The sequence below is a fragment of the Malus sylvestris genome, chromosome 11 (genome assembly GCF_916048215.2).
Source record: "Malus sylvestris chromosome 11, drMalSylv7.2, whole genome shotgun sequence".
Taxonomy (NCBI): domain Eukaryota; kingdom Viridiplantae; phylum Streptophyta; class Magnoliopsida; order Rosales; family Rosaceae; genus Malus; species Malus sylvestris.
In genome coordinates this window covers 31042526-31114374 of record NC_062270.1, presented here as the reverse complement: position 1 = coordinate 31114374, position 71849 = coordinate 31042526, and the positions used below count along the sequence as shown (strand labels likewise).

At 38.2% G+C, this 71849-nt stretch overlaps 5 protein-coding genes across 9 annotated transcripts in view; 2 read left to right on the top strand and 3 right to left on the bottom strand.

Moving 5' to 3' along the window:
* The first annotated feature begins 8099 nt into the window (after window positions 1–8099).
* On the top strand, window positions 8100–12526 carry LOC126589515 (homeobox-leucine zipper protein MERISTEM L1-like). 2 transcript variants are annotated; one of them, XM_050254831.1, is made up of 9 exons: window positions 8100–8334; window positions 8502–8598; window positions 9074–9511; window positions 9615–9719; window positions 9903–10103; window positions 10216–10390; window positions 10471–10757; window positions 11848–11952; window positions 12082–12526. In XM_050254831.1, the coding sequence occupies exons 1-9, from the start codon at window positions 8204–8206 to the stop codon at window positions 12409–12411; spliced, it is 1869 nt and encodes a 622-aa protein (XP_050110788.1). In that variant the 5' UTR covers window positions 8100–8203; the 3' UTR covers window positions 12412–12526. The 2 variants fall into 2 exon arrangements, with proteins under 2 accessions (XP_050110788.1, XP_050110787.1); XM_050254830.1 differs by having other exon boundaries at window positions 8960–9511.
* Window positions 12527–26855: 14329 nt separating this feature from the next.
* On the bottom strand, window positions 26856–31356 carry LOC126589521 (glucose-6-phosphate/phosphate translocator 1, chloroplastic-like). Its single transcript, XM_050254839.1, has 6 exons — window positions 31061–31356; window positions 30404–30945; window positions 29704–29929; window positions 28843–29065; window positions 28089–28302; window positions 26856–27395 (listed from the first exon to the last, which is right to left on the bottom strand). Exons 2-6 carry the CDS (start codon window positions 30923–30925, stop codon window positions 27384–27386), a joined length of 1197 nt encoding a protein of 398 aa, XP_050110796.1. The 5' UTR covers window positions 30926–30945; window positions 31061–31356; the 3' UTR covers window positions 26856–27383.
* A 14060-nt stretch (window positions 31357–45416) lies between these two features.
* On the top strand, window positions 45417–46775 carry LOC126590391 (aspartic proteinase nepenthesin-2-like). Its single transcript, XM_050255859.1, has one exon. It carries the CDS (start codon window positions 45417–45419, stop codon window positions 46773–46775), a length of 1359 nt encoding a protein of 452 aa, XP_050111816.1.
* Window positions 46776–52160: 5385 nt separating this feature from the next.
* On the bottom strand, window positions 52161–55738 carry LOC126589517 (tryptophan synthase beta chain 1-like). The gene is made up of 5 exons (XM_050254833.1): window positions 55290–55738; window positions 54313–54669; window positions 53346–53788; window positions 53166–53260; window positions 52161–52680 (listed from the first exon to the last, which is right to left on the bottom strand). The coding sequence occupies exons 1-5, from the start codon at window positions 55641–55643 to the stop codon at window positions 52505–52507; spliced, it is 1425 nt and encodes a 474-aa protein (XP_050110790.1). The 5' UTR covers window positions 55644–55738; the 3' UTR covers window positions 52161–52504.
* A 10321-nt stretch (window positions 55739–66059) lies between these two features.
* LOC126589519 (FHA domain-containing protein DDL-like) overlaps window positions 66060–71849 on the bottom strand; it is a 6294-nt gene continuing 504 nt past the window's right edge. For 2 of the 4 annotated variants that reach the window (XM_050254835.1, XM_050254837.1), the window contains exons 2-11: window positions 70787–71545; window positions 70269–70297; window positions 69792–69858; window positions 69339–69396; window positions 68854–68946; window positions 67768–67882; window positions 67632–67679; window positions 67496–67541; window positions 67299–67369; window positions 66060–66508 (exon numbers count right to left, since the gene is read on the bottom strand). In XM_050254835.1, the coding sequence (XP_050110792.1) occupies window positions 66469–66508; window positions 67299–67369; window positions 67496–67541; window positions 67632–67679; window positions 67768–67882; window positions 68854–68946; window positions 69339–69396; window positions 69792–69858; window positions 70269–70297; window positions 70787–71506 (1287 nt within the window). In that variant the 5' untranslated portion in view covers window positions 71507–71545 and the 3' untranslated portion in view covers window positions 66060–66468. The remainder of the gene's footprint in view (window positions 66509–67298; window positions 67370–67495; window positions 67542–67631; window positions 67680–67767; window positions 67883–68853; window positions 68947–69338; window positions 69397–69791; window positions 69859–70268; window positions 70298–70786; window positions 71546–71849) is intronic. The other 2 variants (XM_050254838.1, XM_050254836.1) reach the window with 1 other exon arrangement.

Sequence of the window (71849 nt, the reverse complement as noted above, 5' to 3'; positions counted from 1 at the left end):
TTTAGTAGCAAAAGGTTTTCATCAACAAGAAGGTATTACTTTTCAGAAGACTTTTAGCCCGGTTGCCAAACCTGTCACCATCAGAATTCTCTTAACATTAGTAGTGCAATTTGACTGGTTTTTAAACCAATTGGACATAAGTAATGCATTCTCACATGGCACACTCAATGATGAGGTTTTTATGCAGCAACCCACGGGGTTTATTGATCCATCAAAGCCTTATCATGTCTGCAAGCTTTTGAAGTCCTTGTATGGCCTTAAGCAAGCCCTACGGGCATGGTATGATAAATTGTTTCAAACCTTGGTTTCTCTGGGATTTCAGAACTCTCAATCAGATTGCTCACTTTTTGTTGTTTTTGAGCCATCTCTTGTTATTATACTAGTATATGTTGATGATACACTAGTTACTGGACCTAATGCTCAAGCCTACAAAGCTTTTATTCACAAGCTCAGTCAACTCTTTCCAGTCAAGGATTTAGGCCCTTTACATTACTTCTTGGGTTTGGAAGTTCATCGATCCTCCGACGGTATTTTTCTCTCTCAACACAAATATGCCATGGATCTTCTTCTCAAGACATACATGGATGGTAGTAAACCATGCACTACTCCTCTTGGTACTCAGAAGTTAGATCATAGTGGTACACTTCTCTCTAATCCCTATGAATATCGGTCAATTGTTGGGGCATTGCAGTATTTAACTTGGACTCGACCTGCCTTTTCTTTTGTTGTTAATCAACTCTGCCAATTTCTCCATGAGACACTCATTTTCAATATGTTAAACGTGTCTTACGTTTTCTTAAAGGCACTATTGATGACGGCATTTGGTTTAAAAAAGGTTCTCTCACTCTTACTGCCTTCTCGGATGCTGATTGGGCTGTGTGTGTGTTTGATCGACAATCTACAAGTGGTTACTGTGTTTATCTTGGCAACAACCTTATCAGTTAGAGTGCCAAGAAACAACACACGGTTGCTCGCTCCTCTACTGAAGCTGAATATCGTTCTTTAGCTCACACTTCTACCAAGATAACTTGGATCTACAAAATTTTCAAGGACATTGGCTTTCCATTGTCCCAGGTTCTAGGCCTGGCAAACGGGTCGTGTCTGTCGTATTCGTGTAACACCTGATATCTTAACGGGTCGTGTCGTGTCACACATAGTGACCCGACCCATTATGAACCGTTAAGAAAAATATATTTTTTTCTTAAATTTGCACATACCACACTTTGCCACATAAATATTACTTCAAAACATTAAAACACATAATTTCACACACACACACACACACACACACACACACACACACACACATATATATATATATATATATATATATATATATATATATATATATAATTGTATTATATAATTATTTTAGTTTTTAGGGGTATAAAATTGTTAAATTAATGTATATAATTATTATAGTTTATTCATACTCATTAAGTATAACATAAGATTTGGTTGTATCCACTAGTGTAATTTTTTAAATTGAAGATCAAATTCATTCAGTGTATTCATATAGGGTCAAGGAGTGTAGCTGTAAAAAATCATCAAAATCGGAGTTAAAATAACCTTTAAATCATGATTTTTCTTTTTATAACCGTCGAAAAGTTTTGTCCCGTTACTTGATCTCTAAATGTTTGTTTTTTGCAATTTTTGGTGTATGCGATCTCGAAGTATATACAAACATGTTTGACGGTTGGATCGTTGAAACTAGTTAAGTAGAATGCGTATTCCATTAAAACAATATATTCACTAACACTTAAGAGTTTATTCATACTTTCATTAAGTATAATATAAGATTTTGTGGTATCCACTAGTGTAAATATTTTAAATTGAAGATCGAATTCATTCATTGTATTCATATAGGGTCAAGGAGTGTAGCTATAAAGAATCATCAAAATCGGAGTTAAAATAACCGTTATATCGTGATTTTTCTTTTTATAACCGTCAAAAGGTTTTGTCCCGTACTTGATCTCTATATGTTTTTTTTTTGCAATTTTTGGCGTATGTGATCTCAAATTATATACAAACATGTTTAACGGTTGGATCGTTGAAACTAGTTTTGTAGAATGCGTATCCCATCAAAACAATAGATTCACTAATACTTGGGAGTTTATTCATACTTTCATTAAGTATAACAAGATTTTGTGGTATCCACTAGTGTAAATATTTTAAATTGAAGATCGAATTCATTTATCGTATTCATATAGGGTCAATGAGTATATTTGTAAAAAATCATCAAAATCGGAGTTAAAATAACCGTTAAATCGTGATTTTTCTTTTTATAACCGTCGAAAAATTTTGTCCCGTTACTTTATATATGAATGTTTGTTTTTTGCAATTTTTTGCGTATGCGATCTCGAAGTATATACACATATGTTTGACGGTTGGATCGTTGAAACTAGTTTCGTAGAATGCGTATCCCATCAAAACAATAGATTTACTAACACTTAAGAGTTTATTTATACTTTCATTAAGTATAACATAAGATTTTGTGGTATCTAGTGTAAATATTTTAAATTGAAGATCGAATTCATTCATTGTATTTATATAGGGTTAAGGAGTATAGCTGTAAAGAATCATCAAAATCGGAGTTAAAATAACCGTTAAATCTTGATTTTTCTTTTTATAACCGTTGAAAAGTTTTGTCCCGTTACTTGATCTCTGAATGTTTTTTTTTTTTTTGCAATTTTTGGCGTATGCGATCTCGAAGTATATACAAACATGTTTGACGGTTGGATCGTTGAAACTAGTTTCGTAGAATGCGTATCCCATCAAAACAATAGATTCACTAACACTTAAAGAGTTTATTCCTACTTTCATCAAGTATAACATAAGATTTTGTGGTATGCACTAATCTAGATATTTTAAATTGAAGATCGAATTCATTCATTGTATTCATATAGGGTTAAGGAGTGTAGCTGTAAAGAATCATCAAAATCGGAGTTAAAATAACCGTTAAATCGTGATTTTTCTTTTTATAACCGTTGAAAGGTTTTGTCCCGTTACTTGATCTCTGAATGTTTGTTTTTTGCAATTTTTGGCGTATGCGACCTCGAAGTATATACAAACATGTTTGACAGTTGGATCGTTGAAACTAGTTTTGTAGAATGCGTATCCCATCAAAATAATGGATTCACTAACATTTAAGAGTTTATTCATACTTTCATTAAGTATAACATAAGAAATTCACTAGTGTAAATATTTTAAATTGAAGATTGAATTCATTCATTGTATTCATATAAAGTCAAGGAGTGTAGCTGTAAAAAATCATAAAAATCGGAGTTAAAATAACAGTTAAATCGTGATTTTTCTTTTTATAACCGTTGAAATTTTTTGTTCGGTTACTTGATCTCTGAATGTTTGTTTTTTGCGATTTTTTAATGATGCAATCTCGAAGCATATACAAACAAGTTTGACAGTTGGATCATTGAAATTAGTTTCGTATAATTCGTATTCCATCAAGTTCAATGGTATATATATATATATATATTTGTTAAGTAGATTTAAATCTATTTATGATGTACGTATAATTATTATAGTTTTAGGGGTATAAAATTTAATTTAAAATTATATATATATAATTATTATAGTTAATTTAATATATATATATATATATATATATATATAATTATAGTATTTTTTAGGGTTATAAAATTATTAAATTAATATTCTGCTTATCGTGTATCGTGTTACCCACGTGTATACTCGAACCAACTCGTTATCTTAACAGGTGCTTATCGGGTTACTCGATAACAACCGATTCGTTATCGTGTCGACCCGAACACCTGTTAATTTCGTGTCGTGTCGTGTCGGGTTATCGGGTCGTGTCAGGAATTGCGAGGCCTACCAGGTTCTAATTCTTTAGTGTGATAATGTATCTGCCATTTCTCTTGCTTCAAATCTAGTTTTCCATGCTTGAACGAAACATGTTGAAATAGATTACCACTATATCCGTGAACTGGTTTTAGCATCTCTACTCAAAGTTCAGTTTGTTCACAGTATCAATCAAATTGCAGATATTCACACTAAGTCTCTGTCCAAAGTTCGATTTCAGTGTCTCAGGTCTAAGCTTTCACTTTGTTCTCCTTCGTTCAGCTTGAGGGGGTGTAAAGACACACATTATCCTCAGTCAACTCAACAATGCCATCTAGAGTCTAAGTCATCAACACAATCAGCAATTACTTAGTCTTTAAGTTTCTTGTTGTAACTAATTCACAGATTAAGATTAATTAGTTACATTAGTTGATAACTAAGTATTATTAGCTGCTGTGTATAAATACCCCTAATGTAATCAGTTTCATTCTCAATGAAAGATATATTCCTTATATCTCTAACTGAAATGGTCTTAGCTCCTAATTAATAACACGGGTTAATCTCAGTTTACTATCCTGAAGTTTCTTGGTTTTCAACATTTCATACATCAAGTTTTTTTTTTCCCAGTCTGGTACCTAAAGTCATAATTCTAGGACACTTTCATACATTCGTTAAGTTTTTCATCAGAACCTCCATTAACTAATGATCTGGCGCCCACGTGAACAATAACTGAGTGCCAAAGGTCAGTATGGGCCCAGGTGGATATTAAAAAATTAAAAAAATAAAAAATTACAAAATTGAAAACCTAAAACCTAAAAGAAGAACCCAACATCATGCTCAACTCCCCTATCTTTCCAAACCCCAAAACCAGAAGCACCGTCTCTTGCTTTTCCAACCCCCCCCCCCCAATTTCCTGAACCCCAAAACCCATGAAAAAGTTCAACCAAGGAGTAGCCGGAGTCGAAGATGATGGTGGTGCAGAAGAAGAGGAAAAGATTAGGGAAGACAAAAGATTTTTTTTTTTTAACAATATGTACCTCGGTCTATGACGAAAGAAGCTGCTCCCATGTCTAGCTCGTACATATTTATTTGGTTGAAATTGGAGTAGACGTCCAAAAAGCTTAGCAATTCATGCCCCACCGTGGAATCTATAAGTAAGTTGATCTGAGAGAGAGTACGGATCCTTGGGGCATGCCTTGTTCAGATCGGTGAAGTATACGCAAACTCTCCACTTCTCGTTTTCTTTTGTACAAGTACCACATTTGCCAACCAATCGGGGTGGTGGACTTCAACGATGAGGTTAACGTCCTTAAGTTTGTCAATCTCTGACTTAATGATGTGCCATGATTCCATTTTTATTGGATAACACGCTTGGCAGTGGGATTCAAATGGAGTCAATGCTAGATGATGAAAGCGTCAATCCTCAACATATCCTCTGCGGACCATGCAAACACATCTTTGTTGGCTTGTAAGAAAGTAGTGAATGGTTTTTTCTCGCAGTCGGATAGCTTAGATTCTATCCTCGCTCCACACTCTGGTTTGTCGGGGTCGAGACTGATATAGATAACATCCTCGTTGGCTTTGAATTCCAGAGCGCTATCGTCTTGGGGGTTAAGGTCCAAGCCAAACTCTTTGCAATTTGCTTGTTGACCCCCAGATTATGATTGCTATGCTATTTTGTTCATGGCAGTGTTAGAGCTCCGTTCTTACTTCTAGAGAGCGTTCATACTTTCTACCACGCAACAACGTGCCCCCACTTGGTCTCCCATGATATCTTTGACTCTGCTGGGCATTGGGTAACAAAGAAAATGGTGTTAAGACGAGGGGATTGCCCTCATCTTATGGAGCTAGTTTCTTTTAACTATGAAATTGTCAAAAGTTGGGCAATCCACTTGAACCGTAACTTTTACTATCCCGAGAGACCAGATGGGAGTTTTTAAAGGTGTAGAGAGTAGTCTTACTTTTATTACTGTTGTCTTGGATCCTCATTTTCTCGGTTGCGTCCTTGAAAAGGATGTTAACCCTGGACCCGTTGTCCTCTAAGACATGGCTGGCTATAAAGTTGGATTTTTTAACTTTGATGACGAGAGCATCATTATTAGGGAGTGGACATCCTCTAAGTCATGGCTAAGTCCCGGTTCGAGAACATCAGGATGTCAGAATCGATTATGGGAGATTTGTTGATAGTCGCCACCAACCAGAGCTTCTTGCATGCATTTTTCTTTCCTTGTTGGTTTTTCCCAAGTATTCTTGTCCTCCGTAAATGCAGTTGACATTGAACGCGGGACCTTCGGCTGGGTCCTGGCCTTTTAGGAATCTCTGAGCCTTATTAGGCTTCTTACATGAAGTTTTAGAAGTGCAGTGTTAGTGATTCGCTCGTAAGTTCAGATCAGCAGTTCTTGTTGGGGTCTGAACAGGCATTGCTTCCACCGCGGGTTCCCCAAAACTCGAGATGACCTTCTCCAATGCTTTCATGTGCCTTTTCAGGTCAACAAGTCTCACGTGCTCTTTGTTTCGCGAGTCCTTTTGAAGCTTATCGACGGCCACATAAATCTGTAACATGTTTTTCCAAATTCACTATATATATAAGCGGAGCGTCCTCGTTGACAGAACCTACGCCGTGCATTGATGTGGCACAATTACAATGTGATAGTGTTAGAGTAGTCATAACAGCAGTGGGGTGGTCTGATCAGGAGGTTTTTTTAGTTCAACTCTGAATGAAAGTACCAATTGTTGGAACCAAATCTGCACATCGCCACCTGTGGCGGAGATGCCCAAAAATGCTAACCTGTAAAAAAACAAACAACCATAACCAAGCCAACGACCGAATGGGGTGTGCCGATCCAAGGCTATCAAACGGTCAGGTTAGCAATATTAAAACTCAAGCAATGGACAAGAGAAATACAGAGATTGCGTAACCAGAAATGAAGCCTAGAATGGTGTTTATGCCAATCAAGGAGAGGGCCTTTTAGAATATTAGAATCCTTATTAGACTGGAAGAATCCATGAGGATATCTAGGAAGAAGATATTGTATCCTTTTAAAAGTGTGATTACTTGTAGTTGCATGTCAATCCTTAGATTGTAAGGACTCTAAGATTATAGGAAACATGTTGATTCCTTGCTGGATTAGGTTCTCGAATCTTGCGGAACAAACATGGTTTATCTCAACGAAGTTGATGGACTTCGCCCACTGATTCTGAAACAGGATGATGGTGGCTTCGTCGATCTGTTTAGTCAGCTCCGCAATCGAGGTTGTTGAGTCCATGATTGGACTTCTAAGGTAAACGTATTATGATCCGTCTTACTCCATCCCTAAAAAATCATGGTCCCACTGGGTGGTTTTAAGAAAGTGGAGTGATTGCAGTTGAGACGAGTGTGGGAGAAAAGTTGCAGTTTTGTTTTTTTTTTTCCTTTTAAATTTGGTTCTATTTTGTTTATAGTAAGAGATGTTGAGCGGAGGGATGTGGAGTTTGATTTTATGTTTTAATCTTTAATTGGTTTCTTTTTTGTGGTTTGGTATATTTATACACGATTTAATTATATGATTATTTTTTGTCAGTTATGGGTAAAAGATTAGAATCGTCTTTTTTCATATTTTTCATATCAATATTTCCACCAATACATTTTGAATCCTAGATCTAATGTAACTAGATAAAAATCACACACTATGTGTGTGTTTAAATATTTGATAAAAAAAATTGGAAAAAAAAAGGGAAAAGTAGGAAGTGTGTGAGAGAAAGTGGAGGAGTAAAAACTATGATTACATGTGGATGAGTGAAGGAAAAAAAAAACCATAAAAATTTGTTTGTGCGAAATTACTTTAATTCCTATATTTTTTTTTCTTTTATAATATTTTTTCAGTTATGATCAATCACAAACATCCCAAGTTACTTCTGTCCTGCTCATGATCAATCACAAACGTACAGGCCTTATTAATTAGTGAAAACGAGTCTAATTAGAGTCTTATCCAATTCGTCTTTTAAAGGGGAATGAATCCATGTACTCATTTGGGGAAGAAATATAACTACTTTGCCACTTAAATTGGGTCTCTCGTAAAGGTCGATGCCTTTTCTGGCGACTATCGTTTTCCCACAATCATATTGCACCTGGGGCGGGCACTTTCATGAAGATAGGAACTGAATAAGTGACAGCATAACCCTACTTTCTCCAATCCCTAACCAATCAGCATACAGAATTCAGCCACGTCAGCTTCCCACTAGGGCATAAGTACCTTCACCTGGCAGTTTATCCCAGAAGTACAGCCTCACGACCTAAATCGCTTTGAAAGCCCCGAGACAGATCTACAGAGCTTCACTCACCATTGTCATCTCCAAGTATTGCACAGCCTTTGCTTTAATCCCTAATCAATTCTTGCTACAGCTGAAAATGGCCGGAAGAGAAATGACCAGCAACAGTCATATTTCTAGCACCGGGGCTAACAACAATCTCCAAAACATGAATTATTCTGAGAATTTCGGAGAAGAGTCCCCAATTCCAAAGCTCCAACCCATTGAGAAGTAAGTTCTGTGAAATAAGCTAGAGATGTAATTAATTAAGCTCAAATATATGGACAAGCATTGCTTATCTTTCTCTTGTTGATCACTTTTCTAGGTTTTTTTTTGTGTTTTACTTTGTTGTCATCAGCATCATGATTCTAATCGCATTAGGGTTTGTTTTTCTTCAGATCCGTGAAAGAAGTGTGTGCAGGGTCAAGTAGTAAGATTACAAAAACGGTTGAGGCGTACTGCAAATCAGGATTAGAGCTCTGGGTTGATTTAAAGGTAATTAAGTAAGATTAGACAAGTTGATTTGTAGCAGCGTGGTCACCCTTTTGCCCCCAAGTTCAAATCTCCTCCTTGTAGATTAGAGTATTTTAATTAGAATGTCTTGTAAAACAAAGTAAAATTTACTAAAAATCTTTTTTTTTTTTCATTTTGATAAGATTGTCGGATACGAAGCACTTGAGTCTCATAAAGTTAACCTTCTATCTATCATCATTTCGATCTGCTTCGATATTGTGTCCTGTTAACCTAAAGCAAAATCTTTTTTAATTTTGTGTCATGTTAACCTAGCTCAGTCTTTTTTCATTTGTGTTATCAAATTTTGTCAAATTCAGTCGTCATACTTTTGGTTAATTTTCAGACAGATAGTCCACAACTTCATTTAGATCATATGGACCTACCTCAACTCACTGTGCCGGCACCCCCTCAAGGCTCATCCCCACAAGCTGATCACCTCTCAAATTTTGGCTCACAGATGCTTCTTGCAAGCAACAGTATCCAAAGAGCCAGTGACCTACTCGTTTCAGTCTCACTAGGTGCTGAAATGAACAGAATCAAAACCACTGAGCTAGCTTCTCAAGCAATGGAAGAGCTGAAAAAACTGGCTTTGGCTAGAGAGCCTCTTTGGCAAGTTGACATAGAAAACAACACTGAAATACTGAGTGAGATCGAGTATACGAGGGAATTTGGGGATATCAGCACCACATTGATGGAGATAGTGAGAATGGTTGAGGTAAGAGAGTCTCCATCTCTGCCAAACTTGGCCCTTAACAATTCTGAATATTCAGTAGGAAGTAATGAACATAAGCCAAGGGAACTTGGAGGACCAAAGCCTGCTAGTTTTGAAGCTTCACGAGAAATTGGTTTTGTCCAAATGAATCCCGCAAGCATTATTGAACTGCTAATGGATTTGGTAGGTTCTCATTTGAGAATTAACTTAGTTTACTTTTTTAAAGCAAGTTTGAACAAAGAATCCTAAAATGCTAATAATTGCTTAAATTTTGTTTGATAATTAGGGGCAGTGGTCACAAGCATTTTCTACTATCGTCTCTAGGGCATCGATCATGGGAGTGTTGTCATCCACTGGAGTACAAGGAAACTATGATGGAACTCTTCAAGTGGTAATATGAATGCCCTATTTATAGACACAATCGTGCATGTGTGATGACTATATATGCTCTATTCATTGGTGTGAGATTCACATACTGTGAGCCCCACACTAATTAACCGCTAACGCTAACACTCCTCTTATGTTTATTAAACCGTAAAACTAACGATCTCAAGTTATTAATTGTTGTTTCCAGATGACAGCTGAATTTCAGGCCCCTGCACCTTTAATCCCAACTAGAGAAAATTATTTTGCAAGGTATTGCAAAAATCTGGGCGACGGCATGTGGGGAGTTGTGGATGTTTCCTTGGAAAAATTGTTTCAACTTCCATCAAGAAACTTTCGAAGACAACCATCTGGTTGTTTGATTCAAGAGATGCCAAATGGATGGTCTCAGGTGACCTTACACACACACACATATTAAGTAAAATTTTCAATTTACTCAGCATGGTTGAGAAAAACTTAATTAATTAATTAATCTACAAAATTGCTTCCTTTTGATATGCTAGGTTATATGGGTAGAACATGTGGAGGTAGATAATACACTTGTTCATAATCTTTTTAAGCCGTTGGTCAGTTCTGGTTTTGCATTTTCCGCAAAACGTTGGGTTACCACTTTGATTGGACAACGTCAATGGCTGGAAACTTTAACGGCTACAAGAACTACTCTTGCAGCTGATGGAGGTAACTATTTTTTTCTGCAGCTTGGAGTTAAATAATTCTACTCTTGCAGCTGGTGGAGGTAAATAATTCTACTCTTGCAGCTGATGTTTCATCACAAGGAAGAAGAAGCCTATTGAAGCTTTCGGAGAGGATGGTAAGAAGTTTTTACATTGATAATATCAGCGGTTCTGCTGAGAACAAGTGGATGCCACTGCCATTGGGCTGGCCAATCTCTGGTGCTGAAAATGTAAGGATTTCAATGAAGAGTAGCACAGATGACCCTGGAAAGCCTCCAGGTAGCACAGTAGTGTTTACTACTTCCATAAATCTTCCTTTCCCTCGTAAACAAGTATTCAGTTTCCTTCGCGACGAGAAATGTCGAAATGAGGTATGCACTACTTAACTTTGAATGAAGTGATGTTTTTGTAAAAATAAGCATACAAAATTTACCTTAATTTATTTTAAGTTTTGAGCCATTAATATACTAAAATTGTTGAGAATGAGTCCCACATTGATGGGAGGAGTGACCTTGCATGGGCTTATAAGAGGTTGGGTTAATCCTTATATTGCCAATTGGGTTTATGGTGGAACCCGTCAACTTTTTTCATAGTATCAGAGTAGGTTGTCCCACGTGTGAAGCCAAATAGTCACATCTACTCCACGTCACCCCGTTGTGTTAACCATGTGTTAGGCTTGAAAATTCTTCACACTCGAGAGGGCATGTTGAGAATGAGTGTGCTCCACGTCACCCTGTTGTGTTATCCATGTGTTAGGCTTGAAAATTCTCCACACGCAAGGGGGCGTGTTGAGAATGAGTCTCACATTGATGAGATGAGGGACCTTGCACGGGCTTATAAGAGGTTGGACTACTCTCAATATTACTAATTGGCTTTATGATGGAACCTTAGCTTTCTTCAAAAATGACCAAACGAAAGAAAGATGGAGATCATCGTTAGATCTTGTACGTACTGAAAACTAGGAGTTGGACTTGAAAAATGAAAAAATTATTGTTTGTGATGGTAGGTCTATGAGACATGCCAACGTAGTGTTACGATGAATCACTTTTAAGAAGCTTTGTACATGAAAGTATTTATTCATCTTGTAGTAAATACATATTTATATAACACACTTGCATGCTTTATTTAGAAAGCTGTTACTAGTACTTCAAAAAGTTTTCATGCATTTCTTCCTAATTATGAAAATACAGAAAGATATAAGTATATGATGACTATTTTGAAGTGTTGAAAATAATTTTCTTTAATTATTTATTAATTTCTAATCTTGCATCCGTAAACATAGCGAACACAAACCTTAAACCCTAAAGCTTATACGTAAGAAGTAACATTCTTGTTTTAATTATTTAGAAACCTTAATTTTCATTGACCAAAAAAGAAATTTTAGAATCCTTAATTTCATGTGTAAACATCTATTCCAAAGAGATCGTGTTGATTTCCATTTACTTTGTGTATATAATACAGTGGGATATGCTTGCATCAAACCATGGCTTCGATGAATATGCATATTTTGCTAATGGCAAAACTCCAGGAAATCGTGTTTCCATATTGCGAGCCTTTAAGTCCAATGTGAGTTGCATACATGTACCCCTAACTTGTTTTTTTTTTTTTTTTTGCCCTTTTATAAGTTAAAAATGTTTTAAGCTTGACTTCAATTTGTGTTAACACAAAATTTTGATTTAATTTGGAGGAATAAAGGAGGTTGAAATATTCTACTTGCAAGCAAGTTATACTGACGCAACAGGCTCATACGTTGTTTATGCACCGATCGATATGTATGCCATGACAGAGCTCATAAATGGTGGAAACCCAGATAATTTGGCTATTTTGGCTTCAGGGTTTTCAATCCTTCCTGATAAGCCAAAGCACCGGGACGATACTGGCGGAAGTCTCTTGACAATTGCCTTCCACGTTGCTGCTGGAACTTCAACTCAAGAACATGTGTCTGCTCATCAACATGCCAATCTTATGTACTGTGTTCTTGCATCAACTGTTGTTTCAGTTGAGGATGGATTACAATCTACCTAATTGCTAAATCTTAAATCGGTGAGTTACTCAAGTTCTGTAGGTTTAAATTTACTAACAGTATTTTAAGTTGAGGTGCTAGAAATTCGAAGAAACTTCAATTGCTTCGCCCATTACATGGTGGAACTGATATTTAATTTTTCTACTTTATGATTTAGGATTAATTTTCTTCAACGCTATGCTTTACATTCCTTTTTGTTGTATATTACAACATATGTATACTTTATTGTTTATCTCAAAGTGAGTAGCTAAAAAAATAATGGGAAAAAAGCCACATAATAAGAAAAGGAAATTGTTTCTGCACTTTTTTCCCTCATTCTGTATACTTTTGTTTATTTTTGTTCCGTAATTCTCTTTTGCATTATTAAGTTAATCAGCCAAACAGAAATAAGAGTGAGGACAGAGAAAAAGAATGTAACTCACTTCCCATAAAAATAAAAATAAATAAAAAAAGGGGGAAGGAGCAAGACTATACAATATGTATAAGGTATATTGTAAATTGCCCTAGAGATTACATTTATTATATTTCTCCGTAGAGATTACAATATGAATCAAACAACTATATGTTGTCAAGTGCAAACTCACACATGCGCATGCAGAAAAAAGAGAGGGGGAAGAGGAGGAGGAGGAGGGGGGGGGAGTTAATTATAGTTGCAGTAATGAGCTTCCCCAATGGTATTGACATTATATATAGAAGCTCGTTAAATGTATGTAAAGCCCTCTCGAATTGTTAGTCTTTGTTGATGAGTTTAGGTCTTTGTATATCTTTTACCATGTATAGTGTTGAAAGAATTCATCAGTGGTCAAGGTACTAGTTGCATCAGCAGCATCAGTCATATGCAACATCAGTTAATCAGTCATATGCAGCATCAATTTCAAGGTACAAGTTGCATCTGCAACTTCATCTACTCACATGTGAGTTGCAGCCGCCACTGTGCATCCTTGTGTCATTTGGTGAATGAGATAAAGCTGCATCTGCAACTCCATACCTCCCATATCAGTGGCTTATAGCTGTCTTTTGTCTTTAACTACTAGTCTTGCTCGGTCTTTCTATATAGAGCCTTCACTTGTAATTGTTACTTATGAATGAATACAAACAACCGCTTTGAACTAGAAATCAACATGGTATCAGAGCAGGAACCATAATTGGCCTGCCTCTGATTTATTCTCTACTGTATTTTTTTTTTCTTCTGTTCATCCCACGAAAATGGCAGAAGACAACCCTTTGGTTTCAGAGGCTATGAGTTTCTCTACTTCAACTTCCAGCATCATTCATGGAGAGATCAATCATAATCAAAGGCTGTGCTCTGTGTTGTTAAATGAATTCAACTATCTACCTTGGTCTCATGCTGTCACGCTTGCCTTAGGAAGAAGATCCAAGATAGGGTACATCAATGACAACATTAAACCTCCTGAAACTACCTCTACGTCTTACGATGCATGGTTGTGTAATGACCAACTGGTTATGTCGTGGATGCTCAACTCCATGGAGCCCAAGCTGTCTGAGCTTTTCAGATACTCAGAATCCTCATATATTCTTTGGGAAGCAGTCAAAAAGATGTACAGAAGTCAAAACAACGTTGCTCGTGTGTTCCAACTAAAAAAGAACCTTGCTAGTTTAAAGCAAGGTGATCAAGCATTTGTTTAACACCTTGGAAGCTTGAAGAACATGTGGAACGAACTAGATTTGTATCACCTACACACCACTGATTCCGCTGTGCTTCTGAAGAGGGCTGATGAAGACAAGGTTTTCCAAATCTTGGCTAGTTTGGGACCAGAGTATGAAGATCTCAGGAGCCACCTTTTGATAACTCATGAGCTTCCATCCTTTGCAAGTGTGTGTCAAGCTGTGCAAAGAGAAGAAACCCGCAAGAAAGTGATGAGTGTCGAAATCAAGACCAACTTTGAAGCTAAAGCTTTCAATGTCAATCACAAATTAGCTGGGGACAAGCAGTTCAAAGGAAGGAGGTCAGATTGGAAGTGCACTTACTGCAATGGTGGTGGTCATTTGAGGGAGTGTTGGATCCTACATCCTGAATTAAGACCTAAGTTTGAAAACAGGTCTTTTAGAGATGTAAAAGGTTCGCTCAATCACTCACAAAACTCATGCTCCAAAGGCCTATCATGCAGCAAGCACATCTACTGATGAACTGGTAAATTTCACCTCAAACCTTGTTAATTTAATAAAGGAGTTTGTTGCCTATATACAAAGGAAGAAGGGAAGCACTGAGAGTGAGGATCAAGCCACTGGAAATCCCACTACTTTACTTGGGAAATTTGCTGGATTCTTGGCTGATTCAGAATGTGTACCACAAAGAGACATCTCAGGTATAACAAGTGCACTTTCCACTGCTCTAAATATAGGTATTTCACATGATGTTTGGATTATAGACTCAGGTACCACTGACCATATGACAAAAAAAGTATCCAGTTTACATGAGTATACTTAGTTACATAAACCTAGCCATGTATCTGTGGCAAGTGGTAAGGGGGAACTTATTCTAGGTAAAAGGAAGATAAACTTGATGAGTGATAAGGTTAAGTCACCTGCACTTTATGTTCCTTCTTTCCCTTTCTAACTGTTGTCTATTGGAAAGATTACAAAAACATTAGATTGTCTTGCCATTTTCTCTCATCACAATGTTGTTTTTTAGGACCGAGTCACCAAGAGGAAGATTGGTGAAGGAGTCAATCTAAATGGTTTGTACTACCTGTCAAGGGATATCAACATTGTCCAAATTTTTTTTGGCTATTTAAGTCTTGATCAAGAACACCAGCTTTGGCACTAAAGATTAGCTCATCCTTCTAAACAAGTGTTGTCTGCTGTGTTTCCTAAGTTTTGTAAAGATTCACAGGAATATGAGACATGTCAACTCTCAAAAGCTACTAGACTTCCTTTTGTTTCATCCAAGTCTAGAACCAATAGTCTTTTTGAAATTGTTCACTCCGATGTTTGGGGTTCCTCGAGGGTAGAATCATTTGGTATATGTACTATGTTACCTTTGTAGATGATTACTCTAGGACTACTTTGTTGTACCTATTGAAGTTTAAAAGTGAAGTGTTTGATGCCCTTAAAGACTTTCACAATCTTGTTAAAACTCATTCTTCTGCAAGATACATACACTTAGGTCTGACAATGGCATTGAGTATACATCTAACATCATGTCAATCTATTTAAGCACTCATAGAATTACGCATCAAACAAGTTGTGTTGGTACACCACAACAAAATGGTGTTTTCGAGAGAAAAAAATAGGGATTTGTTGGAAAAAAAACCAGGTCCTTGATGTTTCAAATGAATGTTCCCAAGATGTTTTGGTCCCAAGGCATTCTTACTGCCACTTACATCATTAACAGGTTGCCTAGTTGAATACTGAGTTCTAAATCACCCTATGAGATCCTTAAAGGAAGAACCATGGATGTATCTCACCTCAGAACTTTTAGGTGCATTTGCTTTGTCCACATTCAAGTTGCTCAATGTGACAAATTGGAACCAAGAGCTACTAAGTGTGTATTCATAGGTTATTCAAGTTCTCAGAAGGGTTACAAGTGCTATAATCCAAGCACTCGAAAAATCATAGTGTCTAGAGATGTGGGATTTGATGAATTCACTCCCTATTTTTCAAATAACTCTTGAGTCTATTTCGCAAGGAGAGAGTTTCTTGGAATCCTTTCCACTTCCTACCCCAGCTAAAGTGCATGAATGTAGCTCCCAATTGCTCTCTATTAATCATACTGATGATCATGTGAGTTGTGAAAATTCCACTGATCTTTCTTAAACTCAAGATCAACTCTAAGAAGCTATGATTGTTCTAAGGAGAAACCCTACCAAAGATAAGCAACCACCTGCAAGGTTTCAAGAGTATATGGCTTATACTGCAAGGCATCCTATTTCTCAAGCTGTTACTTATAAAACTTTGTCTTCATCTCATGCATCTTTCCTTGGTCTGTTGTCTAATGAAATTGAACCTAAAAGTTTTCAAGAAGCTAGTGTCAATCCAGGCATGAAGAACTCAAGGCCTTGGAATGATAATCACACATTGAGTGTTGTCAAGCTTCCCAAAAAGAAGAAAATTGTGGGAAGTAGGTGGATTTACAAGACAAAATTTTGCTCTAATGGTGAAATTGAAAGGCATAAGGCCAGACTAGTAGCTAAAGGATTCACTCAAACATATGGCATTGATTACAAGGCGACATTTGCTCCAGTTGCCAAGATGAACACTGTGAGAGTTCTACTATCTGTGGCTGTTAATCATGAATGACCCTTGTTCCAAATGGATGTGAAGAATGCATTTCTTCATGGTGACCTTGAAGAAGAGGTATACATGAGATTACCACCCAGACATCCTCAAGAGAATGAAACTAATATGGTATGCAAACTTCACAAAGCCATATATGGACTCAAGCAATCTCTTCGTGCATGGTACTCCAAACTAAGCTCAGTTTTGGAAGCTGCAGGATTCAAAAGAAGCCATGTTGATTCTTCCTTATTTGTTCGAATTGGTTCAGCTGGTAAACTCGTGGTACTTATATATGTTGATGATTTAATCATTACAGGAGACAATATTGATGAACTTAATGCTCTTAAGCAATCCCTTCACCACAAATTTGCAATCAAAGATTTGAGAGTTCTCAAATATTTTCTTGGGATTGAGATTGCTACTTCTAATAAGGGTCTGTTCTTAAATCAAAGAAGATATGTGTTGGATTTTCTTGATGAGGCAAAAATGATGGACTCCAAACCTGCCCGTACTCTTTTGGTCAGCAAGCTCAAGTTAGATGTTAAAGGCGAATCTTTAACTGATCTCAGCACCTATCAAAGATTAGTTGGGAAACTCATTTATCTTACTATTACGAGACCAGACATTGCTTATACAGTGAGTCTCATTAGTCAGCTCAAAGGCTCAGTGGGAAAGGATATTCTCATGAAGAAAAATGGTTCAACTCACATTATGGGTTACACCGATGCTGACTGGGTAGGTAATGCCCTTGATCGTAAATCTACCATAGGTTTTGCACCTTTGTTGGGGGCAACCTTGTTACATGGAAGAGCAAAAAGCAAGCTGTGATAGCTAGGTCAAGTGCTAAAGTTGAGTACCGTGTGATGGCATCCACTACTTATGAGCTTATTTGGTTAAAAAATCTATTTACAGACCTAGGTTATTCAAGCTCTCAACCGATGTATTTGCACTGTGATAACCAAGCTGCCATGCACATCGCATTGAATCCGGTGTTTCATGAAAGAACAAAACACATTGAAGTGGATTGTCATTACATTCGTGCCTAAGTTCAAGCCAAAGTGATCGAAACCGTCTTCACTCGAAGTCATGATTAACTAGCAGACATTTTCACAAAAACCCTAGAGTCTACTCAGTTTCAAAGGTTGCTTTGCAAGCTTGGATCAATCAACCCATTTGATCCAGCTTGAGGGGGTGTGTTGAAAGAAGTCATCAGTGGTCAAGGTACTAGTTGCATCTGCAACATCAGTTAATCAGTCATATGCAGCATTAGTTAATCAGTCATATGCAACATCAGTTATATGCAACATCAGTTTCAAGGTACAAGTTGCATCTGCAACTTCATCTACTCACATGTGAGTTGCAACCGCCACTGTGCATCCTTGTGTCATTTGGTGAATGAGATAAAGCTGCATACGCAGCTTCATACCTCTCATACTGTGTTGCAGTTGTTCCATGCATCTTTCTCCATTGTTTTGGTTTTCATATTTTACCTAGAAACTTGTATCTAGTTTGGTTGGTTTAACTAGTGGCCCATATCAGTGGCTTGCAGCTGTCTTTTGTCTTTAGCTGCTAGTCTTGCTCAGTCTCTCTATATAGAGCCTTCACTTGTAATTGTTACTTATGAATGAGTACAAACAACAACTTTGAACTAGAAATCAACATATAGGTTGCTATGTCTGTGACCCTTATTCTTTGTTAAAGGTATGTAGGTTTTAGTTTTATGTGCCTTGGATTCGCTTGATTGGAAGTGGAAGTATATATTTGCAGTAAACTCGATCGACTAAAACTTTACAACAAAAATGTGGGGATTTCTTTTGTTGGAATATTTATTGATTGGCAGAAATCCCATTAAGGGAGTAATGTCGTCACCTAATCACTTATGAATTGCTCCAAAATTCAATTGAAACTTGATATATTAACTTAGTATTTGTGGTGCCCCTAAGGTTTATTGAATTTGAGTAATATGGGCAAAAGGGGTTTTCTATTCTTTTTGGACTTGAAAAATTTTAGGAAGTATAGATGCATAAGTATTCGTAATAGGTTATGATGGGTAGCCACTTAGTCTACGGTTTAGTGGTATTCCTCTTTATGTGTAAGTGAGAGTTTCGACGATTCTTGCCAAAGACGAAGTTGAACCACATTATTATGGCTAGCCTAGTGTGAGGTTTAGTCCACTCCCCCACACTCTAAATGTAGATAATGTCGTTTGTTCAAAAAATAGATTATGATGGATATATTTTATACAATATGCGCGTTACAAAATAAGGTTAGAAACCAATATAAAAGAAATATTGCTAGCACGGCACAACATGATTCGTAAGCAGGGTGGGCATGATCTAAAATTTAGGCTCAACATACCAACCGACCCACAGTCCATTGGGCCCGTCATAGCCGAACGCGGCCTGTTACCCTGGCCTATTATGAATAATCTCATTTATTCATTGTTTTTAAATACAAACATACATTTTAAGGTTAGTAATACTCAATATTAATAATATTTAGTTTAATAACATGTTCAACTAAGTTTTTTTTTTTTTAATTTAAAATAACTAAAGTTTGTTTTGCTTAAGTCAGCTCATTTAGTGACTCTGTCCAGCACGATTTAAGTCTTAATAGGCCAGGGCCTCATGACACGCCCCGATCCCGATATTCCTTGAACACCAGGATAGGCACGTGCTGGCCGACACCCAAGGGTGACGAAAGCCATTTATTGAATGCAAATGCTGAGAACAAGGAATAAGTAACGAATATGCATTTCAGGAACATGTTCAGAGCACACATCTAATCTAGAATACTAAAAGAATTTATATAAAAATTGAGTGAACAAATGAGTGGGTCCTAAACCAAGAGGACTCGAAGATGCCAATGCAGAAGTGCCTGGACCCCGAGATTGTATGCCTCGAGAGTGGACCAAGTTGATAGATATATATACACACTAAAACAGTTATAAACATACTAACCCCCAGGTTTTATGAAAACACATATATATCATGATAAATATAGGATTTCCAAAACCTAGCATGTAGTGCAATGTCTCAAATCATAACTTGTATATATAATAATCACTAGTGAATGTCCAATAACTCTCTAGGCCCCATGGCGGCTCCCCGTCTCTGAGAAAATAGTCAGAGGAAAATTACACCCAAACCCCATGCTGGCTCCGCGTCCCTGTGCTAATAACTAGAGAAAAAACACTTCAAGCCCTATGCCAAAACCATAACTGTCACCCGGAACGGACCAAAATCTATCCCTTCGTCTCGTAGCGGAATAGGGACAACTAGGTAAGTACAAAACCATTGAATATATATATATTGAAAAACAACTTCATAGTATAAAGTCATTCATCATCTATACTATAAAGAGGTGTTTGAAACATGTTCATATCGTCATCCATCAGATGTTCTATAAGAACACAGGTTATAGGAAAAATATTAATAATTCAAAATAACCTCAGAAAGCATGTTATCTCACAAAACGTTTCATAAAACATAATCATCAAATCATGTTTTTCATGTATGCATTTCTACTATTAAAACATGCAATTTTAGAAGGGGTCCACTCACAGATACTTAGCCGCCGAAGAGCCATGTAAACTAGCAATCACGGAAACGTCACAAATATTGCCCCTAAGCACATAAATGGTCCAATTAATAAAACTCTATTATAACAATTGAATTTGGAAAAATGGACGTCGGAAACGGATTCAGGATGTCGAATTATCCTAAAAAAGGTCTCGGATAAATTTCGTAAAAATCGATAGAATATTCCCTAACAGAGTATTCTCCATAAAGGGTTTGGGTTGATTAGGGTTTAGGGTTTGAAAGGTTAAAGAGTTTAGGATAGACTTTTAAAAGGGTTGGTCTCTAAAGGGTTTGGGCATGAGGTTTTAAAAGGGTTATGGGTTTGGTTATGAGGCCCGAGGGCCTTAGATTTGCACAGCCCAAGGTCTGGGTCCAAAGGTTTGTAATTGGGTTTGGGTCACAATGAGTTTTGGGGCTAGGCCCAGGTTTTAAAGGAATGGCCCAAAGGGCCTTTAGTTTGAAAAAGAATAAATTAATTAAATTAAAAACAAAACTAAAAAGGGTTGGGTTGGTGCTTAAAGGGCCTAAGGCCCGTGGTGTTTTGAGAAAAGGCCCAAGGGCCTGGCTTCTTAGCATGGAGGTCGCCGGACCTAATCGAAGGAGAAGGCCAGAATTCGGCCGGAAATTAGACAAACTTTAAACACTCATAACTTTGTCAATACTTAACGAAATTGAGTGATTCAAAAACAAAAATCATAGCTCTCAAAGAGACAAAGAGAATGGTACCTGGCACGATGTCTAACTCGCCGTGGTTTGGTCGAAAAAGTCTTCGAAATCTGCGGAGGTCGCTGGAAACTGGGTAGATTCAAATGAGTATAACTTCTTCAATACTCAATGAAATTGGGTGAAACAAAAAGGAAAGTTGTAGTGCTCAGCGAGACAAAAAGATTGATACCTTGCACATCCCAGGCTTGACTCTGCCGTAACACGATATTATCCGCTTTAGGCCCCAACCACGCCCTCATGGTTTTGTTTCTGGGAACTCACACGAGAACTTCCTAGTAGGTCACCCATCCTGAGAATGCTCTCCCCGAACTCCCTTAACTTCAGAGTCCGATGGAACCCGAAGTCAGTGAGCTCCCAAAAGGCCTCGTGCTAGGTAAAGATGGGAATATACATATAAGGCATAGAGGATCCATTCCCCTAGGCGATGTGAGATGTTACAATCCACCCCCCTTAGGGGCCTAACGTCCTCGCCGACACACTTCTGGCCAGGGATTGGTTCTGATACCAAATTGTCACATCCTGGCCCGAGCCCCCACCACATCCCGAGCTCGACTCCGTCGTAGCATGATATTGTCCGCTTTGGGCCCCGACCACGCCTTCACGGTTTTGTTTTTGGGAACTCACACGAGAACTTCCCAATGAGTCACCCATCTTGGGAATGCTCTCGCCCGAACTCACTTAACTTCGAAGTTCCAATGGAACCTAAAGCCAATGAGCTCCCAAAAGGTCTCGTGCTAGGTAGAGATGGGAATATACATATTAGGCATAAAGGATCCACTCCCCTTGACAATGTGGGATGTTACACCTCAAGCTAGGCTGGCTTAATGTTTTATTAAGGGTAGGCCTAGGCATTCATTTATTAAGTGGGTCGGCCCAAACACGGCTGAAGTTCATGTGGGCCGACTTTAAATGCATTGGGTTGGGCCGTTTAACACCTCTGCAACTGTAAGTCTAAAACCATCACTCGCTAGATAAAAACGACACATCGTTCACTTAGGTTGGACAAACCCGATAAACCCGAATTGAATGTTATAGTAATGTATTAATTTATGTGAAAAAATAGACTTATTCATTGCATTATATTATTAGACAAAGACAATACAATGGAGGCAAACTTGTTTTATGAAATTCTTTCATTATTGATTTTGGTAAAGATTGTTGAGGCCCAAAAATGTCACATGAAAGCCAATCAATCATCAACAATCAATTGTCATACAAGCCTTAAGCCAAGCCCAATATACACGCCAAGGTGCGGAATCAAGAAGGGATTATATTCGTAATCATGCCATGGTACGTTATTAAGCCATGCATTTGTGTAAATCAAGCCACGCTCGTGCAAACTCATGCATATTCGTCATGCCAAGCTTTATCATGCTAATCAAGATAAGCCCAAGTCACATGCCCTGGGCTTGTCAAGTGAATTGGGGTTTGGATGGTTACGGAAGTTGATGGAGCCTACATGGTGGAGTCAAGATTATATAAGACTTTAGGCTGCTTGGGAACCCAAAGACCCCAGCCCATAACCTTTGAAGTCCACATGAGCAAGCTTGAGAGAGAACAAACTTAGTTTACCTCTTTCCTTATCAAGCTGACCAATCTAGTTAGAAAGGAACCAAACCCTATCCCTAAGTTCACATGAAAGCCCATCAAAATAAGCTTTTAATGAAGAGAGAGATTGACTTTCCATTCCCAGCTCGTGCAAAAGACCAACGCACGAAAGCCATGAGGTGCGTTATTAGAAGTAACGCATGTGGAAGGTTGACCCGGGAAAGCAATGTCTTGGGAAGAAGGTACGACGCAGGTTTTACGAGGTCAGGGGCAGAAGCGCTAAGGCCACCATAGGCCTAGGCCTCCCCACACTAGCCTTTCTAAATAATTTAGTATTTATATATATATACATATATATATATATAATATATATTTTATAAACTTAGTATCATACTTCTTTTAGTTTACACACAACTCTTAAATACTATTCACCAATAATTAAAATGGAGGGAACTTTAACGAAAAGCACCTGGTACTGTTCACTTTAACGAACCACATTTTTACACTAAAAAGTCAATTCTGGTACTATTCACTTTACCATTTATTTTGTCTTTATTATTAAAACTCAAAGTTTTCAAGCCTTTTTCATTAGTTTTCCTTAAAATAAATTTAACATCTTATTTTATAAACAAATCAATAACTCTTAACATTAAAATCTAAATTCTAGTTTAGTTTTATCAAAAATAAAATAAAATTCTTTTACATTGCCAAATGAAAAATAATAAAACTTTGAGTTTTTCCTCCTCCACTTCTTGAAAATTCATATTTTTTGACTCTGTTCTCTTTAACTTTTTACTAAATTTTTTAAATTTCATATATTTTTTTCTCCAAATTCTCAATCCATTCTTCTCATTTTTTCTTCGAAAATTCCCAATCTATTATGTATTGACTTGAGATGATGCTAGACTGACCATCTACATATTTTTAGACCACATGATTATATAGTAGTTAATGGTTGAACTACTTCTTTAAATCATTAAAGAAGGAATCTAATAATCAACCGCCATATTATGTGATCTAAAAACATGATATTCTTAGCATTTTTCATTGACTTGATATTGGAAGGTTAGTTTCTCTTAATCCTCTTAATTTTTGATTAATTACTCTCTATATTGACTTGATAAGGGAATGTCAACTTCAACATAGAAAAACAACATTTAAAGCCTCAAAAAAAATTAATTAGCTCACAACTCCAAGCAGGTATCATACTCTATTGTAAATACTATATATTTATTTTTTTTTTTTTTTTTACATTTATGTGAGGCCCCTCGTCACCTAAAATCCTGGCTTCACCACTGTACGAGGTAGCAAGACCTAGCCATCTTGCACCAAAACGAAAGTGGCAAAAGAACTAGGGAAAAAGGGGAAGGAGGACCAAGCCACAATTAGAGATTCCTTAAGGAACTCTAGAAGGGAGTCATCCACCTACAAGAAAGGGGGGATGAGCCATTAACAGAGATCCAAGAACTCAGAGGGTGAGAACGTTAGAGTAAGTACTGCACCAAATCTCTCCCCAAGTGCAAACACCCTTGAAACCCTAAGAAACATCTCCCCCTGCAACCTCATGGCTCGTTTACTAATTTGTAATCAAAATGAGAGGAATTGAATTGAGGAGGAGTTGGAATTGGATACATGTTGAAGCTGTTTACTTAAATTTTCTGGAATCGAAGTAAAAAAAGTACTGATTCCATATAAGTGTTTACTAATTCACTAGAATCGGAATATAATTCAATATGATTACAAAAATGCCCTTATTCAAAATCTATAAAATAAAATTTTATATAATAATTCATAAAAAGAGTGAATATATATATATATATATATATATATTAACTCAACCTACCAAACCCATCTTTTCTTCCCAAAGAACCCATTCCTCACCACCACCTCTCTTTATCTCAATCCATTCCATTATGATTTCAAGTTTATCTATTCCCAATCTTGGGCATCTGATGGCAAATAAACTCCACTTAACTCTCTCATTCCCCCTTTCTCTTTTTTTTTTCTCTCTCTCTCTCTCTCTTTCTCTAGCTAACCCAGTGCATTTGATTTCAAAATTTTCTTGGGGAAACATAGAGATATGGCGGAGAGTGGGAGTAGTGGGTTTGGGTTGCGTCGCTAGGCATGGGTGGTTGCGGTGTTGGGGGAAGGAGTGGCACTAGACATTAGCGTTGGATAGCGGCGTGTGGATATTCTTTATTAATGCAAAGGGTGGTGCCGGAATTTTAAAAATAAAGTGAGGATATAAGTGGTAGAAAATTTGTATTCCGGATTCCCCACAGCAGACGGAATTGAAATACCTCATATATCACACGAGTCCAAATCCTCCAAAAGAAGGAATTGAATTCCAAAATTTTTGTGGGTCCCACCACTTTTTCAATTCCTTAGGATTTAGTAAACGCTGGAATACTCTGTAATCGGAATTCAATTCCACAATTTGATTTCGATTACAGGTACGTAAACACGTCATTAATATTTTCCATAGCTTTTCCTCTGAGCATTCGAGCCATTAGAAGCCTTGTTACGTTACCACCCTAGGAAACCCAGATTATCCAACCAAGAATATCATGTAAGCATGCAAACTCTCTCTCTCTCTCTCTCATGTTAAACTGATAAACTTCTAGCTTCCGCACCATGCATTACTTGAGCAAGCCATTATTTGCTTAACCATGCTATCTTCGAGTCATTGGTCCAACCTGGATATTTCTTAAGACATGCTAATTCTTTCAAGATATTCCAGGACTTGGTACGAAATTGAATCAAGGGAGACAAGAGGATGCTCTTAAATCCCAAGTCCAGCTCAACCTAAAAGTCCCCAACAAAGATTGATTGAATTTTTTTTTTTTTTTAGTTGAAGGGGTTAATTGAAAATTAAGCCACCAATACTTGCGAAAGTACATGAGTTGAAGAAAAACTTGGACTGACGTACATATGTTGTGAAGTTCATAGTACAAAACGAAAATTAATATACTTTATATAAACTTGATCAACAAAAGCTCTTATGTTTTTCTATAGAGTTAGTTGAGTTGGTATAGATTGTTCACTTCCCTAAACTAAGGTCTAAGTTCTAGTTCCGCAGCTGGTAATCTCTTTTAATGGGCAATCTGTAAAAACAAAATAAAAAATAAAAAATTGAGCTAAGACCCAAGTCCTCAAAAGAGGCTTGTGATATTGTTGACCCTAAAAACTATCTAGCCTATGGGATGTGCAAGCCGAGTAATTAATAAGCTAACTACGTCATTCGGTTGAATGCGAGGCGTGCCAACTCGTTGGCCAAGTTCGGCTAGGGAGTAAAATATGTTGATGTGGTGTTGGGCGCGCTGCTAACTTCTGCGTCTTGCAATTGCGACCGAGGAAGAAACTCGGCCCGACCTTTGGGTTCTAGAGCCTGAAGACAAGGCTGCTAGTTTCTTCGAAGTTCAAGAATCATTGACACCGGGTTTGGTCTTAGTAATTATATTTGTGCAAACACAAATACTCAAAAGAGATAAGTGTCTTGATTGTAAATATAGTTCGACCGTCTGAATGTCGAACTCTAAAATATACTTGTGAATATCCAATAATAAAATAAACTCGGCTTTCAATATGCTGAGCCTGGTAACACCTCACTTCGCCAAGAAGGCTGATGAGATAACCTCTTCTAACAAGGACTTGGAAATCCTCGTTGACCGAGACTTGGATAGATAACCAGTCGGTTTCAAAGCAGTGCTGTTTATCCTCAGTCGGCTCATTCTACAGCTCCAGTGTTATTTATCCAAACTGAAGATGTTGCTAGTTGTTTCCATAATGCTGTTTATCCAAACTGAAGATGTGTTGGCGAGGAAAAAGAAAATAAAAATCTCAAGATGTTTGAGAAGTTTGAGCATGGCAGTTTTGTGTTGAATTGGAAAGAACTTTGAATGATACACTCCCCTCTCTATTTATAGTAGTAATTTCCCTAATGGCCGAGGTAATATTTCACTTGGACTAGAATTCCTCAACCTAATCTGATTAGGCTCCGACCAATCCTAACCCCCATAGGATTCTAAACAAAGCTCTTTAATCACCTAGATTCAATCCCTTGATTCTCGACATCTTTTCTTATTTGAAACATCCTTAACTTCTGAAGAATCCTTACTGCACTAGGATTCAACCACTTCACCCTTATCCAGGCAAAACCATCTTCCGATAGGATTCGGCCGAACTCTACTGGACTCAGCCATGACAAAGAATATTCCCGATATTCTTCATTGGACCAAAAAACAATTCTAGGATCGGCCCAAAGTGTTATTTTGGGCCCAAACAAATATGCACTGAGCCTAGGATGGGCTAAGACCCAAGTCCTCATTATTTAAGTTAAAGCACACATGAAGGAAACAAAAACTGCAGCAGCAGGACGATGCTGCCTTTATATATTTATAATCCGGAATACAATCCTCATGATGTCTAATGAAGCATACACACACCAATCCAATTGGAATGGGATGTGCTATCCACACACCCCTTTTTACTTCTCACACACCTTTTTAATTTATGTCCGTTGATCTTCTTTAATTTATCCAATCCGACGGCCGAAAACTAAAAAGGTGTGGGAGAAGTAAAAAGGGGTGTATGGATATCACACCCCATTGGAATATGCTCTCAATGGTCCACATTGACATTTATACCCTGCTTATTATTGAATTATTTCTCCCTCCAACATCGTTAAAATAAAAATAATGAAAAAACAAAAGAAAACAAAAAACCTGCCTAGTTCTTCAGGTGGAAATGTTGTCTCGATCATTATTGGTATCTACAATTACGCTCTTGGTTCATACGACCAAAATTCAGTAACGCCTCTGCCTCCTCCCTTTCCCGTCGCTTATGTTGCATGCAGGTAAATTTCCTCGAGCCCGAGCTTCTCACTGCTTTACCTGAACAAAAGGGTATGTTGTTTACGGTGAAAGAGCAGATATTTGTGTTTAGTATCACAATGGGGAAACCAAAGCATATTCCAACATCATGCGGTCGGTGTCAAATTAGACGCCTAATAGCGTTCTTGACATTAATTAATGGAATAAATGATGAAATAAACTTATAAATTCACAGTAAAGTTAGGTAGGCTTTGATGGTCCAACCACACCTAACACTACCAAAATCAACATCCTAACTAGTGGCAACGGAACATGATCCTCGCCGGTATATACATCTACCCCGAATTGAGCCTCCACCTAAACCTTCAATAAGGTAGGTTCAAGAAAGTAGAGGTCTAACGTAAAAAGAAAATACCTAGTTTGAGGTACCGATGCCATCACTATCGTAAGCCTCGTGGTACAACTCACAACCAACAAAAAAATCCCCCAAATTTCTTGTTGGCACCTTTAACGTACAAACAAAAGCCATGCGAAGAATGCAAACATATAATTTGTCTAGATCTATAGGTTGGCCAATTTGCATCAGAGAACGTGCTGTAATATATTAACGGTTGGCACACGTCCTAACAACTTAAAAGTTGTGGAAATAATGGGTAAACAAACAAAAATCATATTAATAGGCGTAATTAGCAAAAATATCACAAGTAAATTATGAACAATCAACCTCAATGCATAAAGAGAACATGGGCATACCTGGGAATACAAGAAGGTTCCAAAAATTGCAATAGCAGCTCCAAGGGCATTGACGGGCTGGACAGGGGTGTGGAATATGATGATGGAGGATACTATGACGGATATACGTTTCATGGTGTTTCCTATGCTAAATGTCAAGGGAGAAATCTCATCCAGGGACATGTATGACACTTGGTTGTACAGATGATAGAAGACACTCTGAGCCGCCATCCACCTATTCGATATAATCAACAGCAACTCGTAAGTAAAGGCATTTATAAAAATACTTAGAACAAAAGGTATCACTGTATTAAATAAGAACAAACACAAACTTTGCTCCTACAGGGATTCAAGTTCCAATCAGCATTTACAACACATTGCCAAAAGTTTCTGGCTCCATACACGAAATAAAAACTATGAATTGCATAAAATAATGAGTAACCAGCACCTTATGGTCATGACTGTAAATACAGCAGCATTTCAATAATTAACACATATTTAGTACTGGTTAAACTCCTCCAAGAAAAAGAATAGAAAAGTGATCATGGCAACTTATTATAACTATCAGCTAAACATGCCAAAGAAAGCTCAAGACCTACTACTTTGTTTGCATGTAGAAAGACTTTATGAACAGTAGAACGAGATCATCTGATTAGATATACTTCTAGCACACTTACCTTCCAATTAACAGTAATGTGCAAATATCGAACCACACAATAAACATATCATAGCCAGTAACAGGCCAAGAAATCACAGTTAGATGACATGTAATTACCATATCAAGTTGGGTCCAATTTGAGCGAAGGCTGTATCAAATCCAGCTTTCCACATCTGTGGTCCTTCCACCGCAATCGCAAATGGTATGAGAATTAGGAGAGACATAATAGATAAAAGAGCATAATAGTTCATTCCGCTAACAGACTTCCCCTTCATGCCCTTCTTCGAGAATATGTTCCGAAAAACAAAGGCCAAGTTTGATATCATGGCCCCCATGAATCCTGAAACAACCAGCAAAAGGACCAAATTTAAGACTCTAGAACCTTAGAGAAAAGAAAAAAAATTACACTTTATACAATATAATGGCATTGGGAGCAGCCTCTTCATAAATGGGGGTAAGGCTAGCCGACATTCACCTCTCCCAGACCCTGCGTAAAGCGGGAGCCTTGTGCACTAGGTACGACCTTTTTTTATACAATATAATGGCAGAGTAATTAATCACACTAAAACCCTGCAACTGGCCAGAAACTCATCCCGGTTTTTGGAAAACACTGGAAGGAGAAAGAAGCTGACAACCAACTCCAGATAGAAGAAATAAACTGAAACATTTTTCTTTTGGTCAGATAGAGTAATTGAAACATATAGCATGAAGAATGGAAAATTAATTTGGTTGCAGAAGAATATGAAGGCAAAGTATGTATCTTACGTGCTTTAATCTTGACTGAGGCAGCATTAGAGCCTAACTTAGCCTTATTGCACAAAACTCCCCAACAATAAAGATTTTAATTTTACTATATATTTGCTTTCTTTTCCAACGGAGACTGACAAAGATTGCAAATACCAACTCAGGAGATAATAAGATCAACAAACCAATAATTTTACAATTCCATTCCCTCTGGGACAAGAACAAAATGGTTACCTATCATGTTAAAGTTAAGCTCTGTCAAGGCAGCAAGACCGCAACCACCGATGATTGGAAGGAGGGACAGGTAGACTGATATAGGGAAGGACTCGCCCAGCAAGAACCTCGAAACCAATACACTGAAAGCTGGCTCTCCACTCTTGATGATATGGGTGAAAGAAACTGCAACCTTAGACATACTAACAGTAGCTGCTACATGCCCAATTGTATGTGCCACAGCAACCTGTTCACGGAAAATCAAACAATAAAATCACAACCCATAATCGAAAACGTAAACAGAATTTTCAAGCAAAATGACAACAAACCACCAAAGCCTCTAAGTCATTGTTTGGTTGGAAAGAAAAACTTCAATCTCTATAACTTTGTCAACATTTGAGACCTCTCAAACTTCACCTTCTTTCCTTTATCTTAATTTTCTCAGCAACCAAACAAAATGGTTACCTCTCAAACTTCACCTTCTTTCCTTTGTCTTAATTTTCTCAGCAACCAAACAAAATGGTTATCTTCACACAATAAAGACACCCAACAATCCTAAATGGCTCCCGATATTGAATTTTCAAGACCATCAAACATAACAAGTTAAAAACTTCACTTTCCATTATTCTCCTCCATTTCTCGGAAACCCCAAAAGCATGTATACATATATATGTACAAGGAAAACAACAACAAAAAAATAAAAAAACCCAATTCAACTCACAGGAAACAGAGCTTTCCAGAACTCCATATCAACTTTGGGGGCCTCAGCAATCCTGGTGACCCAGGAGACCAGCATGATCAAAGACCCACATGCCAGAGACAGAGTGGAGGTAAGCCATGGGAAGGGGTAAGCATTCAACACCTTCTTATTGTATATATTGAACACCACGTTCAGCGCCCACCACATAGCAAAATATACGCCGATCTTCAGCTTCTTTGCCGCCTCCACTTTCGCGTCGACATTCGCAATGTCGACGTTGGACTCGATCGGCTGTGATCGGTCGGCCTCGAACGCCTGACATTTGTTCACACTTGTTCGAGTCGGCTTTAGCAACCCAACAAGACTCCCGATTCCAGACAGGTGCAAGGCCCTTTGGACCGACATTACTCGTCTCTGAGTCTTTTGCACCTGAAGAGACGGAAAAAGCAGTGATCGTTGCACCTGTGTCGGCCGTGTGCTCCGCCGCAGAAAGATGTCGGACCCGTTTGTCACGGCGGAGTATTGCTTCACAGAGTAGATCATGGTGAAAATTCAAGTGGTTTCTGTGGAAGGCGCAGAGAACAAAAAAAACAGAAGAGATCAAATCACATCAAATCAATGGGGTGATGGAGCAAAAAACAAAGAACACAAATGAAAGAATTTATGAGTTTTGTTTACCTGAAAAGGTTGAGTAAGTTAAACCCAGAGCGGTAGATCTTCAATATATAGTAAAGATCGAAGCTTTTCCAATAAAAAATAAAAAACAACTATGAAAAGCAAAGGAACTATTTTTCTGGTTTTTATTTATTTTTTTATGATCGGAGAAGTAGGAGTAGCTCTCAGAAAAAATAGGAGATTTTGTTTTATAAAATGTTTGAATTGAATTTGTTAAGGGTTGGGTTTGGTGGAGGGGGTTGGCTTTGAAATCTCAGTCGGGAGAGAACAATGCTAAGTTGCTCATTTATACCAAATAGTCATGTGAGTCTCCGCATCTTTTTGCATTAAAGTATTCCATCAACTTTCTCTAGTATAAACTATACGTTTCTTTTTTTGGTCAGAGTACGTTTCTGTTCCTATAAGGTGCTTTTCTAGGTGGGGATATGCTGTGTTCTGTGTAGCGTGAAGGGTGATGCCAATTATGTCGATGGATTCTCTACTATCTTAATCTATATTCTTTTCTCTCTCTTACTTGAACAGTTAAAGTTAAGTTACGTTAATATTTTATATTGATATTTTATGGTTAATAAGACAAAAATAATGTGTGAGAGAAGGGGAGTGAAGAAGATGAGAATAAAATGAGAGAGAATCATATTCCAATAATGTCTTGCCTTGTCAATATGTAAGTATGCTAGTGTAGTTGAGGAAAATAGCTCAAAGAAGCATCTTCATACCTTCATTAAAAGGAATGTCAACTTATTATAGTCAACGCAGGGATGTGGAGGAAGCTAGAATAGCTAGAGAACTGGCCTTTGATGCAGGGCTCATAGGTTCGGGGGGTGTGGTGGCTACTGGGACAGCCAATGTTGTCCTCCACGAAATGCAAAAGCAAGAGGAAAGTTTGAATACGGTGGCTATCAGGGACTGACCAAGGATTCGACCTAAATATCTTGCCAATTGTTGCCAAGGGTACAGAATGTGGGCAGACTAACAGGGAAATGAATGTAACTGACCAAATGAGTGGAGAAGCTAGCATTAAGGAGGACCAGGTTATGGGGGACGACCCGTTTGAATTAGCACCCATCATTGAGGTTGTTATGAACGAGCACAAAAGGAAAAAACAAGTGCATCATGAGGTGGAGTATACTGAACCTGATCTTTATGTGGAGCCAGTCCACACCAAGCCAAGGATGAGCTTTGTTATCGAGGCGGAAGAGACCAACCGTAAGGGGTCTCCCAAGTCCCCATGAAGCTAATCACGTGAAACTGTCAGGGTATTGGGGGTAACCTGACAGTTGACAACCTATTGGAGTAGAATCGACTCCACACCCCTGACATAGTGATCATATTGGAAACAAAGAACAACAGTAGTCGCTATGGATATTTAAGAAAGAGTTTGGGTTTGGATTACCTGCATGCTGTGGAACCGAAAGGTATGGGAGGAGGTCTCTGCGAATTTTGGAGCAACGCTGCATTGGTGGTTGCGGTAAAGTCCGATGACTTTGTGATTGAAGTTAGACTGTGGGATGAGAGCAACAAATGTCAATGGCGACTTTTTGGCATTTATGCTAGCACTACTGAGAAGAAACGGAAAGACCAATGGATGCACCTGAGTAAAAGGCTAGAGAAAGACAAGGATAAATGTCTCCTCATCGGGGATTTTAACGACATCCTGAGTAACGAGGAAAAAGAAGGTGGAAACCAGAGAATGGCATTTAGCATGCAGGACTTCAGGGACTTTGTGGCTCAGAATGAGCTAGTGGACCTTGGATATGAAGGATACCCGTTCACATGGCGGAACAATCAGGAGGCTAGGCCAATCCAATAGCGGCTTGATCGTGGTCTAGCTATCTTGGGATGGCATGACCTCTACCCTGATACCACTATCAGGCACGTTGTTCTAGAAGGCTCCGACCATGCTCTACTCCTCATGTATACGGAGAAAGTTAAGGCGTGGACAGGCAGGAAATTTTCCTTCGATGCCCGGTGGAGTAAAATGGAAGAGTGTCGTGATTTGGTGGCAGGGGAATGGTGGGATAGACTTGAGGGATCACACGCATTCCGATTTTGTGAAAAAATGAAAAAGCTCCAGAGAACTCTCAATGAGTGGTACAGAGGGAGAGGGAGAAATTCTAAGAAATCCATCGAACTACTGAAAGAGGAAATCAGAGCAGCTTACAAATCCTGTGATTTTACTACGAATGAGGTCAAACTGAGAAGGAGCTCAGGACTGCCCACAAAAACGAGGAGACCTATTGGAAGACGAAGTCTAGGAACCAATGGCTCAAAGAGGGTGACAAGAACACTAAATTCTTTCACACAAAAACAATGAAAATACGGAAATCCAACCAAATTCGGGGCTTGATGGACGAGAAGGGGGTGTGGAAGGAGAATGAGACTGAGATCAGCTCAATTGTGACCTCCTATTTCTCGGATTTATTCCGAACCGGCAGCCCTGTTCAAATTGATATCCCTGACAACGGCTTGGAGCCACGGGTGACTCATGAGGATAACTTGGCCCTGACTGCTCCGGTCACTGAGGAAGAAATTATTGTGGCGGCATTTCAAATCCCTCCGACTAGAGCCCTCGAGCTCGATGGTTTCTCTGGTTATTTTTACCAGGACCATTGGAACACTGTAGGGAAAGATGTAATCAGGATCATCAAAGCTTTTTGGCATTCAGGTGTGCTACTGTGGAAACTTAATCATACCAACCTAGTGCTTATTCCAAAGGTTAAGTGTCCGAAGAACATGACTCAATACCGGCCAATAGCGCTCTGCAGTGTGATCTACAAGATTCTTGCCAAGGTCCTTACGAACATATTGAAATTGGTGATACCTAAAGTGATTAGCGAGAACCAATCTGCCTTCGTTGCTGGGAAGCAAATTCAAGATAATATCCTGGTTGTGCACGAGATCCTTTATTCGCTTCTCCATAAAAAAAAGGATGACCAGGCCGAGATAGCTATTAAACTGGACATGGCTAAGGCATACGACCGCATGAAGTGGGAATTTCTGCTCTCTATGATGGCTAAGTTGGGTTTTGCGCCTCTATTTTGCAGCTGGATAAAGGAATGCATATCTTATACATCCTTCAGTATTATAATAAATGGAACCCCGACTGGTTATATTCTGCTAGAGAAAGGGTTAAGGCAAGGTGACCTCCTATCTCCATATCTATTTCTTTTGTGCACTGAAGGTTTGTCTATGTTGATAAAAAATGGTTTGGAAAAGGGTGCAATCAACGAGTATAGAGTGTCACCAGACGGAACCCCGATCACCCATTTGTTCTTCGCGGACAACTCGGTTCTGTTTGGTAAGGCCACGGCTGAGGAGGCACAAGGGTTTTTGGATATACTGAAGAATTATGCCAGGGGTCTAGGCAGGAGCTCAATCTGTCTAAGAGCTCAATTTTCTTTAGATCAAAAACTCGGAACTGTACTAGGTTGGAAATAGGGATGACTATGGGTATTCAATGCAAGGTGGGGTTTGGGAAGTATCTTGGTTTGCAGGCCAACTTTGGACATTCAAAAAAAGTTGTATTTAAGGAGGTTAGGGATAGACTTGAGACCCGTATGACCGGTTGGGCCGAACAATTTTTATCCCAAGCAGGGAAGGAAACTCTGGTTAAGGCGGTGGCCATGGCTATGCCAAACCATGCTATAAGCTACTTCAAGCTACCTATTGGGGTGTGCAGAGACATTGAGAAAGCTATCCATAATTTTTGGTAGAGTGGCAGTGATTAGCGCACGGGGATTCATTGGATCTCTTGGGACTGCCTAAAGAAGCAAAACCGGTCATGAGGGTTGGGGTTTAGAGATATCTAATGCTTCAACTTAGCCTTCCTTGCCAAGATTGGCTGGTGTCTAATTCAGAACCCTTTGCCCCTGCTCGCAACAATCCTGAGGGATAAATACTTCCTAGAGAAAAGCCTTTTGGAGGCTGGTAAGGGGAGGAACACATCTTGGGGTTGGAAAGGGATCTTCGACGCTTGCAAAGTGCTGCGGAATGGGCTGAGATGGAGAGTGGGAAACAACACTCAGATTAATATAAGAGAGGACCCTTGGTTCCATAAACCTTCTACTTTCACAGTTCAACCCCGGGATAATCTACTGGGCTGCATAGTGAGTGACCTCATAGACCCGGTCACAAAATCTTGGAAGGTTGACTGGATTACGGCGGGTTTCAATCGGGATGATGTGGCTCTGATTTTAAGCATTCCCTTAAGCAGGACTGGCTGCCTGGATAGATTAGTTTAGCATTATAATGTGAACAGTGAATACTCGGTTCGATTCGGGTATGGGGTGGCGGTGAACCTTATGGAGAACGGCGATTTGGGAAGAAAAGGACGCGGAGCCCCTAGTGAAAGATAGAAGAACAATCAGGTATGGAATCAAATTTAGAAGTTGAAAGTGCCAAATAAAATAAAAATCTTCATATGGCACTGTTGTAATAGAGTTGTGGCGGTTAAACATAATCTTCAACGACGGTGCATGAGGATCGATAATGTCTGTGGGGTCTGTGGTGCAGCGGAGGAGACGAAAAATCATCTTTTTTTTTTTCTGTTGTGAGCTAAGCCACCTATTCTGGTTTTGCTCTCCCCTGCATCTAAACTCCCATGAGTTGGCTGGCGTGGAATTTTTGGCTAATTGAGAGATCTTCTATAAAAGTGTCAAGGGTAGGGTGGAAGCTAATGAGATTATGTAGGAATTTGCCTTCGGCCTCTCGAGATTGTGGAAAAATAGGAACGAGACTGTGTTTAATGGTAAGCAAAAACAGCCCTTGGAGGTTTTGAACATCTGGAGAAGGAATTTATCCGAGTTCAGAGACGCCATGCCCATGGAGTTAGGTGGTGACTACCCAGCTTGTGACTCGGAGACATGGGTTGCGGGGCGACGGGGTGCGCCTTGGACGAAACCTGAGTTTGGGTTTATAAAAGTCAATACTAATGCTGCTTGGTGCAAGAATACTCTTCGGATGGGTGTGGGATGGGTGTGCCGTGATTTTGCAGGAATGATCCAAGCAGTAGGTGGGTCGGGCACCGGTCTCTGTCATTCTGCTGCGGCGGGAGAAGCTTATGCCATTCGCGAGGCTATTTTGGCTTGCACAAATCTCGGCTTTAACAAAATCATCATTGAATTTGACACAAAGTTGATCATCAAGATGCTCAGGAAGGAATTGCCGGATTTTAGTCTGGATTGTATTCTTGGGGATATTGAGGTTCTAGCATGCAGGTTGACATCGGTTTCGTTCGCCTCTATGTCTAAGGAGAGCAATTCTGCTGCTCACTCAGTTGCTAAGTACGTTTTCAAGCAAAGTCAAGAGTTTATCTGGGACTGTATTGGCCCGGATTTTTTGTTTAACACTCTTGCTAAGGATGTAAACATTTCTATGCGTATTTAATGCACCTCTATCTTGGGAAAAAAAAATTATAATAGTCAAATTACAATTGATAGCTAATGTAGCAATCTGAAGTTTTATATCAAATTTTGTACTTCTCAAACCAAATTGTCAAATATTATTTTCTTATTTAAATTGAGCTTTAAATAGTTGTAATTATTAAAAAAATGTTGAAACAAAATTTATATTGGTTAAAATGTTAGTAAAATAAGGGGCACATCATTAAAATTAATTAAAAATATATTTGACATTGATATCAAATTTGACTCCTAATCACAAAGCGTTCAAATCCAGTCAACAAATAACACTTCAGTTTGTAGACTTTTGATGTCAAATATGTACAATGACATTCCACTTAAGATTTTGACATCTTATTTGGAGATGCTCTCAGAAGCCGTAACTTACAAGAACATCTATGATCATAATGTGAAGTATTTATTTAATAACACAGTGTCATGTATTGATAAAAATAAAATAAAATAAAATACAGTGCCATGTATTAAAATTTTTACCCATATCATTGGTTTATTAAAATAAGACGTCACGGTAGCGGTGCCTATTTCATAAAAGGCTTCTTTCGAATGTGGATCTTTAGCTAATTTAAATAAAAGTGCACAAATTGGCAAGAGACTCTCTATCCGTTCTATATTCTAGTTTTGTGAACAATTGTTCTTTTGACTTTAAAGAGAAGGAGAGAGAATTTAAAATGCTATTAAAATATTTAGAGTGTTAAAATAGATAGTATTGTTAGAAATGTTAAGTTAAATTGTCAAGTGAAAATAATTTTTTGACACTATTCACTAGCCAAACTAACAAGATTTTAAACAATTGTTCTTTGACTTCAATACACTACACTCCAAGTTCAAATCTTCTTCCTCTTATTAGTATAAATTCGTGTAAAATATCACTTGTAATAATAAACATAAAACTACCCAATCTTTATGGAATTTTTAAGTTGTCCACGAAATTGTCAACATATTTAAACTCATACACGAACTCCTTATAACAATGCCATGGTGGTAGATATTCAATGAGTGAGTTTAACTTAATGAAGAAGATATATTAGATAGGGTTTTAAAAAATCAACTTCAATCACGCTCTTTATCCACTTTTTAAAATAGAGATTGTTCTACGTGCTCTTAAATCTAGAGAGAGGAACTCTTAGTGGGTTTCTATAATTAATGCTCATTTTATCAACATTATTTAAAATGAGTGTTCTAAAAAAAAAAACATAGACGCTATGCGGTTGGCCACGTCACAATTAATTTTAAGCCTTTTGAAAATCAAGTGGGTCATATAGGTAGGCTAAGTGACTATTTTTTGTTTTTCTTAAATGTCTTAGGGTCACAACTCTCTCTCTCTCAAACTGAAAAAGAAAACTCATATACTCTCTCTTTACGATTGCTTGTGTCCTGCTCAACCGTAGTCTATTTTGTAACATCTCACATCGCCTAGGAAAGTGGATCTTGTAAGTATTATATGCATATTCTCATCTCTACCTAGCACGAGGCCTTTTGGGAGTTCACTGACTTTGGGTTCCATTGGAATTTCGAAGTTAAGCGAGTTCGGGTGAGAGCATTTCCATGATGGGTGACCCATTGGGAAGTTCTTGTGTGAGTTCCCAGAAACAAAATCATGAAGGCGTGGTCGGGGCCCAAAGCGGACAATATCATTCTACGGCGGAGTCGAGCCCGGGATGTGGTGGGGGCCTGGGCCGAGATGTGATAATTTGATATCAGAGCCAATCCTTGGTTGGAAGTGTGCCGATGAGGCATCGGGCCCCTAAGGAGGGTAGATTGTAACATCCCACATCGCCCAGAGGAGTGGATTCTGTAAGCCTTATATGTATATTTTCATCTTTACCTAGCACGAGGCCTTTTGAGAGCTTACTGGCTTAGGGTTCCATTGGAACTCCGAAGTTAAGCGAGTTTGTACTAGAGCAATCCCATGATAGGTGACCCACTGGGAAGTTTTCGTGTGAGTTCCCAGAAACAAAACTATAAGGGAGTGGTCTGGGCCCAAAGGGGACAATATCGTGCTACGGTGGAGTCGAGTCCAGTATGTGGTGGGGGCCCGGGCTGGGATGTGACATATTTGATATCCATATTTCAATAAATTACAGTGCTTTATAATTTATATTCTTCCATTCCATTTTATGTTTATCAATACAAGTTTAGTTTTTATTTTTTCCTTCAAAAATACGTAGGCACTTATTATATTTTCTATAATATATTTATTTAAAAAAAAAAAAAACCCATTAGGCCTTTAGAGCATCTTAAGGTCATCTCCAACCGAAATGGCTAAATATATATAGTCTCGTCCAGAATTATAGCCATAAAAAAATTATTTTTAAATGAACAATGTTATACTACACTCATATACAATCTCCAACTGAATGAGCTAAATATAGCCCCTCAGTAATTTATTAGTTTTAAGTTTATACTTTAAAATTTATTTGTTATTTTAGTTAAAATACCTTAGATAATTTCAAATCTAGCCATTGAATTTGAATCAATCATTGCAACTAAGGAGATGGGCCCCAAAAACATGGCTAAGAGGAGAGCTACATTTGGCCAAATAATGGTATGTGAACCCCATACAATTATAGCCCAACCATCAGTTGAAGATTGATTTTTGAGCAAATCAGGTCATTTTTTAACTTTTAGACCTTTGGCCCTCTCCACTGCCTGAGTGGAATGCCACGTAATAACCGATATGTCAATCTGTACATTGACATAGAAATTGTTTGCTACTAATTTACATAGGAGAAAATCTGGTGTCTTATTATTTTTTAAATGTTTTGTTGTGTTGGCCCTAACAATGCACCAATCATGAAGATTGATTTGTTTTTAAGAGTGGGTCCTGCAGATATTAATTGAATATAAAAAAATATAGGGGTTTGAGCAAAATGAAATTTGACATTGCCATATAAGTCTTCAAATTTACATTTGACAATTTTTAGGTGTCATAATTGACATGGGAAATGTCAAATACACCAACTAAGACTACAAAACATCGAGGTTTTCTCCAACATAGATGTCATACTTGGCATGGGAGCTGAGTCATTTGACTCCTTAATTTTTAGCTGTCATTTTTGCAATAAACAAAGATGGAGTCAAATGTCTTTTGTTGATGCAAAAAACCGGATGTCTTGGAACAACGTAAATCCGATCGCGAATCTGCAAGAAATGTAAATAACACAAGATATATCGTGGTTCACCCCAATGTTTGGGCTACGTCCACACTGATATTGTATTTATCTAAGAGGTGAGGGAGAGAACCTCTGTAATGTGAGAGGGGATGTGAGGAGGCTTCTGAGGGTGAGAGGGCCTAGGAATTGGCCTCCCTCAATTGTGAGGGTGAGGAGTCTTTTTATAGAATAAGGGCTCCTCACTTATTACGTATTTGCCCCTTCCTTTATTACATAATTACATTTAAGTCCCCCAAGTATTTGTACGAGATCTAAATACGGAGGCCCTAAGTATGGTATAAACAGTAGTCCCCCAAGTTTTCAGTCAAGAGAGTCTTTTGGCTAGAGACTTGAAATTCAGTCCATGTGTGGGCCGAAGTAACTAGTTGTTGTCTTGAACTAATGCTCGATATGAGGCGGTGCTCAATATGAAATGATGCTCAACTAGAAGTAGCACATGCTGCGAGGTTGCTCGGCTCGTGGCTTATGTTGCCTTGGTTGGCTTGGCTTGTGGCGTTGAAGGTGAGGGAGTCCCTTTTATAGAATAAGGGCTCGCTCCTCAATACATGAATGATGGGCTAGAGTTGATGCTCTCTAATGATGGTGAGGGAGTCCCTTTTATAGAATAAAGGCTCCTTCCTCAATACATAAATGATGGGTTAGGAGTGATGCTCACGGCAGGGAAGTTGCTTAGCTGGCGGTGATGCTCTCTAATGAAGGTGAGAGAGTCCCTTTTATAAAATAAGGGCCCGCTTCTCAATACATGAATAATGGGTGCTCTCTAATGAAAGTGAGGGAGTCCCTTTTATAGAATAAGGGCTCGCTCCTCAATACATAAGTGATGAGTTAAGTCCCCCGAGTATTTTTCATGAGGCCCAATATATGGTACATAATGTAGTCCTCCAAGTCTTCGGTCAATAGAGTATGTTGGCTGGAGACTTCAAATTGAATCCATGATAGGCCGAAGTGGCGGTTATTCGGAGATGGTATTTGTATACTCTACACTGAAGCTTTGTAGGTGAAGCTTTTGCAAGTGAAGCTTTGAAGCTAGAGCTTTTGTTAATGAAGCTTTTGAAGCTGGAGCTCTCGTAAATGAAGCTTTTGAAGCTAGAGCTCTGTAAATGAAGCTTTTGAAGCTAGAGCTCTGTAAATGAAGCTTTTTGAAGCTAGAGCTTTTATAAATGAAGCTTTTGAAGCTAGAGCTTTTGTAAATGAAGCTTTTAAAGCTAGAGCTCTGTAAATGAAGCTTTTGAAGCTGGAGCTCTCGTAAATGAAGTTTTTGAAGCTAGAGCTCTTTAAATGAAGCTTTTGAAGCTAAAGCTCTGTAAATGAAGCTTTTGAAGCTGGAGCTCTTGTAAATGAAGCTTTTGAAGCTAGAGCTCTGTAAATGAAGCTTTTTGAAGATAGAGCTTTTGTAAATGAAGCTTTTAAAGCCGATTGACATGAGTGATGCTTATGAATGTTTATGTTGATTGATATGAGTGATGCTCGTGGATGTTGACATGAGTGATGCTCATGAATGTTGACATGGGTGATGCTCATGAATGTTTATGTATGATTGATATAAGTAATGCTCATGAATATTTATGTATGATTGACATGAGTAATTCTCATGTATAATTTGAAGTACTGGGCGTACTTTTGATCACCTGGTTGGCGATAATAGCGGCGGGGTGCCAAATAATTTTTTGTAGTACTGGGTGTACTTTTGGTTGCCTGGTTGGTGCTATTTTGGGCTTATGGGCCTTCGCTCTCCACACAACATTCCAGCCCATTTATTTTGGGCTTTGGGCTTTTTTTTAATTACCCTCTGATGGGGTTTATACAGATGTCTCCGAAAGATAAGAAAACTAAATCACATCATACAAAAATAAGAAAAGCAATTCACATCATTCTGGTGGGGTGTTTATTCCTTGCTTTTGCTTTCTCTTTTCTTTTCTGCTTTGCTTTTGCTTTTGTTTCTCTTTCCCACTGCGTTTCTTTGCTCAAGTAGACATATCTTCTGGGCCTTCAGAAAGTGATTTCACATGGCTACCACCCTGTAAAGAAGATGCTCCTTGAAGCAGGAAAGCAAGAATGGTGAAGCTGGTCAGCTTGGTTATGGATCCAACGGCTGAGAAGCACAAAGATGCTCCTTTATTTGTATCCTGCTTTATCGGGGTGTGTGGTTGCTCTGCTTGTGCGTAGATCGAGCTGACATTCAACATACATTACTGTCATGGCCCAACTCAGACATTGCAAAGCAACCCTTGATTGCATAGTTCTCAGTGTCATTCAGCCACTTGTCGTGATGGCGCTTTGTGCCGAAAAGCAAAATGGCACTACCCCACAAAAAGAAATGGACACCAAGCTTGACAGCAAGTGAATGATCAAAAATCCTGATAACCTCGAAAAAAGCAAACTTTCGCAACTCAGCATCGACCCCTTTATCCGTAAGCCAGCCTTTGAAAATCCCACGATCTAGCAAGTAGGCAATTCTCTTTATGGTTATTTGCCGCTGCTGCTCCATGCTTTTTCTTCGAGTCCAAAACCCAGGTTTGAATTGGGTTATTCTGAACCGGTTTATTGGGTACCAGATTCTTGAACTAATTGCCGAACCAAGAGACGTCAAATTCGAAGAGGTCAAATCACTAACCAATCTGCTCGCCTCTACAACCTCCTGATTCGAAAGCATAGATGTCACATAGCCAGGCATAAGGGCATTCTCAGAAATGTAAGTGTTCTTGACGAGAATCGGAAGCAGCGAGAGAGCCACCATCCCGACGGTGGAGAAAACGATACTGAAGAAGAAACTGTGGTCCCACTCTTGCCCCGACCCGACGCATGAACTCAATAACCTTTCTTCTTCGTCGAGCTTCTTGTTGATGATCCCAACAGTGAAGTAAATGCTATCAGACGGCGGTAAATCGATCCTGATCTCGTCGGTGTCGAACCAGAACAAGAACCTCTGGACCTGAATCCCCTTTAAGTTGATGATCGCCCCGTATGTGAGCTTGCCCGTTATGGTCTTTTCATAGTAGACCAAGTAATTGAACTGAATGTAGCAGGTCTTGGGCAAAATGACGAAATCGGCCGTCGTCAGAGAGCGTGTAGTTGGAGACCGACGACGATAAGAGACAGCAGGGGAGGCCGTATTCGGGTAAAATGTCGAAGACTGTGGGTGCGGAGTTAGAGAGAGATAGAGAGAGACTTGGTAGGACAGAGAGAGAGAAGATGAGGATCGGGATTAGACCCAAATGGGAAGCCATATTCGGGTCGGGTGTTAGAGAAAAAACGTGGGTTTTGATAAAGTTTGGTGCTTTTTCATTTTGATGGGGAGGTGGCCAGGTTTCCATGGTGAAAATGGAAGCGGGGACAATGGAATTTTTGCCGCCGGAGGCACCGAGGGCAATGCGCTCACCAGGCTTAAATAACTGGTTTTCGACGATGACCTAATGAATCTCCTCCCCAAACACCTTGTAGAAACACTCCTTGCAAATCTGCTCTAGGGTTTTGGGTCTCTTAAGGGTGGCCCGTCTCTCATGACAGATGCAGCACTGGCGGCCCCCCGCCTTCTTCTGCTTGCCGTCGGCTGACGACTCCATTGAATGTGACGACACTCGGTCGAAGCTCAGGATCTGCGAACCAATAACGCATGTTCCTAGTTATAGCATTTGTTCGGCTCGCCTCTTCTTCCTTACTTTCAAGACACACGCACAATTTTGGGACATTCGTTTTCTGTGATTGAAATATACAGAGTAGATTGTACCCAAAATAAAAGAAGGTAGACACGGAGTAGGTTTCTTTTTTGTTTCTGGGTTTTTGTGATTTTGCAGATTCAAGGTGGAGGTGAAAAAATGAAAGAGAACCAACACAACTTTTCGTATCGATTCCCACAGATGGCGCCAAATGTTGATGCATAAAACCGGATGTCTTGGAACAACGTAAATCCAACCGTGAATCTGCAAGAAATGTAAATAACACAAGATGTATCGTGGTTCACCCCAATGTTTGGGCTACGTCCACACTGATATTGTATTTATATGAGAGGTGAGGGAGAGAACCTCTGTAATGTGAGAGGGGATGTGAGGAGGCTTCTGAGGGTGAGAGGGGATGTGAGGAGGCTTCTGAGGGTGAGAGGGCCTAGGAATTGGCCTCCCTCAATTGTGAGGGTGAGGAGTCTTTTTATAGAATAAGGGCTCCTCACTTATTACATATTTGCCCCTTCCTTTATTACATAATTACATTTAAGTCCCCAAGTATTTGTACGAGATCCAAATACGGAGGCCCTAAGTATGGTATAAACATCTTTAATTTATTTTTAATGCATGGATCTCATAATTACAACCAAATGTCTTTAATTTATTTTATGCTCACCACCATAAACTATGGTGTATGCTCACCATACACCTAATCAATTGACACGTGTCATTTCATTTAATCTTGGTTAATTTTTTTCAAAATTGAAAAACTAACATTTAATGTGAAAGTTAACTAGAGTTAAGTGAAATGACACATGTTAATTGATTAGGTGTATGGTGAGCATACATCATAGTTTATGGTGGTGAGCAAAAATGCTCCTATTTTTTAATAGTTAATGTAGAGATGAGGCCCAATATATTTAATAAAATAAATATTTGACATCTATAGAAATTAAGAAGATTTTACATCTATATTCAATTGACCACATCTATTATCAAATAAAAATTTAACGTCTCTTTTGAGGATGCTTTTAGACACTAGATCTCAACCCATTGCCCAACTACTGCCCATCAATTTTTAGAACATAATTGTAAACAAATAATAGTTCTTATTAACAATTATCCTTTTAATATGTTGGTACTGTCGTCGTTCTAAGTAAACTAGTGGAACCGATTAGCAATGAAGAAAAAGGACAGGACTACTGGTGAAAAATTATCCAATATTAGACTAGAGAAAGACAGTTGAAAAATGAGAGAGAGAGAGAGAGAGAGAGAGAGAGAGAGAGAGAGAGAGAGAGAGAGGAACGTGATCAGTCAATCTTTGTTTTAACCACTATATCATTTGAAAGATTGTCCAAATGCACAACATGGTTCAGAAGGCAGAGGAGCCCCATCAGTGGAAATCAAATATTAAATGATACATCAAAAGAATGGGGTAGGATTCTCTCCCTTTATTTTTTTTTTCCTCTCATTTTCTTCTTTTCTATTTGAACAGTTACAATTAAGTTACGTAAACATCTTATATCATTTTTTTTTATAAAAAGAGAGACAAAATGGTAAGTGTGAAAAGAGGGGAGGGGAATAGAAGGGGAGAGAAGGGAAGGGTAGGAGGGGAGAGAATCCCACTCCTAAAAGAACATGCAGAAAGGAAGAAACCCAGAATGGTATGTTAAGAAATAAAGGGGACAATATTAAGATTTACATTAAAAAATATTACACAATACCAAAGAGAAATTTATATAAAATTCAATGCAAAATATTCAATGCTTTCAATTCTGGATAGATATTCGGGATTTTAAAGGGAATAACATAAGTGGTAAGTAAATTGTAAAAGTAGGTCAACTCTTATCTTACATGCATGCACCTTCTGTTTGAATTTTGGCTGAGACAGCATTCAATGAAAAACTGACGTACAACATTCAATAAAAAATCCTACCCAATTTGGCCGAGATAGCGTTTAAAAGTTTTTACAAAAAAAGAAAAATGATTACGTAGTGTTTACACGATATGTCTAACATGCATGTACCGTAGTCAAGTCCTGCATTATTATAAAAGCACATATAACCAGTCACCAAGTAATTCATAGTCTCACTCTCCAAAACCAAAAATGGCTGGAGTCCAAGCTTTTGTTTCAACAATTCTCTTTCTTTCACTCATCACATTCTCCACATTCCATCCAACGCATTCAAAACCTAATGGTTTCAGCCTCCGGTTGATCCCTAGAGACTCACCGGAATCGCCTCTATACCCCGGAAACCTCACAGTACATGAACGTATCGAAAGATTGGTCAGGTTCTCGAAAGCCAGGGCGCGCTACGTGGAATTAACTTCCGGTTCAAATTCCACCGCAGACCTCAACCAAATAGAACTTACTTTGCTTCGTGACAACTTCTTCTATATCGTGCAGATTGCGCTTGGAACCCCAAAAGTCCCCCAGCTCCTGCTTCTCGACACTGGTGGTGGCCTAATTTGGACTCAGTGCCAGCCTTGTGTTGCATGTTACCCACAACAAGGTAATCCCATTTTCGATTCAACAACATCGAGCACATACCGAAAGCTTCCGTGCGACCACCCTCTGTGTTCAGGTGCCAATCCCCTTTACCAATGTGCTAACAATGAATGCGTCTACAATATTGGTTATGGTGGTGGCGCAACAACTCGAGGTGTTGCTTCCTTTGAAACATTCACATTTCCGACTGATACAGCCGAAAACGTGATCTTCGGTTGTTCGAAGGAAAACAGAAACATTCAGTTCTCAAAGAGTGGTTACATTTCGGGGGTAATGGGGTTGAGCTTGAGTCCGGATTCACTAGTGACCCAACTCGCTGATAAAACCAAAAAAACTTTCTCATACTGTTTGCTCCCTTTTACTGATGCACTAATAAACCCTGGTTTCGTTAAGTTTGGGGATGAAATACCATTACCAGCTGGAAATGTTTACACAAGTCCGTTTGTAACACCACCTGGACAACATTACTACTACCTAAATCTTTTGGATATAAGTGTTGGGTTGAAACGCCTAGGGTTTCCACCGGGTACCTTTACAATTGGGCAAGGTGGCACCGGTGGTTTCTTCATCGATTCTGGTGCCCTAATCCCTCAACTCAATACAGATGCCAGCGGACGCAATGCCTACAGGGAGGTGATGAGGGCATTTCAACAATGGTATGACGGTTTAAAACTTACAAGGATCGGTAAAGTGCCTGAAGGGCTGGCATTGTGCTACAAATATACGCCGGATTTCAATCAATTCGCCACATTAACGTACCATTTGCAAGATGCTAATTACGTCGTTGATGGGAAATATGCTCATGTCTTTAACAAAGATGCGGGGTACTTTTGCGTAGCAATGATGCCTGGAAATGGGAAGTCTATGCTTGGAGCATGGCATCAGCAGAATATGAGGGTCACCTACAATGGCAACATCAATTCACTTCAATTTTCGGTCGAGACTTGTCCTAGTTAATCCCCATCCTTAAACTTGCTTTTTCTTTCCTTTTTGTTAGTTTATCTTTGAGATTCTTGGTGCTGGTTTTTTCTTAATAATATGCAACAAGTTTATGGAACTGAGTTTTTGTTGTTCATTCTAACGTGAAACATCCTATCCTTATGTACACACCCCAGTTGTTTGGACCATAGTTGCATAATCTTGCAGCCAAGTTGCTCATAATTTTCACCGTTTACTTCCCGGACAACTCAGTTGTCCCGGACTATTTGAGGAAAATTGATCTTTGCATACAAGAAGGGGAAAGATAAGAGGGGAGGGATCGTTTGGTAAGCAAACAAAACGGGACGGAACGGAATGGGACGAGACAGGACGAGACGGAATGGAGAGGGAGCAAAGATGCCCTCAGATGGAAATAAGGAGGAAGAAGAAGGAGACAGAGAGGTTATAATTTTGTGTTCCACGGATGTAGAACAAGTTGTTCCAGGGGGTGAGGCGGAACGAAAATTCACCCAAAATTCATCCCATGGAACAGCGCGTTCCACCTATTTTAGACGCACCAGACATGGAACGGAACACCTCATTTCACTCCGTTCTGTCCCGTCCCACGTACCAAACGGTACCTAACTGCAAAAGGCAAGCCTGCATTTCACTCTAATTAATTTGAATGCCTGGTTAATATGGGCCTAAAAAATAAAGTAATGAGTCTGATTTTGCTCACCTCCTAACTCAATTTATTTAGAATCTTGCCGTGTGTATAAAAAGCTAACTATGGTTACTGTGGTTTAATTTAATTAGTTCTTGTGGAAAAGAAAATTTATTTAATAATTAAGAAAATAAACTTACCTTTTAATCTTTCTTAATATAGCATAATTGGTTGATAATTTAATTGTCCAATATTCCTTACAAATCTCCTGCATCTTACGTTCGAAAAGAAGGATCCGGCTTCTCTGCCCTCCCACTTCCCATACACTCTTATCCCCTCCTATTTTGTACAGTCACGGTTAAGCCACATAAACATTTTATATGGATTTTTTTATAGATATAATAAGATAAAAAGCAATAGTAATATAAAATGTTGACGTGGCTTAACCGTGACCGCACAAATAGAAGGGAATGAGAGTGTATGGGAAGTGGGAGGACAGAGAAGCCAGGTCCTTCAAAAACCTTGCAGTTCATATCATGACTTTAATTACATTCATCTTACACAATTTAGAACTAGACTAGCTCTAATTCCAACATTAAAGTATTGGAAAAACTCATTTAAGCAAAATAATAATAATAATAATCCACTTTGAACTTTGTTAGGGCTAGTTTGGTATTACTGTTCTTTTGAAAAAAAAAAAAAAAAAAAAAAAACTGTTTGTGATGTGCTTTGATAATAAATAGCTGTAAAATAAAGTTGTTAAGTGTATAGTAAATTTTTTTTTTTGTAAAAGTGCTTTTAATAAAATGAAAAAAAAAAACAATGTCTGAGTGTCACATCCCGGGCCTGCTCCACCACCGTAGCATGATATTGTCCACTTTGGGCCCCTACTACACCCTTACGATTTTGTTTCTAGGAACTCAGACGAGAACTTCCCAGTGGGTCACCCATCATGGGAGTGCTCTGACCCTCTTCTTGCTTAACTTCGAAGTTCCTACGGAACCCGAAGCTAGTGAGCTCCCAAAAGGCCTTGTGCTAGGTAGGGATGAGAATATACATTTAAGGATGACTCCCCTGGGCAATGTGGGATGTTACACTGAGTATATTGTAAATTTTTATATAAATTACTTTGAATATGTTAAATGACTAAAAATGATATATTACTTAATGGGCCAAATTCTTTTCATGATCCCTGTGGTGACACGTCACTTTCAATGTGACCCTCGTGGTAAAAAAAGCTTTTAACTAAACCCTTGTGGTGGGCCTTATTAGCAATTGAGGTCCAAATCCAAATTTCCATTAGTCTTATGTTAAATAAACTCACGTGACTATCACATGAAGGGTCAAATTCGTCATTTCAATCCAAATTACATCTTATTTAATGGATATCTAGTATAATTTAGGGTTTAACTGGAATTAGATTTTACAGAAGGAAAAAAAAGCTTGAACGCGAAGACTGAAACTAAACCTGTACAACCACATCAATGGTTAGGAGAAGAGGTGAAGGTGAAGTCATGTCTAATTTCTTAGGTATGATTTAATTTCGTTTGGAAATCATAATACTTCTAATATACCATTGTTTTTTTTAATGCCAACACGTCTTTGATCATGAGTTAGAGTCTTAATCTTACTTGAATTTTCATTCTTGTATCAATTTGTACCAGTTTGAATGCATAAATGCCTTTCTGTTTTGTCTTTAATTGGTAATGTGGTTTTATGCAGGCCCTAGTCGGCCAGTACACAACCTTTCAATTTTTTTTCTTAATCTTCTTTGAATTTTATTTCTTTAACTTTTTTACTCTCTTAAAGTTCATATGCGGAGGAAAGACCTGAAGATTGAATTTTCTGCAATGCCTTTCACCCATTGTCTTTAATTCTACAAAGCCTTTCACCCGTCTGAATACATACATAATGCATTTCACCTATTGTCTTTAACTCTTTAAGTTATTCTTGTGCATATGTGATTTTTCTACATTATATAGGTTGAGATACATGTGCTATCAAATTGGGGTGATGGTTAGTGACGGTGCAGAAGACCCACTAGTGGCTATGGCAGTGGTTGGGAGCCTGAGATGAGATACGAGAACTTATGGATTTTTTTTTATCTTTACAACTTTCTTTTATTTGTAATTTTATTTTAATTCAATCGTGTTTTTGTCTTTTTATTTTCCAAAATAAATAAACTTAATTTTGACTGATCCACATGTGATAGTCACATGATTTTATTTAATGAAAGACTAATGGAACTTTAGATTTGGACCTCAATTGCTAACCGGGTTCACCATGGGAGTTTAATTAATAGTTTTTTCATCACAAAGGGTCACATTGAAAGTGGCGTGCCACCACAAGGACCACAAAAAAAAATTTGGCCTACTTAATGTGATATAATAATTGTTAAAGACAATAATGTAGAGGCAAATATTGTAATTTTGTAAAACATACGAGGGTATACTTGTCATTTGAAAAGTTCATTAAATGAGCGTTGATTATTATGCTTTAAAAAGAAAAACAAACACTTTTATAGAAGCATGATAAACACTGCTTCTACTTTTCTACTTTCATTGATAACAATTTTTTTTTAATTTTTTTTTTTTTTTTACCGAACACATTTAATGTTCCAAATTTTTGAATAAGCTATTTTTTTTTAAAGCACCACAACCCCAAACCAACCCTTACTTTCTGCTTATTTAAAATTGTATAGGTACAAATAACTAAGCAAAATTTTGGAAGTCATTAGGGTTTTTATCACAAGAAGTCTTTGAAATTGACGCAAACCATCAAGATGGTTCGGCCTGAAAATGAAAATCAATCAATGTAATCCCTGAAAATGGTTGTTGCAAATCAATGTGGAACCCACCTCAACCGCTTCCCTTCAACCCAACCTCTGATCGACACCAAGCCAACAAACACCAGTCCCCCATCACAACCTCCGATCCCAATTTTGAGACAACGAGACAACCTAAGAACGAAGAATATTTTAGACAAGCATGGATGATGTTCTCGGCTCGGTCATTGCATATGATCTCCTCTGCTCCAAGCTTGCCCATGGCTCTCTCTCTCTCCTTGCACGAATTGAGTCTTCCTCATCGTGAAAATAATAGCTTTAATTGTTTTTGTTCAACTGCTTTTACTTTTTTATTTAATCATTTTGAACTTAGTTTTAAATTATTTTAAATTAGGTTTTTATAAAGTTTTTAATAACTTATCCATGTGGCAATATTTGTGGGGTCTACATATGTGCCAAATCAACATACTAACAGAAATTTTGATGGAATTCCAACGGAAGGAACACATTGATTTCCAACACTCATATTTAAGGACTACACTAATTGATTTTCATTTTCAGGGACCATCTTGATGATATAGGTCAATTTCAGGGACTACTTGTGATAAAAACCTAAATCATTATGATTGTTTTTGTACGTAGTTATGTAATTTTATTAAGTATTGTTCTTAGGCTAATGTTTTGTATGCTCTCGTGGATCCATGTTGTAATTTAATTTTTCTTTTCTCAAAATAAAGTAAAAAATATTTGGAATCCTGAATCAAATGATTCAAATCGCATTAGAAAAAGAAAAAAAAAAGAAAAGAGAGGACCAACTATGTTTGGACGAGAGACTCTTAACATATTAAGGAAGTATGAAGCTTTAGACTCAATTGTTAAAAATGCATTAAAAACGCCAATGTATTACTCAAACACTACAAAGTTACTAATTATATACACTAGGCATGCACTACAACGACACTAGTCAATCGAAAGGTCTCTCAAATGCATTGCATCTAACCATTTTCACGTCTCCCTTTCTAATCTTTATAGTGCATTCCCAAAAAGTTTAGTCAAGTTTCAAGAAACTTTGAAGCCCTTTATCCAAACATAGTATATATAAATGCAGCAAGCCAAACGTAGGCAATTTAGATCGGTGACGTGGAGACTAGAGCATTTGCATATGTATCCTACTACTGAATGACACGTTTAGAGATTAAGGAATCGTGGAACATAGAAGTAAGAGAAGTAGGGAAGGAGAATCGGATGAATAACTCCCCTACTTAATCTCGTTCTTGGATTTCAAAGTGTTTGATCACTAATTTTGAGGTGAGACCCACGTACAATTTGGTTCCTAGTTAGCTTATGTGTCAATAAGCATAGAATAATTAGAAATTGAAATGATTTTCTTTCTTTGCATTTCAGGTAAATAAACATGTCATTATAGTCCGCAAATGAAAATACGTAAATTGTCTACTTCAATGTGTTAGAAAAGGGCAAAGATGCTGGTAACTTCAGTTATTTTCAGGAATGTCTCTACAGGAATCATAGAGCAAAACAGACGAACCCTAAATTATATTGGGAAATGGAAATGGTTCAAATGAAGAAGGTTTGAGGTCCTAGACTGAAATCAGTGTGTTTTTTCAGTACATCGATTACACTAGGGGAGAAGAAGTTCGACTAAGCCACACAATGGACAATTTAATTTGGTATCGAATTCACCATCCACAAGATTCGAACCTAACACCCTTCACTTACAAATAAAGAAGAATACCATCGGACCGTAGCAGAGTGACAATTAGAATCAGTTAGTAATCACGAGAGTCGTCAAACTATTTATAAGCTTACATAAAGACCCTTAACTTCTGATGTTGGACAATACCTATATTACCACATGCTCCCACACATGGCGACACATCAAGGGACTGTTTTTGCGAAGGAAAAGACAAACAATAACAATTTATCTAGGGTTTTGTAATAGCAAATCCATCAGAAATATTCAGATCACAATAGAACTGTATTTTCTCATTGAAATATTCAAGTTACATTATACAGCAAAACCAAAGAAACTTGGAACATCACAAAAAACTGGTTTAAGTCCTTTGAGAAATTTGTAACAGCAGGCTTCCCTTCAAAGGAAACACCGAAAGCGGCTGGTCTTCCTTTGGTTGCCGGAAGCCTATTTGGCATGCGCCAACCAAAAAACATACTGCTTTTCTAAGCTTTCTCTATAACTGTGGCTAAATAAACACGTTAAGGAAATAATAGAACTTTTATTTCCCATGGTCCTTTTACTTTTACGAAGACGGTTCTTTGGTTTGCTCATTCAAGGCAGCAGCATTAAAGCTTCAAGTGCTTGATGGCGGTTTGAACATCCTTATCCCCTCTGCCACTGCAGTTAAGCACGACTTTGGCCCCGTCGGGGAGAGTAGGGCACAACTTCTCCAAGTACGCCAGCGCATGAGATGTCTCCAGAGCTGGAATTATCCCCTCCAGTCTTGATAATCGTTTAAAGGCTGCATGGACGAAGAAAAAAAATTATTCTGCACAAAGGGGAAAAGAAATCCATTTGAACCAAGACAATCGAAAAAGCCCGAGACTTCCTTCTACTAGAAATATAGTTAAAATATGAAGAATAAGGGATAATGAGTGAATGGTAGAAGCATTATAGGATTATGTCATGGTGTAACCAAGGACTATGCGTTAAGCTTTAAACGGAAGGCAAAGATAAGTATGGTCAAAGGACTTATGACCACAAGCATCACAAGGACACTGCTACTGTGAAACAATGGCAAACATCAAAGCTTATTTGAGGTCTCCACTTCTTTGCAGTGTCAATACATTAAACTTGGAATGGCAACGAAGGATGAAACACATCAATGCTTGATATGTAAAACATATATTCATCTATAAATAACAACAACATCCATAACAGGAATACTTCCCCACACTGAACAGCCAATTAAGAACAGTCAAATGATGACATAAATCCAAGGTATACCTTCTAAGGCTTCTTCATCACTAATGCTATAGTATTCAGCACGTCCCATGTCTTTCAGAAAACTGTGCTCTGGACCAACTCCAGGGTAATCCAGGCTAAATGCCACACAAAAACCATACGATTAATAAATTACAAGTCGTACAAAAATTGATAGACAAAAAATCCAATTAATTGTCATACCCTGCACTTATAGAATGAGGCTCAATAATCTGTCCATCATCATCCTGTAACAGGTAACTCATAGCTCCATGCAAGACCCCGACTTCCCCTTTGGTCAAAGTTGCAGCATGCTTCCCACTGTCCAATCCAAAGCCTGCAGCCTCCACCCCAATCAGCCGGACATCTTTATCGTCAACAAACTCATGGAAGAGTCCCATGGCATTTGAACCTCCACCAACACAAGCTACCAACACATCTGGTTTCCCTCCCCACTTTTCCAGCGCTTGTTTTCTTGTTTCTCTACCAATCACCTTGTGGAAATCCCGAACCATCATAGGGTATGGATGTGGACCAGCAACAGAGCCCAAAATATAGTGAGTTGTCTCTACATTAGTCACCCAGTCCCTTATCGCTTCTGAAGTAGCATCCTTCAATGTGGCTGTCCCAGAATGGACTGGTCTAACCTGTATTTCAAAACAGGAAAAGAAATTTCAGTTCAAAGGATTAATAACACAAATACATCTGGCTTATGTAAAGATTTACAGTTTAAACCTTTTCGCAAAATGTTCAGATTCTCAAGAAAACGAATAAACAAATTTCAAAGAACCAGTCATCAGTGTTAAATTCAGTTATTTGTGTTATAAAATGAATATACATTTTTCTGTATACAAAGAAGATGCAATTTGTATGATGTTCATGTTCTGATCAGCAACCCTATCTTGCTAAATCATGCCAGACAAGATATTATGTGTGATAAATTTCATAACTTGTAAATATGAGAGCTTTAAGGTAAAATATATATTAACTACAAACACTACATATTAATAGTATGGAACATTCCACTGAAAGATCGAGAAACATATGCACAATCTGTTGCTGTCGGTCCATTCCAGTTTTGTAGAACATTCAATGTTCGGCTTATAAATGTAGGCTAAATTAAATAATTGAAATTGCATTGCTTAAAAGAAGTTGCAGAATCATGACAAACCTCAGCCCCCAGAAGCCGCATTCTGAAAACATTGAGGGATTGCCTTTCCATATCTTGGGCACCCATGTAGATGATACACTGCAATCCAAACCGAGCACAAACTGTGGCAGTGGCAACACCGTGTTGTCCCGCTCCAGTCTCAGCAATAATACGTTTCTTGCCCAATTTCTTGGCAAGCAATGCCTGGGCAACGGCATTGTTGATCTTATGAGCCCCAGTATGGTTAAGATCTTCCCTCTTTAGGTAAACCTGAGGCCCTTCGCCATTAGGGCGTTTGTAGTGCTCAGTCAGCCGCTCCGCAAAGTAGAGTGGAGTCTCCCTGCCAACATAGTCCTTCAAAATTCCATTCAATTCATTCTGCAATATCACACATTCTTCGTCAGTAAAAATACTGTATAATTCCCAAAGCATAAATATATCTTCATCCCAATTTTAATACAATATATCGGATTGAACAAAAAAATGTGAAACATTAGAAAATCATCAATCACAACAATCTTTGTTAATTAGTCCTAAATTGTTCCTACAGACGCCACACGACAACAAAAATCGCAGACATTTGAATAAAACAAACCGTAAACAGAATAACAACTGCTACAAATTGAAATTCTCTAACAAATTGGATGCAACATTGCAATGAGAATTTCCAAATCCCAAAAGTTGAACAGAGCCAGGAACTCCACAATCGAGTTTCTCCATCCACAATGCCTTTCCGGTTCGATTCATTCTCGAAAAACATTGCGGAAACTTGATTCAAATAGCTCTATTTCATTCATTCCTCTCACAATTTTTTCTCTCGAAAACATTTCCAATGCGAACAAGCGCTTAAATTTACTTCTACAACTATAACTTACAGAATCGAATTTCGAACTAATTCATACATAATTCTCAAAAAAAAAAATAATAATAATAATAATCACATTCCCTTAAAAAACAGAAAAGAAAAACAGGAATGGAAGAAGCAAACTTGACAGGACCTGAAAGCCTTCGTCATTAGCGAGAGCGTGAAACGCGGCCTCGAGCTCGGTGAGCGCGTGCATTAAGGTCTCGGGGACGTATTTCCCGCCATACTTTCCGAACCGGCCGAACGAATCGGGGCGAGGCAGAACCGGGAAGGCGCCGTTGTCCTTCTTCTCGTCCATCTGAATAGCGGCAGAATCCCGGGTGAGAGTGCAGGAGATGGAAGTAGGGGCAGCGGTGGCGCGGGAGGTAAATTTGTAGAACTTGAAGGGTAGTTGGGTGGAGGAGGAGTAGGGTTTTGCGAGCGGCGGGGCGATTAGGCAGTGGGTTTTGCAAGTAGTGGAGGCGCTACCGGAGGCTGCTGCTGCCATTTATGAGGTTTCGGAAGTGACGCCCACACAATTGAGAGAGAGAGAAACTTGGTTTTTTTTTAATATTGGGAGTACAGTTTTGAGAGAGACGTCCGAGTCTGTTAGTACGATTGTTATAACCGCTCGGACAAAGGTAAAAACGAATCTGCAGATTCTCTGCCGAAAGTTCTGCAAGGATATCAAAAATTTTGCAAAAATGCTCTGTTTACTATTTATTTGTATTAGGCGTGTAATATTCACACTATTTTTTACTCCACACAAAATCTTTTAATTTTATTCGTCAAATTAAATGAATTGAAGAAAATCAAAAGACAAAATCAATAAAAGGTGTATGAGAAGTAAAATGAGTGTGTAGATATCACACTACTATTATTTGTACTCTCTCTATTAAAGACAAGACTTACACATGTTGATGTTGATGTTGATGGGTTCTACTTTTATTGGAGTGATAGTAAAAATTATGATACAAATAGCTAAGACAGTAAATGTAGCACTTCAATGAAATTGAATGAATTCCAAAAAATTCACCTCTTTTTTCATATATTTTTTTTCTTCTGAGTTTTCAAATATTTCAATGAAAATATCAAACACGTCGAAGATATTTCAAACACTGAGTATATCGTTAGATAGAGGTTTTTAGCATTTAATTCCCCCAACCCCAAATGATAAAGATGCTAAGATTTACTAAAACGTGTGTCATTTACATTGGATGTGTTATGTATTCACATCGCTAGACCAAACAAAATAAAATTTACATTCACCTTGTGTAACACCCGCCACATAAATATGACACCCGTTGAACATACAATAATTGTCATTCATGAAATTTGAACTTGAAAACAAGCATTAGACAATTAATATCATAATTTTTACGTTTGTTATTTTGAAAAATTTCAGTAAAAAAGTAATAGTTTTTGGTAGTTGTGGTGCTGAATGTTGTAGTCATATTTAAAATATAAATGTGATTGTGTAAATCCTAGTGTATCTAGGGATATCTTTGAATATTCCCTTTAGTAGTTAATATCCTATTAGAGTTGTAATCCTAAAAAGGTAGGGATCTAAATTATCCTACTACTATAAATAAAGGCACAAAGCGGTGATACAACACACACACCTCACAATTAAATCTCTCTCTTATCTCTCTTATTGCCGCCAACCTCCCCCTTTCTATTCCCCTAGAATAATTCAGTTAAATAAGCCTACAACACGTTATCAGCACGTTCTTACCCGAAGCTAAGGAACCGAATGATCATAGGAGGAGGCTCTCTTCTACAAAATTCAAAAGCTTTTATTTGTTTTCTGCCAATCAGGTACGCTTAAAATAAAGAAAGATATTTTAAACGTCCATGAAGCATGAAAACATTCCCTATGATACATGAACTCCCTATATTTATATTTTCCTTCATATATATATATATATATATATATATATATATATATATATTGTATATGTTTCATATATTTGTTAATATATATATATATATATATATATATATATATATATATATATATATATATATATATGTTTCATGCATTACACAATTATATTGCCATGTGACATTTGTGAGTCAAAGCATATAAATAAATTAGAAGCAATTTAAGGTTTTTCAAACCCTAGAAAAGTAAAAAAAAAAAATATATATATATATCAAAATTGGGAACCGTGCGGCACGGTCGCCGCACCACCTTGACACCTCCACCGCTTGCCTGAAGCCCAGTCGTGTGGAGCATATCATGGAACGGTGTCGTTTTGACACCTTTGACCACACGACAACAGCCATTTGGGCTTTGCTGTACTAACCCAGACACGCCAGGCCTTCGGCTTGGTAGGCTTACAACGGCCTGAAGTCTCCTAGCCCAAACCAAGAAGTCTGCAGCCTTCTTGGCCCTTGTCTTGCGCATCCCTGGCCCAACTCTAGCAACCTTTGCTGCTATGCTTCTTCTTGTCCCATGATTTTGCATGCCTGTAGCAGTCAATAGCTAGCTGGGTTTTGTCCCAGCCCTCAACCCACTAGCCAGCAGCCTTGTGTTGTTAGGCTTGACCTGTCCCAACCCAAAAACCTGAAACCTAGCTTCAGCTGGGCTTCCCCACACCCATTTGTGCCTAGTTTTTTGCCTAAAAGCCAGCAGCTTCTGTTGCTAGGCTCCCTAGACCACATGGCCCAAAGGCTTGCAACCCTCCCGTGATCCAATCAGCCTACAGTCGAATTGCAGGGTCCACCCCCGTGTTATTTTTTCAACCCAATGCCAAAATTTGGCATCCCCACGTTATAAATCATGCCTACAATATTTTTTTGGGGCACTTTGGTTTACCCTAATTAATTCTAATTTCATTATCACTTGGTTTATCACCAACTGAAGCTAATATGACCTGTTTGTCATTATTTTTCTTTCACGATCGACCTCGATTGGTCCCGATCTATTGAATTAATTAAAAATGACATGCAGTCCATTAATTTGATAGTTAATCCAAATTAGTGACCTAATGATCACTTTTGGACATTAACGATTCAATAATTTATTTTATATACTTTGAACCGTTAACATCCTTTCGTAGTCCATAAGCTGTCACATTTGAGTTCCCGAAACAACTTAAATCCACTACATTTAAATCAGCATATTGCATTTTGTGTTCTTGCAGGAACATCTACTTTATGAACTAATCGTTCATAAAACTAAATTGAACCTGTAGTTTCATATTTAGTGCCTTTGAAACCTAAAGTTTTCATTCAAAACTTACCACATGAAACTTGTAGCTTTCATGCTTAAATTAAAACAATACATGTCTATAGAAGCCGAATGTTCTACGACGTATGTCTATGGATTACCATATTACTAACTACGTTTTGTTGTACCCTCCATTTTAGGGACATGTCAAACTTAAACAAGCTCGATTTCACTGCTCTGGAAGTCTCTAAAAGAAACTACCTGAAGTGGGTTCAAGACGTGAAGCTCCATCTTACTGCAAAGGGTATTAAAGCCACCATCGAGGCACCTACCGACGACAAACCCATCGATGAAGCTCAGAAAGCTACTGTAACGATCTTCATTCGAAGACACATCCATGATGCACTGCAGACCGAGTACCTCGCTCAGGAGGACCTACACACTTTCTGGCTTGCTTTAGCTGACCGTTTCGATCACCAGAAAGACATCTACTTGCATAAAGCAAGACACGACTGGCATCATCTATGCTTCCAAGACTTTAAGTTCGTGAATGAATATAACTCTGAAGTTTGTAGAATCTGATCACTGTTTAAGTTTTGTAAAGTGGACTTAATCGAATCAGATTCCTGGAGAAGACCTATTTGACCTTCCATGCCACCAATATTGTCCTGCAGCAACAATATAGGGCACATAAGTTCACCAAATTTTCAGATTTGATCTTTGTTTTACTTCTTACTAAAAAAACAAAACCAGCTTTTGATGAAGAATCATCAAGCTCGACCTACTGGCTCAAAAGCCATGACTGAAGCGCATGTGACCAATTCTAGCAACCATAAACGATACAAAAATTGTTATGGTCGTGGTAATGGACGGCAAGCCCTACCAAGGGCCCAAGGTCAACAGAGTCAAGGCTCATCCAAGGGAGAAAATTTGACCCAAAAGCGTCAACCCCTTGCCCTTAAGACCCCAAACTTCAAAAACAAGGGAAAAACTACCATTCAATCGTCTTTCACTAAAATGGACATGTGCTACCGTTGTGGATCAAAAGATCATTGGTCACACATATGCAGAGCTACCCATGAGGCCATTGTCAAGTATCATTCCCGTCCTGAGTCTAACTTTGCCTATGTGGAACATCCCGAAAATGCTACTACATCCATGAAGATATCAGATTTTCAGGATGCATAAACTCTGATGCGAAAATTAACTTAACACACAAATTAAACCCTCTTGTTGTCAATTGTAGTAAAGAATGTAAGTAGGGATCGTTTTAGGCCGGGGATTAGAAGGGATTGCTAAAACACTTGAAACTGACTTAAAAACGTAAAATTAAGTTTAAAACACTAAACTAGACTCAAAGAATTCAAAAAAAAAAACTCAAAGAACTCAAAACAAGCTAAAAACACTCAAATTTGCCTTAAAACACAAACTGGGCAGATTTGGACTCTAAACACACTTTTGGAAGAATTTTGGTTTCAGCTTGGTTCGAAATACTTAAAAGCACAAACTAAATCAGTTTCTAACTAATATGACTTAATAAGGTAAAGGGGGTTTTGGTTTTGATGAATTTGAAAACAAAACAAGTAAATTAAAGAACTAATGAAATCTGCACGAATTTGAGTAAATTGAATGGATGGAAGGCTAGCTAGGAGGTTCTTCTCCACACATGACACACTTGCAAACAAAACGATTTCCAGTTGCTTTTCAATAAACTACGAATTCTCAACGCCCCAGATTAACTGTGAATTGCACTAATTAACCCTCAGATTTTCCTAATTTCATTGAATTGGATGATTGCATACAACAACCCAAAGCATTCCCCACAAGTTCCCTACATGAATTGCATAATAGAGATACAAGCAAGAATCATTAAGTTCTATGAAAATCGTAAGCATTGACGAAACACTCGTAACTATGAATTGCATGAAACTTATGCCAAGAATTTACTTAACACGGTTGTGAAGAGCAACTTTCACTACTTGTGAATATAAGTTCATAACGATTAGGTGAAACTCCCTTATATCCTAGCATCAGATTTATGCATGAAAATTAAGCGTGCACTCTCAACCAACATACACAAATCAGTTTTAATTCAAATGGATAAGTAAATTGAATTCACAACTTATGAATCACAACTGAAAGTAATCAAATCATACTGCAAGCATGAACATGGTTTCGAATTCCCCCCTAGCTAAGGGGGGTTTAGTTCCTCATACTCACAAAGCAAAGATAAACAAATTTAGACATTGAAAATAAAAGAATGAAAACACCTAAAAATGCTCCACCAATCTAACTTGAATGGCAAGCACATCCAAGGGTCCCCCTTCTTCTCTTTGTTGCGGCACAAGTGTCTAGGATGTGTATGGATATATGGAAAGGTTAGGAATGTATTTAGGATTGGTGAATGTCTCGGCCAAGGGAATGAAAATGTATTTGTGTTTGTGAAATGTGGGATTTATGGATGTATGGATGGAATGGATCTCATGGCATGGAAAATGGAAGTGTACGGAGATTTGTTTGAATGTATGGATGAAATGGAATGGAGCTCACGGCAAGGGACTTGTGTTTGTGAATGAAGCTCTTTTTTTATGTATCAAGATTGTTCTTAGGAAGGGGAATGGTGGATGTATTTATAGGCTAAGGAGAGGACCACTTCAATTCCTTGCATGTGCAGTTTGTATAGGTATGTGATGTCCATGTTTCCCTTTACATTTGCACACACATGACCTCCATCATTTCAGCCACAAAACAAACACATTTTCTGCCATGTTTCTCCTTTACATTTACACACATGTTCTTCATTATTTCAGCCACAAATCAACCAATTTTATGCCCATGTGTGTGTGTTTCCTTTGCCCATGTGTGTGTGTTTTTCCTTTGCATTTGCACACACATGTTCTTCATTATTTCAGCCAACAATCCACCGATTTTCTGCCCATGCCAAGCCCTCCATGCCGTGCCTTTCTTGTTGTGTGTGTGCTGTCCATGTAGAGTGTGTGTATGCCCTCCAACCTGTGTAGTTTGCATGTGTGTAGTTGTCCATGTTTCTCTTTTGCATGTGCCGTGCCTTCTCTTTCTAGTTGTGCATTTCCACTTGCTCCAAAGCCAAATGAGTGCAATCATAACCCCATTTGCTGCTGAGTGTTGATGACAAAGCAAAACACAAAACAAGTGCCTTTACTTTCTCATTTTATTAGCCAAATCTGCTTAGCCCTTTTCTGAACCTTTCAGTGTTACAATGCCCATAACTTCTTCTAGAAACATGATATTAACAATCCGTAAATTGCTCCAGAAAATAGACATCCGTAGCTTTCCAAGCATATAAGGCTCATTCTCTCATTCATTCTGAGCTGTTCGTAACATGCTTCCAAAGTCAGCTAATCTGCACAGGCAGTTTTGACGAATTTGTTACTTAATATCTCACTTGTGCTACTTTTCTTTTCTTTGCTTGATAAATCACACAAAACACAAAAACATAGTAAATAGCTTAAAAATATAAGGAACTAACTAAGAAAAGACAAGTGAATTTTATGTAAAATATATATAAATATGAGCTTATCAAACTCCTATGGACGAATAAGTTTTATTCTTCTAGACATGTTTTTTTAGGATGTTTTACACCTAGTGGCCGAACCCACTAGGAGTAGCCAGACCCCCCTAATTTTTAGGTTTATGGTTTTTAGACAATTTTTCTAAGTATTTGGAATAATTTGTTTGGTTTTGGTTTGTTTTGAATTATGGATATTATTTCTTGTGACCAATTCAATCAATTTATTTCCAGGTATGTGTAGTGGTGAAGTTAGTTGTTTGGCTGATAGTGCTACCACGCACACCATATTTCTTAAGAGACACTATTTTACTAACTTCTTACCTAAGAAAGCACATATGACAACTCTCTCAGGCTCATCCAATCTAATTGAAGGATAGGGAAAGGCCCGTATCATGTTATCTAATGGTACTGTCTTAACCATTAAAGAGGCCCTCTATTCTCTACGTTCTGAAAGACGTTGCTGAGTTTTAGAGATATTCGAGATAATGAAGATCATATTGAAACCATTAAAGATAATGGATCTGAATTTATTTGTATCACTTCTTACGAGTATGGCCAGAAGCATATTCCCGATAAGTTGGAACATCTCCCAAGTAGGTTGTACATAACAACCAGTCACGGCATAGAAGCCCACCATGTGGTCAACCCTATGCCTGAATTCCAGAGCACTTTGATGCTTTGGCATAACCGTATGGGACATCCCAGACGTAACATGATGCTCTGTATCCTCAAATCATCACATAGGCATCATTTAACTTCTTACGTTGGATTTCTGCCAATACTCAACCCTCAATTACAAAGATTATTCACAACCCTCCCAAGTTTCTTTAAAAGATTCAAGGGGATATTTGTGGACCTATCTAACTAACATGCATACCATTTAGATACTTTATGGTGTTAGTTCTGCATCGACACGAGGGTCATATGTTTGTCTGTTTTCCACAAGCAACGCTTCATTTGCCAAACTCCTAGCACAAAATATTAAGCTAAGGGCTCACCATCCTGATTATCCGATCAAGTCAATTCGATTGGATAATAGTGGAGAGTTTAGTCATAGACTTTTAATGATTATTGCATGTTAGTAGGGATTGAGCCCATGTTCACACCCAAAACGGCCTGGCATAAGCTTTCATAAAGCGTCTTCAATTGATAGCTCAAACTTTGGTTATGTAAACCAAACTGCCGGTATTTGCCTAGGGCTATGCAATATTGCACACAGCTATGTTGGTCATCCTGAAGCCCACTGCTACCTAACATCATTCACCGTTATAATTGGTTATTGGATATAAGCCTGACGTCTGGCATTTACATGTGTTTGGGTGCGCAATTTATGTGCCAATAGAGCCGCCACTACGTACCAAAATGGGTCCTAAAAGAAAAATGGGAATCTATGTTAGTTATGATTTGCCATCAATTATTTACTATTTAGAGCCCTTAACAAGATATCTCTTTACCGCATGTTTTGCGGATTGTTACTTTGATAAGATATTCTTCATGTTGTTAGGGGGAGATAAGCATGTTAACGTTCCTGAAGAACGCCACGAATTGTGGTGGTATGCTCTCACTATGTCTCATTTAGATCCCTATACTACCTAGTCTGAAACTAAGGTGCGACGAATTATAGATCTTCAGAGCATTGCTCAAAGCATGTCGGATGCTTTTACTGATCTAGCTAAGGTGACAAGATCACATATACCTGCTGCAAACGCACCTACAAGAATAGGCGTACTTCGCGTACGTCGTAATCCTGCCTGGGAAGGCCAGATTGTCCCCGAAGGTGAGGGGGACACACCTTCCACATGGCCCGGTATATTGGCGGCCAGCCAATCACCTGCACCAACCTTGAAGTGTGGCAAACCCCTTGGTTCAAAGGATTCACAACCCCCGGAAGAGGAAATCAGCACCAACTAATGTCTCTAGTTTGAATCCGACCATCATTCATTCATCTGCTCTAACGCATGAGGTTATTCTAGAGTACGGTTATGTCTTAGATGAGACAACCCGATCTCCCGAGAATCGCGAGATTTCGATCCACTATGCAATATTGGATGAGGTTTGGAATTGGAATGCGATGATCATCGACGATGCATTTACGTACACAGTAGCTACTGACATCATGCTTAGCGATGACATTGAACCACGTTTCGTTGATGAATGCTGACATAGAACGGATTGGTCAAGCTGGAAACAAGCAATCCAGGTCGAACTCGCCACGTGTGAAGCCAATGGGCTACAAGTGGGTTTTCGTGAGGAAGCATAATGGGAAGAATGAAATAGTGTGATACAAAACATGCCTCGTAGCGCAAAGCTTCTCTCAGCGCCTTGGGATTGATTATGAGGAGATGTATTCCACCGTAATGGAAGTTATAATGTTTCGCTACCTAATCAGTTTGGTAGTTTCTGAAAAACTGAATATGCAACTTATGGACGTGGTAACTGCGTATTTTTATGGGGATCTAGATACGGAAATATACATGAAAGTTTCAAAATGACTTCCATTGATTGGTTCAAATAGTTCTGGATCACGAAACACTCTTTCGATTAGATTGAGGAGATCACTCTACTGATTAAAACAATCCGAGAGGATATGATATAACCGTCTGAGTGAATATTTGACAAGTCAGGGTTATGTGAACAACGAATTATGCCCATGCGTGTTCATAAAGAAGTCACATTCCAGATTTGCAACTGTTGCAATTTATGTCGACGACATGAACCTCATCGGAACTCCCACAGAGCTTGAGGAAATTGCCGCTGACTTGAAATCAGAATTTGGGATGAAAGATCTTTGGAAAACTCGATATTGTCTAGGCTGGAGATCGAGCATTGTTCAGATGGAATCCTAGTACATCAATCGAACTATACCTAAAAGGTGTTGCGATATTTTAACGAGGATAAAACGAAGCCTTTGAGTACTTCTATGGTCGTTCGGACTCTATATGCTATACGGGATCCCTTCAATCCAAAGGAGGATGATGAAGAGATTTTGGAGCTTGAAGTTCCATACCAAAGTGCAATTAGGGCTTTATTGTACTTGGCTCAATGCTCTAAACCCAACATCTCATTCAATGTTAATCTTTTGGCAAGATATAATAATGTGCCCACACGCAGACATTGGAATGGTGTTAAAGACATTTTTTGCTACCTCAAGGATACGACAGATTTAGGCTTGTTCTACACCCATGAATCCTCGAGAGGTACTGCCCCCTTTCGGTTTTCAGGTTGATTCCTGCCTTGTTGGTTACGTAGATGCTGGATATTTGTCTAACCGATATAGGGCATATTCTCAAATGGGCTATGTCTTTACCGTTGGAGGCACCGCTATATCTTGGAGGTTTACCAAGCAAACGCTAGTTGTGACTTCTTCGAACCATGCTGAGATTCTCGCCCTACATAAAGCATGTTTTGGGTTAAGATCAGTCATGGAACATATTCGAAACACTAGTGGTCTTACTTCCATTGTTGATTTTCCTACGACGATCTTTGAAGACAATGCAGCATGTATCGAGCAGTTAAAGAAGGGATACATCAAGGGAGACAACACCAAGCACATAGCGCTGAATTTCTTTTATTCTCACTAGCAACAACAACATCAGAATATTGAAGTCAAGCAAATCCTTTCCCAGGACAACTTGACCAATCTCTTTACCAAGTCATTGTCCAAGTATATTTTTCAGAAGCTCGTCTAAGGAATCAATATGCGTAAATTATCTTAGTTGCATCGCTTGTAGTTCTCTACTTGGAAGTTATGTTTAACTCAGGGAGAGTATCCAGAAGTATACTAACTTGATCTTAATGTACTATTTTTCCTACGATTAAGAGCATTTTTCCCACTAAGTTTTTGCTACCTAACGAGGTTTTGATGAAGCATCCATCCTGGGATGATCATACTTTGTTAAGTTCACTACTACGTTTGTTTTAGACATTATGCATACTTCTCACTTTTCTCCTTAATCTATGAGTTTTTCTCCCATCATGGGTTTTACCATAACGAGGTTTTATGAGTTTTACTACCAATGCATACTTTACAATTATATATCTCTCTTCTCTCTCTTATTTCTGCCGACCTCCCCCTCTCTATTCGTGTTTTTTCTTCTTTTGATTAATTTTTTTTTCACGGCTGTGAGATTTATTAACTTATTGAGAGCAAATGAAAAATGAAATTTATGTCTTGAAAAACAACGAAAAAAAGGTTACTGTGACAGAAAAAGAATTGGGAAAGTTTACCAAAAATAAGAAGAGGGGAGCAGATCCAGTTTTTACCAAAACAAGATCATGAACTGAGCCCTAAGAAAAAAATTAAATTAAAAATTACTTAATGAAAGAAATATCCAAACACAAAGTTAAAAATTACTTAAAAAAAGAAAAAAGGAAAGTGATTTCCGCGCTTCCCTCCATTTTCAGCCTCAATGGTTACGGTCTTCAAACAAATTTCCAATTTGTACTTCAGTCATCCTTTAGTATACTCCAAGACTGAGGCAACATATCATGCATCCTTTCCAGTAACATCCTTGTAAAATCTACTCATGTCCACACATCTGATTTGCCAAAAACTATGAGGTCCATATCCGCATGTTAGAAAAGTAGGTCCGTCACAAATTGTAGCCGTCAATCCATTGAGTTTTCGTGCAGCAGCACATACTCTCGGCTGCAAGAACCAAATTATAAGGATGATGTCAAAATATGTGACATAAATATTAGCAGTACAGAATTGATTACAAATCATATCAAACGAACAAACAAATTCGAAGAGAGATATACATAAGTTTTGCCCAATCAACCAACATAACCAGGGAAATCATCTTTCAGACTTGAAAATAAAGCCAACCAAGAAATTCGAATCACTTGGGACTTATAGCAGTTGTGTTTACTTGCAACCACGTAAGTGTGAATATTTGACTGCTCTTGTGTTTCAAACCAGTTTTCTAGAGCTCTTGTTTGTCACCATGCGTGTCATTCTTACACTGATTTCAATTAGTTTGACTGCTCATGAGAATTATAGTTGTTTCCTAATCGCCATACCCACCATCTACAAATAATAGAATGGGAAGGGGAATGGAATATACTCCAAAATAACCAACTCCATGAAACAAATGCAACCTTGTAGCCAACTCCAATTATGAGATGATCTAACTTCACGAATCATTCAGTATGTTACAAGTTTTGAATTTAACAAGCATTACACAGACACATAGTGCACACTGAACCAAACAAAACTTATTGAGTTAAATTGGTTTATAAAACCAATTGTTTCAACTTAATCCAAAAATAGTAACCTCCTAAATCAAACAAATTCAATTCAGTCATCCAACTGCAATTATCGCTACAGTAATCAGTCAAGAAGAAAAAATTAAAACCAAAATAAAGATAAGATAATATCTGGGATACAACAATCTAAGCATAGCAAAGCTCTTATTAGATTATGATTAGTGACATACCTACTATTACCAAATTTGATTGTATCCTTTTCCATGAGTTCATAATATCGTTGAGGTTCGATTGCATTTTCCTGCAACGGCAAAGCAAATGTTAATACAAGTTCCTGCAAATACAGTAAAACCAAGCTTTCTCTATGCAACACAAATGCAAAAACTATTATTAATAGTAAAACAATATAATCTATTGAGCCACTTACATTGAGAAAAGTTTTATTTGTGCTTCCAAGATCCATCAAGTAAGGCCTATGGTGGTGCACACAAGAAGTTAGATATGAGATTTGAAAAATTCACTCTCAAATTAATGGAAGTAACCACAAGGTAACTTTGTCTTACCTTACTTCCTTTGTTAACATACCATCCGGTTGCTCCTTTTCAACTTGGCTGGTATGACAAGAAAAATAAAATAAGATATTAGTTGCTAACCAAGAATGTAAATGACAAATATAGGACTGCAAAATTCTAGATTTACCGGTATTGTATAACAGCATGTTGCTTGCTGCAGGATGGGTGATCTGTAGGAATGTCTGCCACCCTTCTTTCCCTCCCAAAAAGGTAACAGCTTTGACGATGTATGTAAAGGGGGTCTGCATATCATATATAAACATCTCAGAACCGAACCATAATTCAAGGAGAACTTTTTTAATCAACATAAAAAAAAATCCCCAAAGACATGGACGCAGAAAGCCCAGCAGAGAATATGGAAAAGCCCACCTTGGGAATGGTAACCACTACACACCAATATGCTCACCTAAGTAATGGAACTTGACTGGTCTACTCAGTAATACAAAGTCAATAAAGTTTAAACAAAATATTGAGTTAAGAGCAATAAGATGCAAAAGCATCAAGAAAAACAGTTATCAGTATATTATATAGATTTATATTTTTCTCTTTTGGACAGAAAACTAGCAATGTCTCAAAATATAAAATAAACTTCGAGGAGTAGTAAACACAACAATGTACAACCACCATTTATTTGTGTGCAAAACTTGCAATTTATTACATTTTAACGAAAAGTCTGAAACAATCAAATATTTCTTGAATCCAATATTCATTACTCACACCATTGCACCCAAGTCAATCACTGATTGGAACTTTAAAGATGTTTCCGTTACGAGGAAAATAATTACTACAGGCTGCTGGTCTCAGATTTCAATGTTATCTGGAAAGTTAAATGTGTGATAGAAGATACTATATGGATATTAAGAACACATGACATCTACCTCCTCTTGAGCAAGAGCAATTATCCTTCTTCAGATAGAACTAGTTCTCCCTACAAGCCTATGGCCACTTAATTAAAACAATGAAGATTGATGCCTCTTGGTGGGTTTGCAGCCTGGATCTTAAGAAAATCAGAAAATCTTTACTTTTCCCAAAAAGGGTACTTTAATGAGACATGACACATTCGCTCTTTTGAAACATTGCACATTTAAAAAGAAGAAACCCGTCAGTACTTAACAGCTCCCTCATTATCACTAGTCACAACCTCTAAGTGTGTCACCACTAACAAAGCACATGAAGGTTGCAAAAAAGGCACAATAACAAGTAGATAATTTACCTTTCAAAACTTCACCACCCTTGAAAACATAAAGCCGCCATCTCACAGTAGGTTTTCGTCCTTCTGGAGGCTCGGTGAATAATAGCGTTACACCTGACAAAGTAATAACCACATAAAAAAAGATAATTTTCGTTTTATTTGTTCTAATAACAAACAAATAGAAATGCAAAATCTCTACAATTATGTGCAAAATTTAGAGACACAAATATTTGTAATTATGATATAAGTAATAAGAAAATTTGGCATCCTTGTTATGTCAAGGGTTGTCATTTAATTTCTCACTGAGACATATAGGTTCCCATATAAGTGATTTTGTTATTTAGTTTCCTAGTGTGACCAACTTGTACTCTACTAAGCCCTTTATGGGATGTGAACTTCTCATTAGTGGATCTGTTTCTTCCCATTTTCAACACAAATATTTTCAAAACCATAAGATAGAAAAGTTCAAATTTCTGTATCAAACCCCAAAGAAATGGAGATCTCACCATTGACTCTATTGGTTTCCGCAGCAAGCTTCCCAGATAGCTCAAATGAAGGTTTTTGCTGCAAGTAGTAAAAAGAACAAAAGGTAAATACAACTGCAACTTTCCACACAATCAATCGAATAATATGCACTAAAATGATACTTGGAATTAAAAGAAGTAGGGTTATCTAACACAGCTTGCAACCAGAGCTCAAAATATTTAGCATAAAAGGTCGTACCCAGTGCACAAGGCTCCCGCTTTACGCAAAGTCTGGGAGAGGTGAATGTCGGCTAGCCTTACCCCCATTTATGGAGAGGCTGCTCCCAAGTCTCGAACCCGAGACCTACCGCTCATGGGCGAAGGCACTTGCCATCGCACCAAGTGCAACCTCTTAGCTCAAAATATTTAGCATGAATAATAAAAAGTAAATGATAGTTATGATTCAAGAAAGAATGCTATTTATGGATTACTTACCTTTTGCTTTGCTTCCAAGGCTTCCTCTGCAGCCTTCATCATTGCTACTGCATCATTCTCAGCATCCCTGCCCAAGAAAGCAACCAACTGCTCATCAAAATCTACACCTAGGCTTACTGACATCAAAATGCGAGCACTCAGACTTTGAAAAAATTTGAATCAACAACGTCTAAAGTGTAGAACCTATGTTTAAGTGAAATCTAGCCTAGAAAATTAACATACATGAAGGTTCACCCTTCTAAAATTAACAAACATTGGCTTCATATTTCTTCCATGACCCCTACATCTGATTTATTTCTAAGAAACTGACATGTTTTATTACTTTTACTACATCATGAAGGTTTACTCTTGTTAATTAAGAACGTATTGCTTTATTCACCTTTATCTCTTCTCAATCACCAAAACCAATAAGTAGAATGACTAAAAATACCAAAGTGCAATAAACAGAACATGAAAAGTTTTAACAGATCAACTCACCCTTGCTCAGCTCCTCTTGAATTTGGCTCCTGAAGATATTTACCTCTGGTTAGATACTTTACATAATAATCAATGCAAACCGAAGGAGAAATCAATTAAAAGCATCACAAGATATTATTGCACAATAATGCCAAATAAATTATTGATTTTCTTTGTCAAACTAAAGTAATTAATGACTAACTGACTAATTTTTTGTGCTCTGCTTCATTAAAATAAGTCTTAAAACATACTGCCACTTCCACTTTTCCACTTTTACACTCCTTGGTATGAGTTAATGGGTGGGTTAAAAAAAGAGATTAAATGTTTTGAAGTGGAAGTTGCTGAAACATAAACCTATGCAAAAGAACCTCTGCCAATCTACAATTACATAAAATGCTCTCCATAGTCATCAGTGAAATTTAAGAAGCATCTTACTGAAAAAAAAATGAAATTAAAGAAGTAAAAATCTTCAAAGACGGAATAAAACTATTAGGAGAGGGGGGCTTGAGACATTTGAAGGTGTGGATATCACCAGACACCTCATCACGGATTCTGATATTGGCAGCTTGTTGAGGTGAATGAAATCTATGTCTGTTCTTGTGGTGCCGATCTAATGGAGATGTAGACTGCCCATGTCTTGATCTTGAAGACCTGTGCTCAGCACTGTCTTTTCCTGACTTTCTCTCCACTCTGTCACTCTCAGTTTCCCTATCTGAACCCTTTTCCCTTTGCATACTTCTAACACTTCCTCTGCCATGATTCCTTTCACGTTCTTTCTCAATTACTTTCTCCTCACCTCTAGTATCACCAGCAGGTTGAGGTGAGGAAGATCGATGCCTACTCCTGCGCTGTTGATCTGACGGTGAAGTATCATCTCTTCCTGACCGTCTCTCCTTTCTATTGCTCCCAACATCTCTCACTGAACCCCCTTCCTTCTGTAAATCCCTATCAGCTCCCCTCCCATTGTTCTTTTCAGGTTCTCTCTCAGCCTCTCTTTCAGCTTGAGCTCTTCTTAACCGTTTTGTTCGGGGAGAAGGAGAGCGATCAGGATGAGACGGGGACCTTGCATGCTTCGGAGACTTAGGGTGACTGGAATGTTTCTCTCTTACTGGAGCACTACCCCTGTTGGACCTCCTATGTCGAGTAGGTGATCTTTCTATTCGAGATGGAATCTTTCTAGATGGGCTCCTCCTACGATGAGGAGACCCATGCTCCCCAACCAGAGATTCTTCTGAATGATTTGAAACGCTACGCCCCATCAATCAATTCGCAAATGCACAAGCGAAGAATTCACCTGACTACGAAAAATTGACGCACAAAGTAGAAGTTCAGATAAAACAACAACAACAACAACAACACCACATTGCAAAAGCTCAAGGTCATGTACCGGTCTACTGTGCATCTATATCCCCATCACCCAACATTTGTTAGTGGAAATGCTAAATAAACAAATACAAAATCAACGATTAATTATATTCTACACACAATTTTCAAATGGTGAAAAATTCAAATTACTAGTCCACCATGCCATATGCAACGGAAGAAAAGAAGTGCGCAGCAAGTACTAGTACACAGGGTACACAAAAGAAAAACAATTTCACA

Bases quoted from the DNA above. Each gene is read 5' to 3' on its own strand.
- LOC126589515 (XM_050254830.1), top strand. From the start codon at position 8,204: ATGGCCGGAAGAGAAATGACCAGCAACAGTCATATTTCTAGCACCGGG. The intron at 10,758-11,847 runs GTATGCACTACT...TATATAATACAG, and splicing joins ACGAGAAATGTCGAAATGAG to TGGGATATGCTTGCATCAAA. The intron at 11,953-12,081 runs GTGAGTTGCATA...GGAGGAATAAAG, and splicing joins TGCGAGCCTTTAAGTCCAAT to GAGGTTGAAATATTCTACTT.
- LOC126589521 (XM_050254839.1), bottom strand. From the start codon at position 30,925: ATGATCTACTCTGTGAAGCAATACTCCGCCGTGACAAACGGGTCCGAC. The intron at 29,930-30,403 runs GTGAGTTGAATT...TTCCGTGAACAG, and splicing joins TCTGGAAAGCTCTGTTTCCT to GTTGCTGTGGCACATACAAT. The intron at 28,303-28,842 runs GTAATTACATGT...TATATCGAATAG, and splicing joins ATTGGACCCAACTTGATATG to GTGGATGGCGGCTCAGAGTG.
- LOC126590391 (XM_050255859.1), top strand. From the start codon at position 45,417: ATGGCTGGAGTCCAAGCTTTTGTTTCAACAATTCTCTTTCTTTCACTC.
- LOC126589517 (XM_050254833.1), bottom strand. From the start codon at position 55,643: ATGGCAGCAGCAGCCTCCGGTAGCGCCTCCACTACTTGCAAAACCCAC. The intron at 54,670-55,289 runs GTCCTGTCAAGT...GTGATATTGCAG, and splicing joins CTAATGACGAAGGCTTTCAG to AATGAATTGAATGGAATTTT. The intron at 53,789-54,312 runs GTTTGTCATGAT...TTTGAAATACAG, and splicing joins TGCGGCTTCTGGGGGCTGAG to GTTAGACCAGTCCATTCTGG.